The 72,089-nt window shown below is 36.5% G+C and overlaps 4 protein-coding genes across 4 annotated transcripts; 2 read left to right on the forward strand and 2 right to left on the reverse strand.

The window, feature by feature from the left end:
- Nucleotides 1-23,196: 23,196 nt before the first annotated feature.
- LOC147549545 (Pentatricopeptide repeat (PPR) superfamily protein) lies at nt 23,197-25,604 on the reverse strand. The gene is made up of 2 exons (XM_086667941.1): nt 25,408-25,604; nt 23,197-25,066 (listed from the first exon to the last, which is right to left on the reverse strand). Exon 2 carries the CDS (start codon nt 25,042-25,044, stop codon nt 23,398-23,400), a length of 1,647 nt encoding a protein of 548 aa, XP_086524067.1. The 5' UTR covers nt 25,045-25,066; nt 25,408-25,604; the 3' UTR covers nt 23,197-23,397.
- A 4,033-nt stretch (nt 25,605-29,637) lies between these two features.
- Nucleotides 29,638-31,887, forward strand: LOC147549546 (peroxidase 42-like). The gene is made up of 4 exons (XM_086667944.1): nt 29,638-30,138; nt 30,221-30,409; nt 30,589-30,754; nt 31,155-31,887. The coding sequence occupies exons 1-4, from the start codon at nt 29,893-29,895 to the stop codon at nt 31,562-31,564; spliced, it is 1,011 nt and encodes a 336-aa protein (XP_086524070.1). The 5' UTR covers nt 29,638-29,892; the 3' UTR covers nt 31,565-31,887.
- Nucleotides 31,888-32,406: 519 nt separating this feature from the next.
- On the reverse strand, nt 32,407-36,983 carry LOC147549547 (calcium-dependent protein kinase 2-like). The gene is made up of 8 exons (XM_086667943.1): nt 35,605-36,983; nt 34,340-34,483; nt 34,061-34,213; nt 33,782-33,897; nt 33,449-33,616; nt 33,204-33,331; nt 32,928-33,027; nt 32,407-32,832 (listed from the first exon to the last, which is right to left on the reverse strand). Exons 1-8 carry the CDS (start codon nt 36,365-36,367, stop codon nt 32,758-32,760), a joined length of 1,647 nt encoding a protein of 548 aa, XP_086524069.1. The 5' UTR covers nt 36,368-36,983; the 3' UTR covers nt 32,407-32,757.
- Nucleotides 36,984-44,450: 7,467 nt separating this feature from the next.
- LOC147549548 (uncharacterized) lies at nt 44,451-45,724 on the forward strand. Its single transcript, XM_086668320.1, has 4 exons — nt 44,451-44,454; nt 44,560-45,156; nt 45,266-45,391; nt 45,699-45,724. The coding sequence occupies exons 1-4, from the start codon at nt 44,451-44,453 to the stop codon at nt 45,722-45,724; spliced, it is 753 nt and encodes a 250-aa protein (XP_086524446.1).
- Nucleotides 45,725-72,089: the final 26,365 nt, after the last annotated feature.

A 72,089-nucleotide genomic window follows, 5' to 3' on the forward strand; every position in this document is an offset into this window, starting at 1 on the left:
TTGTACACGAAACTTCAAAGCTCGATTATATCGATTCTTTTAGACAGAAATTCGCCCCCTTCTGGTAAAACCACGAGTACACAACGGGTATGAAATTTTTGCCTTCAGGATACGATGAAGTCTTTACAACTATCTTGGTTCAAAGTATGTACGCTTTGACCAAGATCAAGAACACTCTGAGAATAAACTGATAATGCCAAAGTAATTGACCCGAAAACTTGTCAAATGACTTGATGAAAATTCCAAAATACTTGCACTGTTTTTATAATTTAAAATGAGATAAGGAGAAAGAGAGAATAATTGATTATTTTTGTAGTCTGTGTGTCTTGTGGGGGTGGTGAGCAACTTATTTATAAGGCATCAAGAGATGCCCTTTTAATGGATATATATCCATTCACATGGGATGTGTCTATTTGATGGAAGCTTGCATCCATCAAGTGGGTATTATACCCATTCACCAAGTCCGTGCATGCCAAACAAAGTGATGCATCCCTTCATTCCTAACATCAACTTCCCTCCATTTCCAGTTAAAAAAAAAAAATACCCAACATTCCCCCACCATTTTTTTAAATATTGAAATATATAAAATAACTCAACCAAAACGAAAAATAAAAGACAAAACAGAAGAAAACAAACAACTTTGGCATTATCGTAGAAACTTATACATACATGATAGGTATCTTATGGATTTGAACCTTCACTTAGTGCAAACAACTCAAAGCTTTATCAGAATGCTATGGTGAACGTATCTTGAACCAAGAATCCTTAAGTGATGAAACCGGAGCCGTCGCACATACTTGTTTCGGTGAATCAGAGTGTTCATACTCCGCACATTAATGGCCATGTGCAATATCCCTTTCATGAGTCTTCTTCGGAAAACGGTCTTATTTTCTTAGGAGACGGCCTGATCTCCATACTCACTTAGGTAAGTCCACTTGAGGTGTTTCCGCGAGGCACCACTTAAAAATTAGGACTTATTAAGGATATATCATCCATCCTTTGTCTTGCAGAAAACCAATACTAGCTCAGAAATGGGAGAATATAAATTGCTAGTATTCCATAATCACGAAAGCTTTAACTTGTTGGTACCCGTTGAACTTTGCCTATCTATTTCAAGACATAAGTTGGGTTTCCGTTAAAGGCGATCAACCTTCATTCACAGACCTGAGTCCCATTTCTTTATTCTTAACCGAGACCATTACTTTAGGAAGTCCTTTAGTCAATGGGTCCGCTAAGTTTTTCTTTGTTTCTACATAGTCGACTGTAATTACTCCTGTCTTGAGTAATTGTCTCACAAATTGATGTCTGAGACTCACGTGTCTCGACTTTCCATTGTAGGTCTTATTTGCAACGTTATAAAGTGTTGCCTGGTTGTCACAATTTATCATGACTGACGGAGATGGCTTCTTCCATATGGGAATTTCTTCTAGCAGATTTCTAAGCCATTCCGCTTCCTTGCTTGCATCTGCTAATGCAATTAATTCTGACAACATAGTTGAATCAGAAATTATGGTTTGCTTCTTGGATCCCCAAGACACAACAGCACCACCTAAAGTGAAAATCCATCCAGTGGTAGATTTTGACTTTATCTCAATACTATTCCAGCTGGCATCGCTATATCCTTCTAATATAGCGGGGTCTCCTTTAAAATGTAAACCATAATCCATGGTTCCCTTCAGGTAACTTAGCACTCTAGAAATAGTTTTCCAATGCTCTGGTCCTGGATTACTCGTAAATCGACACAGTACACTAACAGCGTAGGCTATGTCAGGTCTAGTGCAGTGCATCGCATACATCAGACTACCTATAACACTAGCATACTCAAGTTGAGCTTGGGCACGACCAGTATTCTTCAGTAATTTAATACTGGGGTCCATTGGAGTTGGAGCTGGTTTATGATTGAAGTGATCATACCTTTTCAGAATTTTCTCGATGTAATGTGTTTGACTTAAAGCCAATACATTATCCTTTCTTAGAATTTTAATTCCTAAGATAACATCAGCCACCCCAAGATCCTTCATATCAAACTTTGATGATAAGAATTTTTTCGTTTCTTCAACAGAAGATAGATCAGTTCCAAAAATGAGCATATCGTCAACGTACAAACAAATAAGTACACAACTAGACTTATTTACTTTACAGTAAATACACTTATCTGCATCATTAACGACAAATCCATTTGATCGGACAATATGATCAAACTTTTCATGCCACTGCTTGGGCGCTTGCTTCAGACCATAAAGAGATTTTACCAACTTGCAAACTTTTTTTCTTGGCCTGGAGAAATAAATCCTTCAGGTTGTTCCATATAAACTTCCTCCTCTAAGTCACCATTTAGAAACGCCGTTTTCACATCCATTTGATGAATAACTAAATGGTGAACTGAGGCAAGGGCAATCAACACACGAATTGAGGAGATACGTGCCACTGGTGCATAAGTATCGAAATAATCAATACCATGCCTCTGTTTAAAGCCTTTAGCAACTAATCTTGCTTTAAACTTATTTATGGAACCATCAGGATTTAACTTCTTCTTAAATATCCATCTACATCCTATAGGTTTAGCCCCAGGAGGTAAATCAGACAATACCCAAGTTTGGTTTGATAAGATAGAATTCATTTCATCATTTATATCTTCTTTCCAGAAACTAGAATCTTTGGAATTCATAGCTTCAGAAAAGCTAATCGGATCATTATCAATATTCAAAACAAACTTTGTAACGTCTGTTACTTCACTTCTATCACCTTCTATGAGATAAGTGATGAAGTCAGGACCAAATGAACGTTCAGTTCTAGCCCTCTTACCTCTCCTTGGTTCTAATTCAGGAGGTTCACGAGATTTTGGATTTTTCATCCATATTATTCCCACTAATTACAGATTCAGAATTAGACAAATTTATAGGATCTACTATACTGTTATCATTAGCACTAGACCTCATCAAATGCTCAAAGAATTCTACGTCTACAGATTCTATAATTTCAAAAGTGTTTAGATTTAAGAATCGATATGTCACACTATTATGCGAATAACCTATAAAAGCACACTTGTAGGCTCTAACACCTAATTTTGGTCTCTTAGGGTCTGGTTTCCTAACATATGCAAGGCAGCCCCAAACTTTTAATCTACTAAAATTAGGTTTTCTTTTAAACCAGAGTTCAAAGGGAGTCACATTTTTATTCTTTAAGGGAATCCTATTCAAAATATAACATGCTGATAATAATGCTTCACCCCATAAAGATAACGGTAAGTCAGAACTAATTAACATTGCATTGACCATCTCAATCATAGTCCTATTTTTCCTCTCTGCAATACCATTTTGCTGAGGAGTGTAAGGTGCAGTGACTTGGTGAACAATTCCATGTGTTTGGCAGAATTTAATAAATTCATTTGGATAGTATTCACCACCTCTATCAGATCTTAAAATTTTAATCTTAAGACCAAGTTGATTTTCAACTTCCGCTTTAAATATTATGAATTTTTCAAAGACCTCATCTTTACTTTTCATTAGATATACGTAAGTATATCTAGAACAATCGTCAATGAAAGTTACATAATATTTGTTGCCACCCTTAGTTATGTGATTTTTTAAATCACCCACATCACTATGAATAATGTCAAGCAAATTAGAATTCCTAACAATAGATTTATGGGATTTTCGAAATATTTTAGCTTGAACACAAACATGGCATTTACTAGTAGAATTAAAATCACAATTAGAAATTAAACCTAATTTTTTCATATTTCTAAGAGAACCATAATTAACATGACCTAATCTACCATGCCATAAATTAACATAATCAACAATGTAAACCGAAGAATTATTATTTATTAGATTCAACTTAATCATTCCGTTACAAGAGTACCCCTGACCAACAAACGTGCCCCTTTTGGACAATACAAATTTATCAGACTCATACACCATCTTAAACCCCTTCTTATTAAGACGGTCTCCCGATACAAGATTTTTAGTCACATCGGGCACATGATGAACATTTTGAAGAGTTAGAGTCTTTCCAGAAGTAAAGAAGAGTTCCACAGTTCCTAATCCCATGACTTTAGAACGGATATTATTGGCTCCTTTAATATCGGTTCCGTCACCGCCAACTTCGTAAGTCTTGAAAAGATTACGGTCATTACAGACATGGATAGTAGCTCCTGTGTCGTACCACCAACCACTGTCGGCATCTATTGTATTGGCTTCAGAAACTGTGGCTATAAATTTTTCTTCGACCATGTTTGCTTGCCCTTTAAGATTTTTTCTTTCTTGAGCGACAATCACGAGCATAATGGCCGGGTTTGTTACAATAGTAACAAATTACCTTCTTCTTGTCCTTTGGAGTTTGTTTCTTAAACTTTTTATCCTTCCTAGGCTTTAGAGAATCTTTCTCAGATTTCCCTTCTTCAACCACATTAGCCTTAGGTTGATAATCAGTTTGGGTCTCTTTTAATTCTCGAATACGAGAATCTTCTTCAATACGAAGGTGACGTTGTAAAGAATCCAATGAATAATTTTCTTCGTCATGCTTGAGTTTTTTCTTATAGTCGCTCCAAGATGGGGGTAGTCTAGAAATGATAACCCCCACCAGAAAAGCATCCATAAGAGAAATCCCAGCGTTTTTAAGATTGCTAACAATAAGTAAAAATTCATTAACTTGAAGCATAACAGACTTATTGTTAACCATCTTCAAATCCATAAAATTACCAATTAGAAATTTTTGATTACTTGCCTCTTCAATGCGGTATTTGCTGTCCAGTGCTTCCCATAATGCTTTGGCAGAATCAATTGAACGATGAGCATTGTAGATAGAAGTAGACAAAGCGTTCAGTATATGACCACGGCAAAGAAAATCGTCTTCCTTTCGCTTCCTTCGTTTTTCCCTTAATTCAGTCGAGTCTTCAGGAGTCTCATCAGGAATTTTTTCGAGTACCCCTTCTATTATATAGAATAATTTAATAGAAGCCAGAAAGAACCGCAACTTTTCTTGCCACCTTGTAAAGTTTTCTCCATTAAAACTTTCAAGACGTGTGTAGTCTTGATTCATAACGCGAAGAGATTGAGTCAATGCTGTTGATGCTTCCATTTCAAAACTAAGCGAGAATTTCTGTCTAAAAATTGTTGGAATATATTGCTAATAATTTGAAATGGAAAACCAGAAAAATATAATGTTGTACACGAAACTTCAAAGCTCGATTATATCGATTCTTTTAGACAGAAATTCGCCCCCTTCTGGTAAAACCACGAGTACACAACGGGTATGGAATTTTTGCCTTCAGGATACGATGAAGTCTTTACAACTATCTTGGTTCAAAGTATGTACGCTTTGACCAAGATCAAGAACACTCTGAGAATAAACTGATAATGCCAAAGTAATTGACCCGAAAACTTGTCAAATGACTTGATGAAAATTCCAAAATACTTGCACTGTTTTTATAACATAAAATGAGATAAGGAGAGAGAGAGAATAATTGATTATTTTTGTAGTCTGTGTGTCTTGTGGGGGTGGTGAGCAACTTATTTATAAGGCATCAAGAGATGCCCTTTTAATGGATATATATCCATTCACATGGGATGTGTCTATTTGATGGAAGCTTGCATCCATCAAGTGGGTATTATACCCATTCACCAAGTCTGGCCCTGCATGCCAAACAAAGTGATGCATCCCTTCATTCCCAACATCAACTTCCCTCCATTTCCAGTTTAAAAAAAAAAAATACCCAACATGTTCTTTGCAAGAGCTCGAGATCTTACTGGCTTGACCGATGTGATACTACAAGTCCCATCTGGTAGTACAGCTCAAGATTGTCTAACTAAAATCTTCGATAAGTTCCCTAAACTGGAAGAAATCCGTCACTGCATGGTCGTTTCTCTGAGCGAAGAATATAAACCTGAGTATACAGTTGTTAGAAACAAAAACGAGTTAGCCTCGGATAAGTGGGGGCTAGAAAGTCGAAGGTTAATGAAATAACCGGATCTCTGTTCGAATTTGGTACGTTTGGATCTTGTTTAATGATTTTGAATAAAGCAATGTTGTTTATAAGAATAAGACGAAGAAGATGATCATCAGATCAAAATCCATAATCAATCAATTTCCGATCATAATTAGCTACAATCGTATTTGAAAATAATAGTTCGAATTGAGTGCTCAAGTCATTGTGACTAAAAGACCACATTCATGCATGATTTTAATCCTCTATTTATCAAATGGGTCACTTAATCATCATGAATTTGAAGATTCTAATATTGATAAATTGAGTATTGAATCATTCACGAATTTCTTTTAGTAGTTCACTTTGCTCAAATCTAAATAAAAAATGAGTGAAATCTAATGTTTTCGTTCAGAGATGTGATTCTTCTCTTCCCGCTTGAATCAAACTAGAGAAAACCTTCGGGTTCGAATTTCTTTTAGTAGTTCACTTTTTTTGGTGATTCTTGTCAACTCAGAATGTAAGTAGGTCGTCTTTAATACATCGAAAACAAGTAATACAATCTCTTGGTTTCATTTCTAATCCTTTCTGGGGTTTGTTTGAAAATGACATTGCACTGTTGTTTCTTTGAGTACTTTTTTGGGTTATGTTTTTGTTATTGAATAGGTTAAAAGAATGGGAATGACACACAAATTTTATGCTAGATTGAGTTAGGAATTCTATAGGCCCCCTGTTGCAAATGTAACCCTAGAATTTTATAGTTCCCTTCGACGAATTTTCATCTTGATGCATGATAGCTTTATCATATGCACGAAGTGGAAAGTCTTAAGTTTAGGAGAAATCATTCAACATCAACTAGTGCATTTTAAAGAAACTCGATAATCTCTTCGCAAAATTCATTGGATTGTTTGCATCAAAATGTTATACTATGTTGCTTCTCTTGCAATAGAGCTTAGCTTGTCACCAAGCATCATGATTGTTTTGCAAAAAATTATATAAATTTTATGTTGGTTTTGATAATATAATCATATTCTCTTTTATGAAAGATGGTCTTTCTATCCTTCATGAATATTAAAAATCTATTATACAAACAAAAAACTTGAAAGTTTTGATAATTTATTCTATTATAGTAATGAAAATATAATACTCCACAAAGAAAACCCACCTTGAAACTAATGGACCTAAAGCGCAACTAGACTACTGGCATAAAGTCTAACGAAATAAATGGTCTAAGGGTGACAAACTTATTATTTATACCTTTTATAGCTCAAATTCAACAACGATTGATTCCAATTTTTTGGAAATCGAATGTGAGACTTCCAGAAATTTGGAGTTTAGGTCAATACTTTCACAACAAGTGTTGAGGGAGATGGGAATCTAATAAACCTACTTCAATGGTGTGCATAAATTTCCACTTGGACAACCACTTTTCTTAAACGTTAGGCGTCTCTTGAATTGTAGTGTCCTACCAATTAGAGAATTTCAAAGAGTGAGCTGGGACATATCTTTAACACTTGACTTCCTACCTGCCCAGAACTCTCCTATCCAGATTCAAATTGCCTAAGTGGGATAGAACTCAGTTTCAACTCTCTATTTATATCCAATTTTGAGTTGGCAAATACACTTCTACCACAAATCGAAAAAGAATTGAAATCATGGTATTGGATTAATAATTTACTAGTTATGGTTTTGGGGCTTTAAACGGATGAAACTTGCATCCAAGAATGTCGTGGGTTTCAAAATGATAAATAAAGAAGTCGGTAGACCATAAAATTCGTATTTATAGAAGGATATGTGGTTCGCGGGTATTGTTGTTTTTTCGCAAGGCATAATGGATTAAGTGCAATTGCACTATGTTTTCCTTATTTCGTACCCCGTTTTGAACAAAGGTAACCACTTACTTTAACCCTATTACAGTTGGGGGACTAAAGTAGAATTACATAAGAAATTAAGTACTTAATGCAGATTACATCTTGTTGTGGGCTAAACCAATGCAAGTACTTACGTGGGATAAATCCTGAGTGTGAAGGATTCAAAATTGGGTGCTTCTAAAGGCACCTGACCAAACAGCTGTTAGCATCCAAAAATATTGTTGACTCAAGTCAATGATTTTTGACTTGAGTTCTCTATAAGCACCAGTTTTTAATGTGGGTGACCTTCACCTTCGTTTACTTCTTCCATCTTCTTCTTCCAAAAAAAAAAGGAATCCTAATCAATTCTTCTTCAAAAACAAAACCCTAGAAAAGAGTGCAACATTCTCCGGCAACGGCGACGGCAACGTCTCCGACACCTACCGGCGACTATTCTTTTATTCGAAAAAATCAATCCGGGTGATTTATTCATCATACAGCTGTGTTACATCTAATTCATAGCTTCTTTATATCATCTTTTGAAAAGAAATTAGGAAGATAACCATGGAAGAAGAGAGTTCTAAAAATTTAACAACTACATCGATTCCAACTCTTTCACCTAATTCCGGGCAAGGAGAAGTTTCTCATGAGGTATACAACCATTCCCCGATCCTATTTTATATGTTTTTATACGTGTTGTGTGAGTTTTTGAAAAAATCAAATTGAAACTTCGGTGACGCGGACGGACTGAACCAGTCCGGTACTTATCAGTCACTAACGGATCGGTCTATCCGTTTATAAATGAAAGGTCACGGACTCAGAAGTCCGTGATCTTGTAGATATGGACGGATAGGCTGATCCGTCATTAGCTGATAAATCCCGGACTCGTTCAGTCCGTTCCATCCTGAAGATTTTTTTTATCTTTAAGTGTTTTTTATGTTTTTTTCACCTTTTGACAGATTCCGGACCTTAATATTGTTCCTATTGAAGAGGAGTACCATGCCGAAGAAGAAAATCGACCTTCAAATGATGGGTGTCAATTTATTAGTATTGATGTTGGTGAGTATTTTGTGACTGAAGATGTTTTTCAAACTAAAGAGGAGTTAATCGTTTGGGCTCAAGAAATTGGGAAAAAACATAAGTTTGTAGTATTGACCTCTAGGTCAGGTAATAGAAAAGGGGGACAGAAACCCCGGTTAGAATTATGTTGCGAAAGAAGTGGAGTATTTCGTTCACATGAGAAGAAGGATTTAGTTCCAAAATCCCATCAACCACCTATAAAGAAAAGGAAATCGAGCACCAAAAAATGTCAATGTCCGTTCAAGCTCAAAGGAATACCGGGGGTTAATGACACGTGGAAAGTGTCAGTTGTGTCTGGAATCCATAACCACGAGTTAGCTGAAAGTCTTCTAGGTCACGCATATGTGAATAGGTTGAAACCCGATGAAAAAGCTGTTGTGAAACATCTATTAAAAATTGGTTCGAAGCCAGCTCAAATTCTTTCTCAAATTCATGAACAATTCAAGGATAACACATCAACGTTGAAAACCATTTACAATGCACGTGCGAACATACGTATGGAAAACCAAGAAGGAAGGAGTCCGATGCAACAAGTCATTAAGTTGTTGGTGGAACACCATTACGTCTACCATTTTTCAAAGAATGAAGACACTGATGAGGTAACAAATCTATTTTGGGCACATCCTGATTGTATTCTATTATTACAGAGTTTCCATACCGTGTTATTGCTCGATTGTACGTATAAAACCAACCGATTTAACAAGCCATTGCTTGAGATTGTCGGGGTAACTTCTACGTTGAAATCCTTCACCGCGGCCTTTACATTTATGGATGGGGAGACAACTAATCAGTACACATGGGCCCTTAATCGTTTGCGGACGTTGTTTTCTCCCAACTCAATGCCAATCGTGTTTATTACCGATCGTGAACTTGCATTGATTAACGCCATTGGTGAAGTCTTTCCAAATGCTCAAAGGTTGCTATGTACTTTCCACATCGACAAGTGTGTGGTAGCCAAAGTCAAAGGTCATTTCAAACAAGAACAATTCAATGTGTTTATGACAATGTTTCGAGCTATCATGTATGCTGAGACTGAAAGTGGTTATAATGAGGCGGTAGAAACTTTTGTGAAGTTTTGGTCAAACACACATCATAAAGATGTTAGTTATGTTCAAGATACCTGGTTGGGATTGAAAGAGAGATTTGTGACTGCATGGACTAACGGGGTTATTCACATGGGAAATACTACAACAAATCGTGTGGAAGGTGCTCATTCTAAATTGAAGAGATATCTATGTAGCTCCGAAGGTAACTATGTTACGTGCTGGGAATTTATGCATATCATGACGGAAACCGAGACATGTGAAATTATAACATCTTTTGAGCACAGTCGTATTAAGGTGAAGGAAGGGCATCAAATCAAGTTTTTTAAAGAGCTACGTGGTTATGTCTCGCACGCGGCATCAAATCAAGTTTTTTCTTGTAAAGTCGTCACGGATCCATAGATCCGTTACTTCTTATAACCGGGGCTATTATTTTCATGTTAGAAGGAAACGGATCTATGGATCCGTGACGACTTTACAAGAAACGGATCCATAGATCCGTGACCTGAGAAGGGAAGGCACGGATTAGGTGATCCGTACGTTTTTTTTTTTTTTTTTTCCGAACAATGGTACTTAAGGTAGATATTAAAACTTGTTAAAAAAACAAGAATAACAATCAAAATGTATGGTAGATGTTAAAACTTGTTAAAACAAGAGTAACGATGTTCAAACATAGATCAAATTGTACGATACACATCGTTCACAAAAAGCAATTCAAAATAACGAGACTACTCTTGAGATTCTAAACCATAATATATGCCTTAATATAATACTTCATTCCATTTGTGATTTCCTCGATTTCTTCACCGTAGCTTTTCTAGACGATCTTCTTGGTTCGGGTTCTGATTGAGGTTGATGAGGACATTCGGGAAGCGGCATTTCAGCCCTCGCATTAGTTAGGATTTCAAGCCCTAACGAAACGTCAGACGCTTGAATCGCTACAATGGCACGATCAATTCCATCTCTCTAAAAAAACAACAATGGATTAATAACAAATTATAGCTACAAATTCAAAAGTAACAAAACAAAAGAATGATAAATCGAATACTCACGTAGTACGATACCGAACCTATGTACTGTTCTGGTCTATTGGATTTGTACAAAGCTGGGTTTTGTACAAACGGGTGAGATACTCTCTTGAACCAATGGTTATACTGAGCGCTTGCCTCCCACGGAGCCAAAGATACCTCCTTCGGTCTATCACTCATGTTTAGTAGGTGATCTTCCCAACGCCCCCAATAAGAAGCCACATTACCAAAGTTTTTAGAATCTCCATCCTTCGACACCTTTTTTGGTCGAATCGGTTCTTTAGGGATGACTTGAACCAATCCAAGTTGCCTTAACACCCTATCAGGGTGATAGGGCTCGGCAATATCATTAACCGCGATGCAACCAGTGTAAAAAGAGTATTCAGGAAGTGGTAGTGCATCATCAGACGATAAGGGACGATATGGGTCCCAAATGACCTACATGATACAGACGTTTAACGAGTGATTCCTATAGCATACGTCAGGTATTATAGAACACAGGAAAAATTAATAAATAAAATACATACATCTCTCTCGGTCAGACCGTCCAATTGCTCACGAGTGCTTCCTAGAGCACATGCCTTGTTGCCTTTCAAGACGTGTTCCTCCCATTTATACATCCGGGGCACGTTAGATGTAGGATCATATTTTGGGTTGGGAACAGACACCCCAAGTTTGAAGTGTTCATCGATCCACGCCTACAAATGTAATGTTAAATACACATTTATTATTCGCTACTCTAACATAATAAAGAAATAATTGAGAGACAAAAATAAATATGAAATTACCTGAAATAAAGTAAGATAACCAGCCAATTGATTTCCTCCCCTCGAAGCAAAACCAATCTGCCGATAAAGATAGGCAAGCGCCGCTGTTCCCCACGAGTAACTCGAAATATCATCTAAGTTCTTCAGATAACGTAGATAGAGAAAAGGAACCTTAGTTGCACTCTTATCAGCAAAAAGAGTACAACCAAAAAGATGCAAGAGGTATGCCCGTGCAACAGCATCTTTGACATGTTCGGGGTCATCCTCTTTCGACCCACTGCATTGCTCCCTCAACCACTTAAGCTCCACAGACTTAGATTTACCTAAGTGCAGTTTTACACCTTCGTAATCTAATTGTAAATAACGAGAGACTAGTAATGCATCTGGATCTTTTGTATCATCGTCATCGTCATCGTCATCGTCATCGTTCAAATCTTCATCATCCGTCTTAGACAGAACAACGGGTTTACCTTCAATTGGAAGACCACATATGCGATACACATCCTCTAACGTGATCGTCATCTCCCCGAACGGCATGTGGAAAGTATTTGTGTCCTCGTACCACCGCTCTGTAAATGCCGAGATTAGAACACGATCTAGCTTGGTGTATGAATATTTGGCGATGTGGGCCAATCCCGTGTTCCGGACTCTCTCTCGAACACTTTGACACTCAGTTTCGAGGTCCCACCCATTCGTCTTCTTCAAAGCAGTACCCACAACTACGGCAGACGCATGGTTGTGTAACTTCAGCACCGGCCTCTCCTGAAAATAAAAAAGATATTGTTTTAGATTGATGATTAACAAAATTTTATCATAACTACTAAAATTAGAAAATAATATTTGCTTACCGGTTTGTTCCAAATCGTATAAGCAACATGATTCTTGAAACAAGGTAGAAGCGAACGATCTATCGGACCTCCAGAGTACGGGTCTGAAAATGAAGATGACCCCCCTACTTCTGTTTCTGCTGTCGAAATAGGAGGCTCTGTTTCGTTCTCATCTCCTTGCGTTCGTCGTTGCTTACGTGGTGCCATAATAACTTTTGAATAATACGCGTATGTGATGCACAAACAATAAATAATCAAAATATGTTTTCCTACTCTAAATTAATGAAGGAAAAATTAGACGTATCGCTACAAAAAAGGTCATTCAAAATATGCACGTATCGCTACAAAAAAGGTCATTCAAATAATGAAGGAAAAATGATGAGAAAAATAAAGAAAGAAAAATATGAAAGATTAAAAAAAAAAAAAAAAAAAAAAAAAAACTAAGGTCCCGGATCAGGTAATCCGGACCCTTTAAGTCCGGAACGGATTACCTAGTCCGTCACGGACTCAAAAGGGAGTCCGTTTCTTTGTACTAAGTCACGGATTAGCTGATCCGTGACTAGGAAGACACGGACGGACTGGACCAGTCCGTCCGAGTCGTTCCAGAACGTTCATAAACCTAGGGCAGTACACATGGGCATCAAACATTCACAAAAAATGCTCTAAATATGTTCGAAATTGAAGAATACAACATTCTAAACATGTTACAACACACTATTAACATCCCTAATCAATCAAACAACAAATTTATTCAAAAAAATTATAAAAGTTAGGGTTTTTGAACCAACCTTGAAGGAGTAATTGTAGCTTGATTTCAACTTCGTCTCCACCAAATGATTATTGATTCTAAGAGTTAGAGAGTCGAATGACTTATTCTCAGCAAAATTTGAGGGAGATTAGTGAGATTATGAGTGATTTGATGAGGGTAAAATTCGGTTTTGGGTGAGCTTAGAGAGAGAAAGTTTAAAATCCCCAATTTTGGATGGATTTTGTGAGAGATGGATGGAGGGGGGGTTAGGGTCAACAGATAATAGACGGTGCCTACATACTTGAGTGGTGCCAACAGAGAATAGAGCGGTTGGGCGTGGTGCCAACAGAGATGGATGCTAACAGCTGTTTGGTCAGGTGCCTTTAGAAGCACCCTTCAAAATTAGAAAGTTTCAAAATTAGAAAAGGGCCACGTGAGAAGAAGATTTTAAGGGTTTCAAAATTAGAAAGTTTCTAATTTTGGGTGGCCCTTAATTTAAGGGATTAGAAACTCCCATTAGGAAGTTGGAATATTACTATTTTAGAAACTCCTATTCTATAAATTCAATATTCATGTTCTCTCTGTTTGTTTCACAAGACTACTACTAGTTAGAGAGAAAGACAAAGGAGGTTTTCACAGGGAGAAAGAGAAACTATTTGATCTTTGTAGTATTTTGGCTACAGAGGATTTCCAATTTGCAGATTGTTGTTGATGAAATGCAATGAGATAATCTATTTGATCTCTCAATCCTATTGTATTTCATCATCAACATTTTGCAAATTGGAAGTAACGGATGAAGATTGTTCTCATATTGAAAAGCTAATGTTATGGAAGGTAAGGAAATTAAGATTTACATTTTTGGTCATTTAAGATAAGATAGGGTTAATAGGTCTATTTTATTTATCTTTCTATTGTGATTTTTTTTTTTTGAATTGATCTATTGTGAATTTATTGTCTTTCTTTTATATAGTACTACTTTTTAGAGGTTTCTTTAGAGGTCTAAAACCATAGCTAACATGTTCATTGGGTTTTATTATTTGGATTTATATTTTTTTTTCCTTGTCTACAAAATCTTTTTTACAAGTTTTAATGATCAAAGAACTAGTATAATAATTGAGGTGGTATGTCTTTTTTTCTTCTCCACCCCAAATATGAAATCTAACTTAGAGAATATAGTTACATACATTTAAGTGATGTTTTGTTTTTGTCTGACTAGCTAAATAATGTGTAAGATTCTCATCAAAAAAATAAAATAAAATAATGTGTAAGACTTCTATTGTAGAAAGATAAGGTCAAACCATATAATATGATAATCATTGTGTAAGGAGAAATGAGGTTTTCTCGAACGGAATGAAAAACGATTTATTTTTGAAATTGATGATTCACAAATTTTAAGTATTTTGATTAGTATATAGTTGAAGAGTTATTAGGTTATGATTTTGTTATTGCTAAATATGGTGTTTGAATTAGGGTTCTTCAATGGTACGATCTTTGATTTATGTTGCTTTTATAAGAATATGATGAATAATCTTTTCAAATTCATATGATACTTGTGGAAGAATATACTAGTATTTGGTCCATTATTATTATGTTATTAAATTGGAGTTTCCTCATTCTAATCTATCTTATTATGGATGAAATCTAGGTTAGTCTCTGTTCTCGGCTAGGTCCTTTTGGGTTAAAACCGAGAATCAAATAAGTTAGTTAAAACCGTTATAGAGATAGATTTGGTAGTTAAGTCAGTTGGTGGCCATTACCGTTTTATTAAACGGTTAATTTATTAAGTTCCTATATATTGTGGGGAGGAATCAGGGTTTTACAGAGGAACTAATCAATAGTGAGAGAAACAGAGAAAGGAAACCGTTATAGAGAGAGAAACAGTGTAATGGAATTGATCATTGTAACAAATGATGGGAAGCAATTTCGAATTTCAGTAAGATTAACAGAATCAATTTTTCTGATAAAAAACAAGATCTAAAAAGTTTTTAACAGAAAATGTCGTAATGCATGAAACTAGGGTTCCGGTCGGATTTTGTTTTGATTTTTTAGGGTTTTTAGACGTTGATTATGTCAAATGTGGGTTTTATGGGTTTGTATTAGGTGCATGCCGCTTTGAAACCCAATAAACCGGGATTCATTATGTTGAGTCTGGAAGAAGTTTAGGGTTACGACATTTGGTTATGGTGACCATTTGTGTTTGGTTTATGGGTGCTTCTAAAAGCACCGGGCCAAAAGACTGTTAGCATCCATTTGTGTTTGGTTTATGGGTTCTCTATAAGCACCTGTTTTCCCTCTCTTCCTTTCTCTCTTCTCTCTTCTCTCTCTACGTCTTCATGTACTAATCACAAAAAAATCAAACAAGAAGCAGGATAGAAAACATGATTAACTGTTTACATCAAACTCATCAATTTCCCTCTCTCTAGAAAATAAATCACTGAAAAAAAAAGTATATACAAGAGAGAGTAAAGAAAAAGGGGGGTTTTCTCTTGATCCATGTCTCGTGGTTTGGGTTTAAACAACCCCAAAAGTAAAGACTACCCAAATTCTAAATCTTGTAGCAACCTTACCTCACTAATCCAAAAAAACTATGGTTCCTGAAATTCAACAGAAAGTAATGGATGGAGTTAGGCCGTTAGAGAGATAGAGTAGAGAAATTTTTTTTTATTTTAGAGAGAGAGAGGAAAAACAAGTTAGGTTTGACGAAGGTAATGGATGGAGTTAGGCCGTTAGGGTTAACAAAGAAAACACGGGTGCCTACATAGTTGGTTGGTGCTAATAGAGAAAAGAGCAGTTGGGTCTGGTGCTAACAGAGATGGATGCTAACAACCTTTTGGTCTGGTGCCTTTAGAAGCACCCTTGGTTTATTCTAATTTAGGGCTTAATGGTAGATGAGTCTTAATATGTACTGCTATTACTTCTTTACACCTAATTTGCTCAAATCTAAATAAGAATGAGTGAAATCTAATGTTTTCGTTCGGAGATGTGGTTCTTCTCTTCCCGCTCAAATCAAACTAGAGTAAACCTTAGGGTTCGAATTTCTTTTGGTGGTTCACATCTTTTTGGTGATTCTTGTCAACTCAGGATGTAAGTAAGTCGTCTTTAATACTATCGAATCAAGTAACACAATCTCATGGTTTCCTTTCTAATTGTACTTTCGAGGGTTTGTTTGAAGGTGACATTGCTGAATTGCGTTGTTGTTTCTTTGAGTACTTTGTGGGTTGTGTTTTTTTGTTAGTGAATAGGCTAAAAGAATAGGAAACACATACTGTACGACTTTTATGCTAGATTGAGTTAAGAATTCTATAGGCGCCATGTTGCAAATGTAACTCCACAATTGGCTATTGGGGGCCTCCTATACGGGAATTGTTGTATACTCATCCTTTTAGTTATTGACACATTGTTTTTCATTTGATCAATGGTCGCGGTTTTGGTGAATAAGGAAAATTCTCCGGAGAATAAAGACTTTTCTTAAAACTAGTCAAATAAGATTGACTTTTTATTGCTAAGGGGCTTCTAATTTTAGAAGATGCTATAAAAAAGGTTCTTCCATCTCATCACCTCTCTCTGCCACTTCATCTTCTCGACACCTCATCATCTTCTCCGGCGAAAGTCGTCGGCCGACCAATTTTCCGGCCGGCGACCTTCAAACATAAAAAAAAAATTAAATTTTCTCTGTCCTCTCTCTCTCTCTAAATTATTTTTTTTTCTTTTCTCTCTCTCTTTAGAACAGATCTAGAGAGAGAGAAGGTCTGTTCGTGAGAATAGACCTTCAATGGATAGTCCAATGTCTCATTTGACTGCTCGTACGACTTATTCTCTTATTGACTGCTGCGCGGAAGAGGTAACCTGATTTTACTGTCTTGTTCTTGATCCTAATAAAGAAAAGGCCAGCGCTTTGGGGAAAGCTAAATAATTTCCGGGGTGTGAAATTTTAAAGGAAATATGCAAAATTTTGAAAAGTTTCCGGGGAAACATATTTTATGGAAAATATGGTTCAAAATAAAAACTCTCCACCTCACCTCACCTCCCTCCACCTCACCTCTCTCTCTCTCTTCTCCGATTAGGTCGGCGGCCGAAAACCGGCGACCATGAAAAAAAAAAAATTTCGGTCACTCTCTCTCTCTCTCTAGAAACTCCGGCAAAGGGGTTTCCCTTCGCCGGAGTTTCTAGAGAGAGAGAGAGAGTGACCGAATTTTTTTTTTCCCATGGTCGCCGGTTTTCGGCCGCCGACCTAATCGGAGAAGAGAGAGAGAGAGAGTGAAATTTTATTTATAGTTTAGATATTCCGTGGTAATTTTGATGTATAACAATCAATGTCTAATTTTCTCAATATGGATCAAAAATCTTTCCTCCAACTGGATTCCCAAAATATACTGAAATACAAAACAAATGAAGGGATGAAGAGATAATGGTGAAGATTAAGAAGAACGATGCTAGATGATGAAGAGGAAGTGATCGTAATTGAAGAAAAGATGAAGATTAAGTTTTCTTTCTAATAACATGTTTACCATAGCAAAAGTCTATAAAAGACAATTTTAAAATTCAAAATACAAGTCACCGAAAAATCAGACAAAATCAAAATTAAGGGGGACGTTTAGAAAACTCATCATCTCTACGAGGCCATTTTATTTAGTTGGTCACTTTGAGGAGGTCAAAATTGAGTTATTCAATTAATAAGACCCAATTTTAAGCCAAGCATGACCTTTATAATGTATTTTTAATAAGTAGTCATCTTAAACCAAACAATAATTTCAAATAGTAGACATTTTAGAAAAAAAAGTGTAAGTAGTAGAAAATTTCTAGAAAAAAAGAATCTTGTGTGTGGGGCTCGATCCTTTGACCTCAAGGATGAAACATAATCACTTCACCAACTAAGCTAGGGAAGAACTATGTTTAAAATAGAGATATGTATATATATCTAATATAGCGGCAAATGTCGCATAACATTAACGAGTCACGTTAGGGTCGTGGGGGCCTGCGCCCCCACGGGCCCCTATGTGGACTCGCCCCTGGGAGAGAGAGGTGAGGTGGAAGTTTTTTATTTTTCCCTCTAACAACTTACAAAACAAAATTGTCAAACAAAATTGACCAACTTTTGACCAAGTTTTCACACCCTGGAAACTATTTTGCTTTCCCCAAAGCGCTGGCCTAAAGAAAAATAGATACCCATCTGAATCCTTCTGCTGTTGTGTTCATCTGGTTTAGATACCAATACTGATTCGCCATGAGGTCCAACTCTGTCTTCCTTATATGCTCATACATATTCTCGCGCAATCAATCAGTCAATATGTAATAAAGAATTTCAATTGCTAAATGTAATAAACAATAATTAATACTCTTAATTCTTAAACTACCAAACTTGAATGTTATAATATACTAATGTCTGCCAAATAATACTACCAAGTTCTTATAGACATCATCATATAAGCAATAATACCATTTAGAAACCACTTCTTACTAAATAATCCATGTGTTTAGTGATAGAGATGAGTAAAAAGTTCAATGTCTTGCAAGAGAAACTTATTAAAACCTAAAAATTCTCCCTAATTATCCACAATTGTTATGTAGAAAGAAAGAGAGAGTTGGAAATTGAAAAATTACTTCTAGATAACAGTTTGTGTTTCAGTCGAAGATAAAGTAAAACTTGAAAGCAACTTCAATCCAAGCGATTATGTACTGCAAAACCTGAAACCAGATGAATCAATGGTCTGTAGACCTTCTCTCTCTCTCTAGATCTGTTCTAGAGAGAGAGAGAAAAGAAAAGAAAAAAAATTTAGAGAGAGACAGAGAGGAGAGAGAAAATTAAAAAGAAAAAGTTTTTTTTTTTTTTATGTTTGAAAGTCGCCGGCTTTTCCGGCCGGCCGGCGACTTTCGCCGGAGAAGATGATGAGGTTTCGAGAAGATGAAGTGGCAGAGAGAACAGATGAGAAGGAGGAGAACTTTCAAAAAATGTATTCTGTACATTCCCCATAAAAATTTATTCCCCGGAGAATTTTCAAAAAAATATCTGGATTCCCTCGAGAATTTATTCCCCGGAGAATTTTTTTTATTCCCCATAGCCGCGGCCTTGATCAATTTACTATGACAAAGTCAGTGTTATACTCATTCCCTCTCTCTCTCTCTCTCACTTATTGATTATTTACATCTTCCACGACCGAGGAATACGTGGGGACATAGTGCGCAAGTGCCCCACACTGTCTCAGTCCGAATATATCATATAATGAAAGAGGAGGATATCTTTTCTAGAATATAGGCTTTTTATTCAATGACTAAGATCACGCCTTCCAAATTTATCTCTAGGAGTTGAGATTATATCTCTTAACTCTATCTCTAAAGGTCGACAGTATATTTCACGCACGTATCTTGAGGTGGTAAGATTACACCTCCTAAAATTTATCTTCAACTGGCGAGATTATAGAACTGTCTATGTCGACCGAAGACATAGGCAAACCTCTCTAGCTACAATTCAATATTATAAAAAATCTCCTTGTATATACTTAGTTCCTTACACGACAGATTTTTTACAAAAGTCTTTTTCTTTGACTTGAACTTTCCTTTCATTGATGTTAGGGCTTAATACCTCCACAACCATGGATGGTTACAAAACTTTATTTCTAATGAAAATTCTCAACTTTGAGGGTGGTATGTAGTTCACCACAATTTTTTTGAGTTTTTCTTTTTTGATCATATTTTTTCTCATTTAGATGCTGCTCTTTTTGTATGAAACCACAACCTAAATAATTCATTATTTTCGCTAAATAAAGATCTGGTATGGAGATATCATTAAAGTTTTGATCTAAGCATATTTAAACACCTAATTAGATAGATTACAGTTGGAATCTTAATGTATAAATTTACATATAATCATTTGAAATTATTTTACTTTTAGATGATACTATTTGGTGTATAAATTTAACGATGCCCATTTAAAACTCATAGGATAATCAGTACGAGAAAAAGTTTTTACAAAAATAAGTCTTAAGCTCTTGACAGAAAAATAATTTTCAATTTTTGTTGCCCTTGATTGTCGTTCCGTCTCTATGTCGATTTTCTCGACTCTTAGTTAGGATAATAGTATAATACTAGTGGAAGAATATTACCATTTAGTTCATTATTCTGTTATTAAATTGATGGTATGTCTTATATGGGCGAAATTTAGGTCAGTCTCAGTTCTCGACTTAGAGCATCTCCAATGGGACACTCAATCTCTAACACTTAGAGTGCCGCATATGACTTTTTGAAGTTTTTGATAAAAAAATCATCTCCAATGAAACACTTTCTTAGACACTCTAATATGAGGTGGACACATTTATTATAGAGTGTCTAGAGAGAGAAACTCTAAAATGAGAGTGTCTACTTGAGACTCTAAGTGTTATTTTATAATTCCAACCAATAGAAAACCTTACTTTTCAACTACTTTTTATCTATTGGATTGAAGAGGGACATATGTCTTAAGTATAGAGACTTTAGAGATCTCCATTGGAGACCAACAAAAATTAGAGTGTCTCTAATTTGACATTTAGGAAAGAGAATCTTTATTTGATACTTGACAACTAGATTTTTAAAGTGTCCCATTGGAGATGCTATTAGTCCTTTTGCATCTCCCATTCAGCCAGGCCAGGGGCATAGATTTTCAGCAACATTGCTCAATTGACCATGATGAGTCAACAAATCAGTGGGGTGGTTGTTAAGAGTTTAAGATAATTTGTTTGATTGATGATTAATGGAAAATGAATAGGGGACTCTCTAGGGATACTCCCAAGTGTACTCCCCCTCACATGACAAGGTCATTTTGGTCTTTTCATTCTGACAAAAATTTTGGAAAGACGAAAACGACCTTGTCTCTGTGAGGGGGGGTACACTTAGGGAGTATCCTTAGGGAGGTCCCCCCTATCATCATTGATGATTAATTACTATGTATTATCCTCGTGTCAAAAGTTTATGAAAGAGAAATTCTATTTATCCTTCCATATAGTCCCTCTCCCAGCCCTCCGTCAATGTGGCGACACATCACTTGAGTAAACACTTTGTCGACTAGCCTATCTCTAGGGTCATAAATATAAAATTGCTAAGACTCTGCTTAGAGAGAGAGAGAGATGAGAGAAATTTTTTTTTTTTTTTTTTTTAAATTTCGACCGGCGACTTCAATCGGAGAAGATGAAGGTGAGTTGGAGAGAGAGAGAGGGGTGAGTTGGAGAGAGAGAGAGGTGAGTTGGAAAGAGAGGTGATGTGGAGAGAGAGAGAGTTGACATGGAAAGAGATGTGCGGTGGAGAGGGAAATGAGGTGGAATTATGATTTTATTTTTATTTTTATTTTTGAAAAAAGATTTAAAGGAAGGGCAGTTAGGACACTAACTTAAAAATAGGGGGCCATATTTGAATTTACAAAATTTTGAGGGCCATATTTGAAGCTGGTCACAAAGTAGGGGGCCATATAGGAATTAACTCTATAAATTTCAATTATGAATAAAGAAATTTTACTTTTGTCAGTGCCACGTTTTATGTCTACTTTTGTTGTTATATGAATCCTTGTTCTGAACTGCAACGATATCTGAATATCCCTGACTTCCATCTTCAATCTCAACGCTTTTACTCTGACTGCTAAGACTTTCCGACTTGATGACTAAGGTGGTGTTTGTTTTTTAATTTTTTCAGATCTGAAATCTGAATTGGAACCCAATTCAGATTTCAGATGTTTGTTTTTAGATTTAAGAAAATCTGAAAAGTTAGCTGAATTGAGACAAAGGTCTGAATGGGCTGAAAAAGAGCCCACATATTTCAGACTTCAAACAAGTCTGAAATGGAAGGCCACCATCTGAAATAAGCCAAATGACAGATATACCCTCGTGAAATCAATGAAATACTTTCAATCTCCGTCTTCTCCACTCATCCACCACACCCGTTACACCCCTGACCACCACCATTACACCGTCGACCGCCACCATTACACCGTCGACCACCACCACTACACCACCGACCGTCGACCACCACCACACCACCGACCGTCGACCACCCCAAAAATAAAATATAACACATCAAGAAAGGGAAAACAAATTTAATGAGAAATTTTGAAGCAAGGAGATGATGATTATCTTCCAACTATAATTAATTTAAATTCTGTTTATCAATGCAAACAATCAAATCCTGATTTTATTAGAAATCAAACATACTTGAAGGTAATGTAGGAAGACCTCCTGAACCAACACCTCGTGAAAATAGAACTTGGGAATACCTATTTCTCTCTCTACAACACCAAAAAAATCTCATAATACCCACAACGCAAGTTGTTGTAGATCCTCTTCAAAGAATAATCAATGGAGAAAAAGACCAATTTCCTGCTCTTATGTTTATAATAAAACGAAACCCTAGATTCGTCCTCTGGATCGAGGCGATTTTCGAATGTATTTGCCTGTGGATTTGGCCAACTTCCCACATAGAAGGCGTTTTTTTCCTCCATCTAGCTGTTGTGTGTGGATCGTGAAGGATTTTCGATTTCTTCAACAAATCCTCCATTTAATCAGGACCAAGACTGACTGGTTCTTCCAAAACCTCACCGAAGCCATTACGACCTAAACCCTAGTAGGAGATCCAGTTGAATCTAAGGAATTTGGGGAAGTGGAGAGGTTATAGAGAGAGAAAGAGGAAAGAGATAGGGTGTGTGTGAACTGGGGGAGTAGAAGGGCAGATAGAATGGAGAAAACAGAAATGAATTAGGGTTCCAAATTTTAGTTCTTTTCACCGGACAAGTTTAGTTATATATAAAAGGGTATAAGTGTCAAAATTGAAATTCAGACACAACAATTCAGATTGAAAAACAAACATTCTAACATGTAAGTTGGTTCTGTCAATTCAGATTCAGCCAATTTAGTTCAGCCAATTCAGATTCAGCTAATTCAGATTCAGACAAAGAAAAGAAACAAACAGCACCTAAGTTAGAGTAAATCCAACAATTAAACTCTTAAGTGGGTGAAAACAATATGTAAAAACTTTCTAAATCCAAGGACCAAAAGCCATACCCAGACATCCGAAAGGCGAAAGCCATACTCGGACCTCTGAATTTCTGGATTGAAATTCTTTCTTAACCTAATGGATTTTACTGTACAAAGGGAAACATTACAAGAAACGGTTTTAAGTATATACATGTTCAAAGTTGTCATCTTCAACAACAACAGCAAGAAGGGGACTAACAATTCTTTTATATGTATACTCATCTGGAATTACTCCCATAAGAACCATATCGTCGTGCACTTCGATCACCTCACTTGCCTTCCTATTCACGATGAACTCTGTAACAAGAGTAGTATATGTAACACAATCAGGAATCAAACCCTCAAAAACCATTACTTTCATAAGCTTCTTTGCCTCCTCAAAACACCCAAACTTGCAAAGAAAATGGATTAAAACATTATAGGTGACTTCATTGAGAAAGAACTTAAATCGCTTCATTTCGAAACACAGATCAAATGCCTCGTCGACCTTCCCTAATCTGAAATACCCACTCATCAAAATGTTGTAAGTTATGATATCCGGCGATAAACCTGTTTTCTTTATTTCTTTAACTAGATTCTGAGCAATATATATAGAACCCTCCTTGCATAAACCATGAAGAATAGAATTATATGTTATTAAGTTGGGTTTTTGCCCAAATTCTATCATCTTATCATAAATATCGACTCCATTATCGATCTTCCCTTCCTTGCAAAACCCATCTATTACAATACTATACGTTACCGTGTCGGGAACAATACCTAGGACAATCATACTACCCAAAAGTTGATTCACTTCATTAATCTTCCCATTTTTGCAGAGATGATTAATGAGAATGTTGTATGAAAATGCATCTTGAAGAAGGTCATACTCTCTTATCTGATTATGAAATTTAAGAGCTCCGTCGAAATACCCATTTTGGCAAAAACCCTTTGTGAAAATAGAATATGTAAATTGATCAGGCAAAATATGCTTCTCAATCATGTCAGATAAGAGAAAACAAGCTTCTTCTACATCAGACTCCTTAAAAAGCCAATGGATTATTGAATTATAAACAACAGAGTTAAGAATCAAACCTTTCTCCACCATCTCATCACACAACTTGAAAGAAGTTTCCAATCTCCCTTCTCTCCCATATCCATCAATCAGAGTTGCATACGTTCGTACATTTGGTTCGATTCCCATTTTAACCATCTCCACTAGAATATCTTCTGCAAGTTCTAACTTCCCAATTTTGCAGAACCCATTTATGAGAGAATTGTAAGTAACAATATTAGGCTTTAAACCTTCTACTAACATTCTATCCATCGTCTTCATTATCACAAGCGCCAATTCAACATTACCCATCCTGCAAGCTCCATCAATCATCATATTGAAACTGACAATATTGGGTTGAATCCCCTTATTTATCATCCGATAAACTACAGCAATTGCTTCTCGCAATTTATATTCGTTACAAAGTGCATATATAACCAAGTTACAACTATTTACATTTTCCAAATACCCACATGAGATCAATTCTCCATATTTCTTCCAAAACATTTTAGTATTATTCATCTTCAAAAGATGATTCAAATAGTTGTTCCAAGCATGAATTGAAACACCATAACCACTCATTTGAAGTTTCTTAATTACTTCATAAGCATCATGGGTAGCTCCAGTTTGAGTACACGCTCTAACTAATGCATCAAAAACTGCTGAACTTGATTGACAAATTTGAAAACTACCAACCAAAGCTTCCAAAATTTCCAGGGCAGAAAACCCTTTCTTCTGCATTAAATCTCTCATGAGAGATAACCCATCTTCAAACCTTCTCAAATTAATCAAAACATGAATCAGAATTGAATAAGAATCTAAACTGTGTGAAAATTTCTTTTTTTCCCCAACCCAGTTGAAGAAATCTAGAGCTAACTTTGGAGATGCTTGAAATTCTAGAATTACTCGATTTAACAATGAAGTTGACATACCAATACAGATTTTTTCTAGTACTTTCCATCTCTTTTCCTTTAGATTAACACAAATTGCCTTAAATACTATAGTTTCTTTGCTAGGGTTTGAAAACTTCTTCCCAGGGTGAAAGCTTCGAAATGAGAGAGGAGTAGTAATTTTCCTTAAGAAATTGAGATTTATAAACATAGAATGGTTGGTTACCTGATAATTGAAGACGACCCAAGTTCATCAGTACTCTTACTTCTGCAATTCAAGAACTTGGACTAGCAAAAAACCCAAGTGAGAAAAGCATAAACCCCAGCTCCGGTGAAGGTTTAAATCCAGAGTTACTTCAAACCCTAGGTATGGGAAGGAGAAAAAAAGATACTGGAGTGAAGGTAACGGTCTGCTTTCAACTAAAAAAGGTAATGGTCTGGTTGATGGGTGGGAATCCGGACGGCCGGGTAACCCGGGGGCATAATATGTGGCGGGTCGTGCTGGTACGGGCAGTTATAAGAGATGACCATTAGGGTAGACGGGCGTCGAGCCCGTTAGCGGGCAACGTGTACCAATTTTGCATACGGGTTATGAGTATCCGCGGGTGGGTTCGGGCCCGCGAGCTTTATTCCCACCCGTATCTAGTTCTTCGAGCAGATGAAATCATTCACGGGAGTGCTACATGTAAAAAAGTCCTTAACAAAATTCTTGACTTAATGACTCATTTTCACTAAAAGACAAAAGTTGATCAAAGTTTTTCAAAGTTTGACTTTGATCGGGACCGTTCACTTAGCATTTTGTCAAGAATCTTGTCAAAGATTCTTTGTACATTTAGCATTTCCCAATCACGAAAGAGATAAAAAAGAACACGTTAATTCCAACTTGGCCCCAACGTCAAATGAAGAATCTTGAGTTTTGTCCAGTATAACACCACGATTTTATTAGTAAAACTTAACGATCAACTTTTATGAATAAAGAAAAAATAAAGCCAAGAGAGGGGAACCTTTTGAAATGAACAGTAAAAGGTGAAAGAAAATATTGGTTATTAAATTTAACTTACGAAATCATGATCTTTGATCTAATCTAGGGAGATTTGCTTTTAGGACCCCCTTTCTTATAATTGACTTGCTGTTTGGACTCCCTTTTTCCAGTGTTACATTTTGGACTCCCTTTTGATGGAATCATTCGAGAATATTCCGTTTCTAAAGTTATACTTAGAAAAATTCCTACTTTACCCTTACATAGTCAATATTGCACTTTGGACCCCCTAATTTATTTAACAAAAGTAGTTTGGATTCATCTTCTTCTTCTATTTAACCCATGTTCTTCCTCCATTTGAGCAAAATCAAGATAAATTTGCAACCCATGAAAAAACAGGATGAAGAAACATGAATCCCTAAAATCAAAGGGTTACCACCCAAAATCCCATTATATCTTCCTAACCTTAGTTGAAGTAATGAAAGTAAACTAGTTCAAACTTCTAATGGATCAACAAAACCTGAAAATAACTCATGAATTCATGGAAGAAGACTGGTTTTTATAATCAATAGTTTACTTGTTGACTTAATAAACCACCTATTAATTCATGAGTTTGAATTTTAATTTGTGGAGTCCAATTCTTACTAATAACCCTCTTTCATATTCTCTGCAAATTCCATTTTCAAATCTTTCTAGTAACCATTCTGATTTAAATTCATCATTTACATCAAACCTAGTTGGATTTCTAAATCCCCATATAAAAAATTTATCACTGACTTCAGATCCCTGGGTATGAATTTGCAGATTTAACCATATTATGAGAGTTGGGTATGGAAAATTTTGATTTTGGGTGGAAGATACGATAAAGTAATAACATCATCATCGTTATCACCGACGGTTAGTCTGTGAGGAAGATGAGTCCAGATTGAGTTATAGATAGAAATGGTGTATGATCCACATATATATATATATATATATATATATATATATATATATATATTAATTCGTGAAGAAGACGAGATCCGAATGAATAACCGACGTCAACGGCGAACACAAGAACATATCGGATATGATACGATTGGTGGACGGCCATTGTTGGATTCAGTTATGATTTCCATTCTTCCTCCAACTTTTGTTCCTCTTCCTCCTAATTCATTAACAAAACCATCCATGGATTTGAAGATGATAAAGTTGTAAAGACTAAGAACAGTAACAAAGTAACCCAAAAATGATGCCATGAGTACTATTGTTAATTCTAGAGAGAGAGAAGGGTAAAATAGTCCCGTGTGTTTTGGAGCAGTTATATTTAACATTTTTTTCGAAAAAGGGAGTCCAAAGTGCAAAACTGAAAAAAGGGAGTCCAAACGGCAAGTCAATTATAAGAAAGGGGGTCCAAACAGCAAATCTCCCTCTAATCTAAAAAGTTGGGTATATATATAAAGGCTAAATTCTACAGTTCATCACAAATTGGGGGTCAAGTTAAAATTAACCATAAAAAAAATATTGGGGGCCAAGTTGAACTTTATCACAATCACCTTTTCGTAGTTTCAAACGCTAGATTTCATTTATTGACACAAACTTCAAGAGTCATTGCATTGAGTATGACATGGATGGATCATGAATAAGTATATGAATTGAATAAGTCTGATAACTACCATCGTCAAGACATCTCGGACCCTAAAGGCCTTACAACAACCCTTAAAGCTATCCTACGACAATTTTTGATATTTTAATGCCACTCCGAGTGCCACAAACATAGAGTTTTTCTTTAACAAAAGTAATTTGTAATTGGAGTGCCTGGGCCGACCAGAACCCTCAAAATTGTGTGGTCGCTTCCAGATTTTTCAAGCATCTTGTCTATGGTTAAGATAATACCACATTGGTGGTGAAACGGGCACTGAGTGAATTTGTAAGTGTAGGAGATCCTTACCTCTTGACCTAGCATTTGGGAGAGAGTGGCCCAAAACCACCCAACATTGGTATCAAAACCCAAGATGTAACTAGTCTCGGCTCAATAATTAGTGAAGTTAAAGTCCATGTGGGGAGAGATTGATAGGATAAACTAACATTCGTAGTGGAAGATCACAGAGTGAATTTATAAGTGTAAGAAAGTCTTGATCCAGCTTTTAGTGAGAGAGGTCAAAACCCAACACCTTTAACATGCTTGGAATATATGGCCTGACAACTCGGGCATCCAGCTGTGCGCGACCACGATTTTGGGACCATACATAATCTTTTTGTTTCTTTAAGCCCTCCCTAACGTATTGGCAAAATGTGGCATAGGTCGTCTAGAAATTATATCTAAAAGTTGGGTTTGAAGGTAAAAAATCAAGCGCCAGGCTAAAAGTAACATTGGCTCGGTAAAAGATCAGTACTTTTTTTTGTTGAAGACTCATTGCAATTTGTATTGTTCTATACAAATAAATATTTGTTTTGTTTGTTTTCTAAACAATGCATTTTGTAGCAAACCTGAAAAACGCTCTCGTAGACAAAAGTAGAGAAACTAGGTAAACGTAAGATTTTTATCTTGCGTTTACCTAGTTTAGATAAAAAAAACCAAGTTTAGAAACTAGGTACGACAAAACCAAGTTTGAATAATGTAAAGATTTCCAAGTAAATGTAGGATTTCCATTACTAACTACTCAACTTTGCAACAAAAAAAAACTACTCAATTGCAACCCAATTGCTTAAATTTCTCTTTTAAATTTGTTTACCAGTTTCTGTTTGGATAGTTGTATGACTCACATTATTATTATTTTTTTTTTGTTTTTTTTGTTGAAGTGGTATGACTCACATTATGAGACATCTAATTTACATAATTACAAAAGAATTTGAATAATGCGACGTGCGTCCAAAATCATTATTAGGGAGAAAGCACATCTGGGTCAGGGCTTAAAAGATATTTTATGTGAATATCAACCATCTATATCTATAGGACAAGAGAGGATGGGCCCAAAATGACTCATGATCAGTAAAGGTGTGATTTCATGAACATGTCTGGGGGCCCTTATGTCAGCTAGAGAATGAAAGGTGATAGGTGTGGGAGTGGTGGCTTCACCTACCACAATATGTCCAATAATAGGGTTCGTACAACTTAATTACAATAGTTATATAATAAGAGCATATTTACATAGATATTATTTTATGCTCGACTCTAGTTTTTTTTTTTTGAGAATTCGACTACGGTCTACGTAAGTCGTTACAAGGCATAGATGCATCATGGAGATGTAATGAGCACGATAACCGCCTAATTTAAACTGAGAACGAAAGGGACCTAAAACCCGACAACGAATAGGCCTTAAAGCCCGACAAATTATTACATTATTCATAGCCTAAATTACATAGGATAAATCTTGATGGCAACTGGTTCCACCGAGATTCGATACCACGACCTCATGTTCTTAAGAGGGGTGTCCAACCGTTACACCAAAGGGTGGTGGACCTATATTTAAGTTCAATTGGATGATTGTTATAATTGTTCAAAATATATGATAAAATTAGGACCTATATTTAAGTTCGAACGTGGGTCGACCAGGCTTGCCTAAAAAAAGAACAGAGGCGTAGTTGAGAATTTAGAAGTTTAGTATCAAATTCTACTCGAACAGATTATAGGACCACTTGCCTCTTCTCCTAGTCCTTCACTCATGCATTATTTAAGAACCTCATCACTAGATAAGTAGAAGCAAAACAAAGTAGAAAACTAAATCTTTAGTGAGAAAGAAAGAAAGAAAGATGGGTTCCTCCAAGACACTTCAATTATTATTATTATTATTAGCTCTTTTTTCTTTATCAATTTTGGCTCTTGAACCTGTTCTTGCAGAAAATGAAGGAGACCCAAGTCTTGTTATGAATTTCTACAAAGATTCATGTCCTCAAGCTGAAGATATCATCAAGGAGCAAGTTAAACTTCTCTACAAACGACACAAGAACACTGCATTTTCATGGTTGAGAAACATCTTCCATGACTGTGCTGTTGAGGTAACTCTCTCTCTCTCTCTCTCTCTCTCACAGTTCTTTTTGGTGTTAAAGATCTATTAATGGGTTCTGTTTTGTGATTTAGTCTTGTGATGCTTCACTTCTATTGGATTCAACAAGGAGAGAGTTGTCTGAGAAAGAGACAGATAGGAGCTTTGGACTAAGGAATTTTAGATACCTTGACACTATTAAAGAAGCTGTTGAAAGAGAATGCCCTGAAGTTGTTTCTTGTGCAGATATCCTTGTTCTTTCTGCAAGAGAAGGAATTGTTGCAGTAACTGTTTCTTCCTTTTTTTCTTCTTTTTACGGAGCTTTCCTGTTTGGATCTTAATTGCTAGCACTCTTAGATTTATTTGCTATATTTAGTCTTTAGGTTCATTTTTTAAGCAAATTAATTTATGGGTCGTTGATGATTTTGCCTCTACTGATTTGGGTTTCTATTTCTGATTTCAGCTTGGAGGACCTCATATCCCATTGAAGACAGGAAGAAGGGATGGAAGGAGGAGCAGGGCAGAAATGCTTGAACAATACCTTCCTGACCACAATGAGAGCATCTCTGTTGTGCTTGAGAGGTTTGGTTCAATGGGCATTGACACCCCTGGAGTTGTTGCCTTGCTAGGTATATATTACTGTTAAATTTGTTGTCATCAAACTCAAAAATCAATTGGCGATGAGTGGAGAAGACCTAGACATTGCATTCTTGGTTACTAGCTCCCATGTGAGACTACCCCTCACATGTGGGGTTCTTAGGGCCTAGCATATGCCTTTTTTCGGGTGATGCAAAACATGTGTGGCTTTTAAACCTATCACGTGTGGACCTAGCTCTGATATCATGTTAAGTTTGTGGTCATCCAACTCAAAACTAATTGACAATGAGTGGAAATGACCTAGACATTATATCTTTGGTTACTAGATTACCCTTCTCGTATGTAGAACTATTCTCACATATACATGCATATATACACATACATATAGAGCTCAATTTTGGTTAACACTAGCCTCTCGATTCTTCTATACAGGAGCTCACAGTGTGGGTAGAACCCATTGTGTCAAACTTGTTCATCGTTTATACCCAGAAGTCGACCCGGAACTGAACCCAGATCACGTCGAACACATGCTCCACAAGTGCCCCGACGCAATCCCCGACCCGAAAGCTGTTCAATATGTGAGGAACGACAGAGGAACTCCTATGATACTTGACAATAACTACTACAAAAATATCCTAGAGAACAAGGGATTACTGATAGTAGATCATCAATTGGCCATGGACCAAAGAACTAAACCATATGTAAATAAGATGGCTAAAAGTCAGGATTATTGGGCCAAGGAGTTCTCCAAAGCTATTACTATTCTATCAGAGAATAACCCTCTTACTGGTAACAAAGGTGAGATAAGAAAACAGTGCAATGTTGCTAACAAACATCATTGAAAGTAGTCACTTTCTCTCACTAGATTCCCACTTAGGAGTCATAAAGCTACTTCCACTTCACTTTTCTTTTGGTTTTTTTAATGGGTTTTCTTTTATGAGCCAATGGGTTTGGTCAAGTGAGTGCTGTAATGGTGGTCACTAGCCATCAAGGCCTTGGCATTGTTTCTTAAGTATGAGTTTTGTTTTTATTTTTTGTTTATTGTTATGGTGGGTGAACTCTGATGTGATGATGGTTATGATGATAATGATGTATGTAAATAAGTTGTTTGTGTAAGTGTATGACTCATGGAATTATGATGATGATGATGGCCATTGATGTTACATACGTATGATCTCATTTTCTTTTCTTCTTTCTCAATGACCTTATGGAAAGGAATATGGATTCTTATTACTTTTTTGCTTAATGGTATCAAGGAAATGGTGAACCATATACATCAATTATGATAATGAAAGTGATAGAAGATGCTACAAAGTAGAATTAACTGTCTATCTGAGAGTGAAAAATTCACCAAGAGAGAAAGAGAATTGACTCGATAATGAAGACCATTGATTTCGTATAGGTCTAGAGTAGGATTTGACTTGTACCATCTTCTAGCGTTACCAATTATATGTATCAGAAGATGGTCATTATAAGCATGTAGTGAAATGGTTCACATAATTATCCTAATTGACGACTAAGAACCTCATCGCGATGATCGGACCTTGCCCAATGCTATGAACTACACACCACCATATCAATGATTTATACTGAGATAACCATTTTAAACAAATTGGTCCTCGAATGATTTCAGAATTCCACAAATTGTAGGACACTCTGAAGAACCATCATATATTGGGTGTTCTATAGTAACGGTTTTTTCATAACAACAAACTCAAGCAAAATATCAGAATTCTTATGACAGACCCTCCTCAAAAGTTAAACACAATATGCTCAATAGAAACTTGAAGTACAACTCAAAGTTTCAAACAAGGAAGTTGATATGCACAAAGATTACAGTTTAACACCAAATAACAGCTCTCACATGTTCAAGTTCATCCTCCAAGTCGAACACATGAATGGCAGGAAGAACCCTAAAAGGAAACGGTAGATTAAACAACACAGACATACCTCAGAACCTCGAAAAAATTGAACTCGCTATGTAACTGCCAGTTACTGAAGAGAAAGATTGAAACTCAGGAAACAATTAGTGGAACTATAAGAGCTTTGTTTGCTGCTGTGTTCCACCTCTCATCATCGTACAGAATTCCTCATAGTTGATCCTCCCATCCTACATGTGCAATACGAAGTTATAATCTCTTTTCCAGAGAAGAAATGGTAATATAATCACAGAAAGCTTCGGAGTTTAATTTAGAGAGAACTTACATTATCTGCATCGACTTCTGATATAATTTCCCTAATACTCTCTTCGTCGCCCATTCCATATTCTTTCATTGCTGTCTCCAATTCATCTCTTGTAATAAACCTATTTTAAGTACATTGGCAAGATAAAAGATATGAACATTCAGACATTCAGTTAGTGGAGAAAATTTACTTCAAATTTGACAAGGAGAGTTGGCAGTCGAGATCAAACAAGAGGGAGAGTAAAAACAAGATTATGAAAAAGTGTTTTTTCAGGAGAACGATAAATAGAATACGCACCCACTATTATCTGTATCGAAATGCTGAAATGCTTTAAACAAATGTTCGTCTCTTTCTAACTTGTGTCTGTGCATTGTGGCAGTGATAAACTCAATATAATCAATTGTTCCATTCCCATCCACATCAGCCTGAAATTGGAGTCAGACATTAACGATTGGTGATACATGAAGAACGAGTAACTGAACTAAAAGACTTTTTCCGAAAGAGAAGAATGAGTAATTGTCGGGTTGCAGTTGATATCTTACAGCTTCCATGAGTTGCTTGACTTCAGCTTCGGATAGCTTTGATCCAAGTCGAGCCAATCCCGCCTTCAGTTCTTCGTAGGTGATTGACCCACTTTTGTCGGTGTCCATATTCGTGAACATTGCTTTCAGACCTTTGATTTCTTCTTCAGAAAGATTTTCCGCAATAACCTGGATGAATTCCAAAATGCGCCAATGGCATATTAAACTACTCACTAAAACCATGCCTTAACTTCGAAACAGATATGTTCAAGTATCAATAATAGTAGTCGAGGAACTATTGAGTACATAATCGTCGTGAAAAATGAAAAATACTATATAACTAACTACACCTACCTTGAGAGCGAGCTGCTTTAGCTTGTTCATTGCCCTGAATTGCTTCAATCTGGTGAGTACTGCACTGTCAATTGGTTTATCTGATGCTTCTCCACCTTCTCTGAGCCATGGGTGCTCTGGACAATTAAAAAAATAAGTACCGTAGTTACTCAATGAATTCTTAAAATACACTTATACACACACCCAAAAAACTGTTAGTCTGCGAGTAAATTCCATCAATAGTAACCCAATAACAACTCCCAGGGCAGTGGGTCGATTGCTAAAAAAGGTAAAACATACCAAGAACTTGTGCAGCTGTGGGTCGTTTCTTTGCATCCTGTGTGAGCATCTTCCTAACCAGATCTTTGGCACTGTATGATATAGATGGCCATGGTTTACTCTCGAAGTCAATGTGTCCTTCCAACACAGCGTCAAATATACCCTTTTCGGTCTCTGGAATACCCATTTATAAAATATATATTTAGATACTTCAATAATTCAAGCATAGTAGAAGCTACATTCTTGATGTGCTAGAAATTAACCTGAATCAAGAATTAGGTTCTAGTTATTTGTCCTTACCAGCCCAGAAAGGAGGTACTCCACTGAGAAGAATATATAAGATTACTCCCGCACTCCAAACATCTATCTCCTTCCCGTAACTACGGCGTAGAACCTCAGGGGCAACATAGTATGCACTCCCGACTATATCCCGATATGTTTTGCCTGGAGAGAATCATATAACAGTTCAGTCAAGGTAAATAGATTATAGGAAGATCATAACCAAATATCAAGTGTGGCTTCTATGTCAACAGGTAATCATACAACTGATTAGTTACGGATAAATTACAGAGCATAAATCCAACCGAGGGACCAAATAGATAAAATAGACAAGTTAACAAGAAAACAAACTTTGCCTCTTAAAGACCGAATTACTTGGGAAACGTCAGAATAAGTCAGCGAGAATATTACAGAAGTCTTGAGCATAAATATAGACATTTAGGGTACAAAGTTCGGTACTACGATTATGAAGGACCTGAAAAACTGTTCCAGTGATTTGTTAAAGAACCGGATTTGCAAGAAACTTGCGGAAGGATATAAACTTAAACCTAAATGTGCAGATGAATCCAGAGCGAAGCCCTAAGATGGTAGTTCTACAATCTGGTGGGTGAATTCAAATAACCGGGTCAAACTGAGTCCATCTATATCTACGGAAAGAGGAAAATTTAAAGCCGACTTCTATATCAAGCTCCCAAAATAATGTGTCTATTTCTAGATCTAAGTATCTAACTTCATGAAAAGGATCAAAGCTGATGCACACACTACACATAACACAACGCCGCAGTCCACTAACAATCAAAGTTGTAATCCTTTTAAATCGCAAACTAGCATCTTAGTTATCACTAACGTCTTAGTGGGAGCCAACTTGGACAAAACAACACCAAATGAACACTAGTTAAGATAATATACTATTCAGTATCTATTTCTTAACCTTAGACCACTTAAATATATGATGGTCTTGTTCTCTCCTCCCTGATATTGGCCCTCAGGTCATACAATGTACGCCAATATCATCGGATTTCAACTAATTAGCATTTCGGTTCCATAAATAGTATTAAAGCCAAGAACTCCATACAACACGATTGAGGAACCCTATTGGTGTATTACGTTTTTTTGTCTTCAGTAATCCACAATTTCCAAGTATAGGATCATCGATTATCTATATACGAGAGCTCTTAGGCACCCCTATGACTTCTAAACCAGTTCTCAGGCATGACTTCAACTACGGCGTTAGAAGTAATTATACAGTTCAATAAAAGAACAGAAAACAGGACTCAGAGCATTACCTTCCTCAATGAAAACTGAGAGCCCAAAATCCGTCGCCTTCAAGAGGGCATCTTCATCCTTACTTGATAGTAAGAAATTTTCAGGCTTGAGATCTCTATGCATCACACCCATGAAATGACATATATGAACAACATTTACTACAGACCTACATATAGTTGCAGCTGCCCTTTCTGAGTAATGCCCTTTATGAATAATCCTATCAAAGAGTTCACCACCAGCACAAAGTTCCATTACCAAATGAACTGATTGTTTATCTTCATAAGCACCCTTAAATTCAACAATATTAGGTTGTCCAGTTAAATGTTGCATCAATTGAATCTCTCTCTTGACATCTTCTTTATCACTTTTACTAACAAGTTTTCTTTTTGAAATTGATTTACAAGCATAAGTTTGACCAGTAGAAATTTCAACACAAAGATAAGTTACCCCAAATTGACCTCTACCCAATTCTTTTCCAAGTGAGTAAAAACTCTTAACATCTTCAAATGGCTTACCAAGAATAGTATCAGGGGTTTGATTAGGTCTTTGATTTGAAGATAATGAAGATGGCTTTACTTGTGATGATGGGGTTTGATGATTCTGGACAGGTCGTGGTTGGTTCTGATGCTGAGCTGGTCTAGGTTGGTGAACCACATGTTGATGGTTGTTGGGTCTTTCATAGTTTCCTCCTGCAAGTCCTGGTCCTCTTTCTCCTCCATTTCCAGCTCTCTGCCTTTTAGGATCTGTTTCTGGGGGACCTTTTTTGCTTAAACATAAACCCATCTTTTGCTAATCCCAATCAAAATCAAAACTCTTGCCTTTGTTCTTATTGAAAAGGAAAGAGAGAGAAAACCCAGACAATGAATTTCAAAAATTATGAGTTAAATGATTCTTGGGGATGAATTAAACAAAAACCCAAATCAGATTTTCACTTTTTGTAAGAGATTCAGCTTGTGAGGGGTCAAGCTAAAGATTTCCTTTTTTTCTAGCAAAGAACAGAGGGTAGCTCAGATCAAGACCTGGTCTGTTAATTCAAACACTACAAATAAAATGATTTGCTTTGGGTATAGAGTGAAAAAGAAGAGAGAGGAAAGGGAGAAGAAAGGGTTAAGGCAACAACGTGTTGTGTGTTTTTTTAAGTTTCTTTTTTTTGGATTGACTCGAAACAGAGAGAGAGGAGAGAGAGGAGAGAGGAGAGAGGAGAGAGGAGAGAGGAGAGAGAGAGGATTATTCTTCAGTTAGAAACCGCGTTAGCGTTACAGTTGGTGACTCAGAGTCAATTAGTGGCTACTTTTGAATGAAGTCAAAACTAATTACTAACTTGCCGCACACAAAGCATCAAACATGGAGACCTCCATCGACACCATTCCTGAAGTTAAACGTCGACGCCTCGTGTTCCGCTTTTACTGAACCGGCCGGGATAGGATATATCATTCGAGATGAAGAGGCAAATTTTATCATAGCTGCAGCTGACTCAGTGCGATGCCAGAACGCGCAAGAATGCGAAAGCATGGCTATTCTCTCTAGTCTATTATGGGCTATTCAGTTGAACATCACCCACGTTCATGTAGAGAGTGACAATCAAGCATTAATCCTTTTCATCAACAGAAAAAGTGTAGGGCTTCATTGGCAATCCAAAAGAATCATGCAACAAGTTATGAACCTTAAAGACAAATTCTCAGGCATCATCTTCACCTTTGTTCCTAGAAACTGCAATGCTCAGGCGGATGCGCTCGCGAAATGGGTTCGTAGATATGGGTATAGGAAAATTTGGAATGTTGTACCCTCGTTTATTTCTGTTTTACACTAGAGACCTTGTTTGCGTGTTTTTCTAATGTTAGTTCCTTTCATAAAAAAAAAAACTTCCAGCACACAAATCGATTTCTAATTCTACCCAATCGTCTGGAGGATCAGATTCTTCAATTAAGTATCTTCTTATTTAACTGAATTTAAATCCTTCTTATCAAACAAGAGTTTTCATATCCCATTTTTTTCAATCCAATAAAGGAAACCTTAAAATAATCAACATTATCAACCCTTGTTTTCTAAACCAAGAAAGAAGAACTCCGAAATTTTCTTTTACCAAGTAATCAGTCTGAGTTCTGAAAGACTTCATACGTCCTTAGTCGATCTCCTGATCAAGTGGTTTAGCAAGTTCGAAACTCGGCAAGTCAGTAGCTTCAGTTTCCTTTTCTTTAACCGAAAAAGAATTTAGAAAAATGATTCTTCGAAACAAGAGTCAAAAGAAATTCCAACTTCTTTTTTTGGTGCGTATATGGTGTGGTTTTGGCTTGATGGTGGTTGTGGTGGTGAAGGATTAGTGATGGTGGTGGTTGTGGTGTTGAGGTTTAGTAATGCTGGTGGTCGTGGCGGTGATGGTGATGGTGGTGGTAGTGGTGTAGTTTAGTAATGGTGTGTTGATTGTGGTGTCTTTTAGTGTTCTAAGTGGAATCTCAGACATCTCATGTCTACCACTAGTAGGGCCCAAGATCATCATGCATAAGCTAATAATTAACTAAGAGTTTAGGATTACCTTAATCGCTAGTTTTTCCTCGAACATTTCCAATCGAATGCGAAACCAAGAGCCTCACGTGTTGCTCCTTTACTCAAGACAACCGAATGATCAATTTGATCTCCTACCTTGTAGCTAGCTTGAACTCCAATGGTGGTTTTATTAGAAGAACTCCTTCTTCTTTTTGACTAGTTAGATAGCTTGAGAATTAGCTCACTTTCTCCATCTACTTGATGTTATAGAGTAAGAAAGCTTCTTGAGAAATTCCACACCTTATTCAAGTCCCTAATAGACCTTATATACAACCCTAAGTTAGAGTGATGTAGATTGTTGCGAAAGCGTAAAAGTAGTGGAATCCACCATTGTTATTAAACTAAACTAATGAAATACAGCTGCAGAAATAACGATTAAACGATAAATAAACGAAAAACAACTAAAATAATTAAAGAAGAAGATGCAATCAAGGTTGATTTGTATTTGATGATTCAATTCGATACCTAACAAGACAGACTGGATTTCTCTTACATAGAGATCGGACTCTCCTAGCTCAAATAAAGAAAGAAGATAACTATTAAGGGATACTCTCCTTGATTGCTAAGATATTAAAATACTAAAACATGGAAACCCTAAATACTCAAACCTGGCCGAGTTGGTGTCGTCATACTCCCCCGCTGAGGAAAAACTTGCCCCCGAGTTGGTGTCGTCATAAAGCGAATCGTCTAGGTAATGCAAATATATATCAACAATGTGGAAGGTAACTTCGGCGACAAGTTTGTAGGCAATCCTTAGTTCCCACTTTGTGCGAGATTTGCCGGAAATTTGAAGAAGACAAAAAAGAACCATAGGACCAAATATAATCGTAATTGTATGATGCCAAGATACTCGCAAAAGCAGTAGTAGTGCATAAAAGTCCAATAAATTGCGAGATCGCCCGTCATCTTTTAGTTTGATGAAAGAAATCACAATTACTACCTTCTTCGTTCTTAGAAAAACCATGAATGGCATTCTCCCATCTAGTACGTATATGAAATTGTAGTATTTAATAACAACTTGAAAATACCATCTTGCATTATCTATGAACACAATAAGTGAAAATACCACATCCATCTTGAACAATCTTCGGTCATCTTGAACAATTTTCGGTCATCTTGAACAGTGTCGATCTTTCCATCTTCCCATGGTAGAATCTGCCACTTAACGATCTTCAAGAAGGAGTGAAGTAAACTAGTGTGAAGAAAGATTGATTGCAATAATTCTCAAAAATTCTTCACCAAGAGTCGAAGTATCAATGAAACCAACTTCAATTACGGTACATATATGGAAATATGCAGCTTCATTATGACACTCAAAAACTACCTCCCCACGTTCATCTTCATGAAGTTTATATGATAAAATTCTATCATAATATGTTACGTTATGAAATTCCTGAGTTAATTCATCATACAAACCCATGGTTACAATTGCCATATTTTGTTTGAGAAAAATCATTGTCTCTTTGATTCCCTGAATTTGTGAACATATATCTGCATAATAATCCAATAGATTTGTGTCGACTTTCATAACGGATACCATTGAATCAACCTTGTCTTGGAAAAGCCCAACATTAGATAACACTTTATTGTGCACATAAATTGAACATCCCGGTTGAAATCGACCCATATCATCAAAAGCCAAAATTTCAACATAATACTCAGGACCAACAGAAGAATAAACAAAATCTTTGACCCGTCCGAGTAATCACTCTAGGTAAGGAAGTTGTCGCAGACACTGACTCGTAACAAGTTATATGTCAGGCTGTTGGATTAATTTTTCAACCACATTAAGTATGTTATTGAACTCTCGTACATCCTTCAATGAAAGACAAATCACGTTTTTGAAAATCCATTCAACAGACGTTGGTATGCAGCTGACAACATATTTATATAAGGTACTTGCTGGACCATCATCAATGTTGGCAAATATCTCTAGGTTTACTAGTGTTTGACCGCTCATCCGAAGACAATCTTTGTAAAGTTGATAAGGTAAAATTTCTTCACGGAATAAAACATCATGAAGCATTATCCCAGGTAAGTGACCAAGGAGCTCACCAAGAGCATAAATTGTTATCTAATGTTGAATAACATTAGCAAGTGCACAATCGGATTGAAAAGATCCACTAGAATATTCTTGGGAATGAATCAATTTTATAACCTCAGGAATAGTAAGAGAAGTTTGTAGGTGATGATGAAGGGTTCAGAGTTCGGTGGGTAGGATGAGCCAAGGGGAGGTGGGTAGTGCCGTAGAGGTGTTGGATTAATGATGAGATATTTTGGTAGCTTTGAAAATTTTCTGGACTACAAAAACTTTGAGCTAGCCGAAAATCTATTTTTGTCTGAGATTTAGGAGATGAAACCCATGAAAATGCGAATTGACGAGAAAGGATTTTATGGTTTGAAACAAGGATTTCTTCTCCCGGACTTGAATCGAATAAATTAACCGGGCTTGTGTTATTCACTTCAATGTCTTCTTCCTTATTCGTTTCATCGATTTTTTTCTTCTCCGGACATGGTTTCATCATATCATGAATTTTATGACGAATATGGACCAAGTCATACGTTGAGAACAATGAAGATAAAGATGGACGAAGAAGTATTTTATGATTCGAAACAACTAATTCTTCTCCCAGGATTATATACGGATCAAATAAGTCGTCGGAGCTTGTGTTATCCAATTGGATATCTTCTTCTTTACCTGTCTCATCGAAATTTTCTTCCTCCATTATTGAAAAACTAGGATTTTTTTTATCAAGAACCGCTCCTTCAATAATATTGACCATGGTAGTCGAAGGAATTTCGGATAATAATTTGTTCGATTTGATTTGAGATTCTATATAAGATAAGTATTCATGTAAAGAGAGAAAAGCATATCGAAAAATACTTTTCACTTTATTCCAATCATCTACAAACGATTTTCCTTCATTAATGAGTCTCCATTGCATCTCGCTGAATTTTTCATAGACTCTTGTAGACAAGTGTTGTTCAAGAATAAAAACCTTATCTTCATCACAAACCTCTTGGTTTATAAACCAATCCTCCATCTGTTGAATCCAAAAATCTATATGATATTGACAATCAAACATAGGGATTTTGGAAACGACATTAATTTTGTTTTGATCTTTTCGATCAACATAGAGTTGTTGTGCATCTCTAAAAGGATCCCAACCTAAACGTGGAAGATTTTTCCAACATTCAAGATGAGAAGTATCTAAAAAGAAATTATTTGTTCCCCGGTTCTTAAGGCTCTGAATACACCATTGTTATTAAACTAAATTAATGAAATAAATCTGATGAAATAACGATTAAAGGATAAATAAACGAAGAACAACTTAAATAATTAAAGAAGAAGATGCAATCAAGGTTGATTTGTATTTGATGATTCAATTCGATGCCTAACAAGACAGACTAGACTTCTCTCATATAGAGATTGGACTCTCCTAGATAGACTCAAATAAAGAAAGAAGATAACTATTAAGGGCTACTTTCCTTGATTGCTAAGATACTAAAATACTAAAACATGGAAACCCTAAATACTCAAACCTGGTAATTATACTAATGCGGATTTAGGTGGCGACTTGGCCATTAGGTCCACTATTACTATGATGATGACCGCCATCATAGAGTCCCACCCGAATTAGGTTCAAAGTCCTTTTGAATATGATTAAGGAAATAGTCGAAAATAGAAACTAGTTTCTATTTTCATATTTCCCTAGCTTGTGGCCGTCCAAACCATGCCCAAAAGCGCAGATCTGTCCGGCCCCATTAGGGAAACCGGCCGGCCAAGGCTGGCCCCAATCCGGGCCAAAAAACTTCACTTTTTGCCCCCGACCCAAAATCCTTTCTTTCGGACCTTTTATGTTATCTTTGCCTAAACTTCTTTTAGGCCTGTAAGACATGTTTATGGGGCTCACCCATGATTATATGTCTCATCCCACTAATCATATCATCCGATCATATAGACATTCTTATGTGTAACCTGATGTAGGATCTGGACGAAGTTAGCCGCGAACTACTTCGTAATTCGACGATTGTAGTTGGTTTCTAGCTAAACACTACGACCCCTAAATCGTCCAGACTTGACGATCTTCTTGATTAATTGTCCTATCCGACAAATTGCTCGCATTGCATCTTTGGTCGAAGGACATCTCCTGCAGATCCTCTCACTTATACTTAGAACAAGTGCAATGCTTGATTCCCGTGTCAATTTATATCCCATCTGACACGTCACATCTTTCAGACTTTCTTGATACCGAGTACAACTGTCAAAGACAAATGATTAACTTTAAATCCATTTGAGCGCGGCCACGCATTTTCAGTTGCTACTCATTAAGCGGCCTTGAGACACTTTTTCCTAATCTGATTGGGATGATACAATCCATTTTTGTACTCCCACTCAGCTTCATGTCTATCATGTCTTTTCCAGTATCCACTTTTGTAACCTCCTTTTATGATGCGGCGTTTGGCAGAACCAATTAAAGTCGAACATTCCTTACAGAAGATGAGTAAAGTACTCGGGTTTTGAGGAATCTCTCCAATCTTCTCAATGAGAAGTGTTTTGACGTTCATCGCAATTGATGTACTTTTCATTTGAGGGTTATCCAGTGTATATACCTAATAGTACACCCACGTAGTCGTTTCGAATACTCCTATTCCTATTGCCCATGAAACAGCGATATCTCCTCGATTCACTTGCTAGTCTTCTAAAGTCATTGTTGTTCATGTAACAGTTTCCGGCTCGAAACACTTTCAGCCTACTTTCCTTCCATGTCTAGAAGTTTGTATTGATGTGTTCAACTTTCTTTTGCACTTTGAAGTAACTCATCCTAGTATTTTTACAAGCCTTTTAGGATGTTAGTTGTGGTTGAGATTGTCTTATCTGAATTCGGATGTTAACGTCCCTAAATAATCCAGTATTCGAGATATCTTGGGCAAATGCTAAATCATGTCCTACGTGATCGATCTTATGCTTGTAACACAATAATCTTCCTCGTGCGTGCTTGCTCATCAGGGTCTCCCAGACTCTGAGTCTTGCCGAGCTATGCGCCATGAGATTTGGGTCGAATATCTCTTTTAGAGTCTTTCGCATTTGGACTTTTAAGAATCCCAAGTTTCTTGTCTTAATCCTATCATCTTTTGATCTATACTCATAGACCTTTGATGCCCAATAGCATTTCATCCTTTGTGGTCCTTCATAAACTGATTCTAACATCCCTATGTTGTTCTCAATTCTGGTATCTACTCTGCATACCGGACCTGGAAACGCGTTACTCCCACTAACCTTCTCGAAATCTTTAGATTCAAGTTTTTCTTCATTCTTTCAGGAATCAAATGTCTTTGATTTCCTCGTTGAATCGAAGATTCTAACTCTTGTCTGCGTCACTCCCTTGATGGATTTCTGAAGCATTTATGGACTCAAACTTAGACTGATCTGAGATCTTGTTCGTAGCCTTATGGTATGAACCCACGATCTTTAATCTTCTTTGTCTAGTTTTGGGAAACTCCAATGTTTCCATCCTTCTCAGTTTTCTTCTTTGAAAACTAATTTCCGTCAATTGGTATCGTTCCATTGACTTCAATTATCAAGTTCTAAAACCTGATGAGATATGGATTCCATTATCAATTGGCTTTTTAGAGTTGGGTTCCGTCTCTGCGCAAGTCTATGCTTTTATCTTTTATCAGTAAGATTTCAATCTTCTAAGCTTGTTAGATAAGATTTAACGACCTACAAGGCTTATGAGCAACATAATACTCTCAACACTTGAGATATCGTTTTTGAGTGACTTTCAACTACTTGATAGTTCTCTGACGAATTTCTATTCGTCTTGGGCGGTAGGTACTTAGATCCCTTTTATTTTACCTTTTCCTCCCACTGTTCTATAACAATTTTGTTGCTATTGGTCGAACCATTCGAATTTTCCTCCCACTTATCCTTTTAAATCAATTACTCCTTTTTGTTGTTATTGGTCAAACCATTCGACTTTTCCTCCCACTTATCCTTCTAAATCAATTTTGTTGCCACCGACTTTTCCTCCCACTGTTCTATAAAAATTCTCGGGAAATGCAAAAAAATTTTGAAATTTTTTTGAGAAATAATCTGTTTATTTCCCTTCTTTAGATTAAGGAGAACACTGGTACAATCAATTTATTCATCGGGTAACACCATCAGTTTTAAGTTTACATATTTTTTTCCTGGGTTCTCTGCCATTACCTTTGTCTCTCTACTTAATTTTTTTTTAAAAAAAGAAAAAAAAAGGTTTGTTTAGTTCTCTTGTCTAATTTCTAATGGTTGGTGAAAAAGATACTCAATCATTGATCATCGATGGGTAATCTGTTGGCTCCGTTAATGGTCACGACAGCTCATATTTTCAGCTAGTATTAAACTTGATGAAAATTACTATTCATTATGACATCAAATTATTGAGATGAAGGTTGCTGGAAAGGAAAAACATGGTTAATTGACAGTGCCGATCCTCAACCGGAAAAGACGGATTCGTCTTATAACAAGTGGGGTGCTGCAGATTGCCAAGTTAGAAGTTGGTTGTTTGATGCTATGCAACCCACTTTAATGCTACGATTTATTCATTATACGACTGCTAAGAAAGTGTGGGATGCAATTAAAAAGACATATTATGATAGACCCGATGAAGCGAAAATATTTGACCTGCATAGAAGAAGTTTTACTACGAAACAAAACGGTGGTTCTGTTGCCAATTACTATAGTGAACTTACAGGAATATTTCAAGAACTCGATCTTCTAAGTCCGAGTAACATGGAGAACCCAACAGATAAAGAAATTAGACATCAGGAAATCGAGCGTCTTCGAGTTTATATTTTTCTTGCAAGATTAGATTCTAATTTTGATCAGGTTAGAGGTGAAATTCTAATAATAGAACCAAAGCCTGAACTTGGAGTAGTGTATTCACATATTAAGCGAGAGGTTAATCAACAAGGCACTATGTCACTTGATAATACTTTTTCTGAAGCCACAACCTTAGTTACATATAAATCCAAACAATATCGCCCAGGCAACCAAAAGTCAGACTACTCAAAATCGACCACCAATGAAGTGTACTAAGTGTGCCTTATAAAATCATATAGTTAAAGGTTGTTATGAGATTATTGGTTATCCAGCAGGATGGGTTAACAAGGGACCAAAGAAGAATACAAGCAGATCATCGTTTGCATCTACAGACGGCGCTCCAGAGACATTATCACAATCTCCAGCAGGTACATTTAGTGCTACGACTTTAGCTACTTCAGGTATATCACGCGATTCCTCATCTACTTGTAAGAGATCATAGATAATTGACACTGGTGCTACTGACCACATGACATCTAGCTTTGACGGTCTACACTCCACTAAACCATCTAGCCAAACCCATATTACTAGTGCTAATGGAACTACTTCTCCTGTCCATAGAGAAGGATCTCTTTCTCTCACTCCATCGTTGAGTCTTGATAATGTCTTGGTTGTCCTCTCTTTTGTTATGACCTATTACACGTTCTACAAATAATTGATTCTTTAAATTGCACTGTGTGTTTTTTACCCTCGTATTGTCTTTTTCAGGATTTTCTCACCAAGGTCGTGATTAGATGTGGTACTAGAAGAGGACGAGTATATTGCCTGGACTTGGCAGAAGGTTGTAGTGAAAGGTTGAGTCAGGCACATCATGTTAGAGGAGATGAATCAGAAAGAATGAAACAGATTTGGTTATGGCATAGGCATTTGGGGAACTCATCATTTAGTTATTTGAAATGTTTGTTTCCAGATTTATTTTCCAAGTTTATAGAATCAGATTTTCATTGTGAAATTCGTATTTTTGCTAAAAGTCGTCGAATTTCTTATCCTTTAAGATTACATAAAATTTTTATGTCTTTTATGATTGTTCACTCTGATGTTTGGGGTCCGGTTGAAATCCCTACCATTAGCAGTTTCCGGTGGTTTGTGACATTTACTGATGATTGTTCTAGAATGACATGAATTTTTCTTCTCAAGCAGAAAAGTGAAGTTTTTGACAAGTTCAAACAATTTCATCAATATGTTCAAACACAATTTTTGAAAAAGATTATGACACTACGATTCGATAATGGTGGAGAATATACTTCTAATGAGATGAGTAATTTTTTATTCAAAATGGCATTGTTCATCAAACGACATGAACTAGTACACCACAACAAAATGGCATTGTTGAGCAAAAAAATCAACATCTTTTGGAAGTTGTTCGTGCTTCTTTGTTGGGAGCCCATATGTCACAGAATTTTTGGAGTAAAGCTCTTTGTTCCGCTGCTTATCTTATAAACAGAAACCATCTAGTACTCTTCAATACCAAACTCCTTTACAGACATTGAGTTCATTCCATAATATTTCGTCTTCAAGAAGTTTGGAACCACGCATATTGGTTGTGTTGCATACACTCAAATTTATCCTCATCAACGTAGTAAGCTTGATCCAAAAGCACGTAAATGTGTATTCGTTGGTTATTCGAATACTCAGAGGGGTTATAGGTGTTACCTGTAGGGATTTACACCCTTCTACTAGTGTTTATAGCGGAAATATGACATCTAATGTCTACACTAGTATTCCCAGGATCACATGCAAAACTAGTAATTAATCTAATGGAGATAGTAGATTACCTTAATCGCTTTTCCCTCGAACTAGTTGAATTGATTGAAGAAGACCAAGAGCTTCAAGTGTAGCTCCTCTACTTGGGACACGAGCAATCAATTTGATCTCCCACCTTGTTGTATAGCTAGCACACCAATGGTGGTTGGAAAAGAAGAACACCTTCTTCTTTGACTAGATTGATAGTTAATGGGAATTAGCTCACTTTCTCCTCTCTACTTAATGTGGTAGAGTAAGAAAGCTTAGAGAGAAATTCCACACCTTATTCTCAGCCCTAAGAGTGTTTATATAGAACCCTAATAAGAATCCACCTCCTTTTAGGTTTCCTAAAACACCCTTTAGAATAAGATTTAGGGAAATAGTCGAAAATAGCAACTATTGGTATTTTCTCAATTCCCTAAGGAGGAGGTGCCCAAACACCACGAAAATTGGCAGATATAATGTTTATTATATCAGCAACTAACCCTCCAAAATTCAGCCCAATCCGAGTCCTAGAAGTACCCGAACCGGTCTAGGCCCAAAAACCCTGTTTTTGGCCTTTTTGTACTATCTTTGCCTAATTCCTTTTTAGGCCTATGAGATATGTTTATGGGACACTCCCATGATTATATCTCACTCCCACTAGTCATATCCTAGATCAATTTGTCACTCTTATGTGTAACCCGTTGTAGGATCCGATCGAAGTTAGCCGCGAATTACTTCGTAATTCGACGATCGTAGTTGGTCTCTAGCTACAACTCTACGATCCCTAAATCAATCGGACTTGATGATCTTCCACATCAATTGTCCTATCCGACAAATTGTTCGCATTGTCACCTTGGTCGAAGGACATCTCCTTCAACTCCTTCAGACTCCCACTTGGACTTAGAACAAGTGCAATGCCTCGATTCCCGTGTCAATTTAGTATCCCATCTGATACGTCACGTCATTCAGACTTTCTTGATATCCGAGTACAACTGTAAAAGACAAACGATTAACTTTTAATCCGTTTGAGCGCGGCCACGCATTTTCAGTTGCTACTCATCAAGTGGCCTTGAGACACTTTGTACCTAATGTGATTAGGGTGACACAATCCATTCTTGCGCTCCCACTTAACTTCATGTCTATCCTGTCCTTCCCAGTATCCGTCTTTATAACCTCCTTTTACGGCGCGGCGTTTAACGGAACCAAAGTCGGGCATTCCTTACATAAGATGAGTGGAGCACTCATGTTTTGAGGAATCTCTCCAATTGTCTTTATGAGAAGTATTGACGTTCATCACGAATGATGTACTTCTCATTTGAGGGTTATCCAGTGTATAAACCTTTTATACACCCACGTAGTCGAATAGAATATACTATTCATATAGCCTATGAAACTGCGCTATCCCATCGACTCCCGTGCTAGTCTTCGTGAGTCATTGTTGTCCATGCAATGACCTGGACCAGGGATTTTGATAATAATTATTCCAAGTTCACTTAATAGGGTTTCATTCATCAGATCACGTATCTGACAAACCTATTCGGAACGTTTTATTATCGATGGACTGTCGTTTAAACACTAAACCAAGTTTAGACGACTGGTGAAATAATTCTTATTATTTCTGATAACGAGAGTTGTAAATCTGAGCCTCTTCCGTAAAACTCCTTTTACCCACTCAGTTTTACTTGTCGAGGTTTAAAATTTATACCTCATGCCTTAGACTGTGTATGAATCTCATACTATGTCTTAGGTGACAGTTTAGTTTGACTACCGTGGTAGTCGGTTTAAACTTTGCTTATTATCAATTAATTTGAAGATTACTATCTTCAACCTTGATAATATCTAGTAATCTTTACTAGAGTTAAGGCCTTTAATTCTTTGTGTAGTAATTGCAACAGTTCCCGGCTTAAAACACTTTTAGCCTACTTTCCTTCCATGTCTGGAAGTTTGCTACGATGACATGTTCAACTTTGTACTACTTCATCCTTTAGCCTTCTAGGATGTACTAAGTAGTGTTTCGGTTTTCCAATCCGAATTCGGATGATTAAATGCTAATCATGTCCAACATGATTGACTTTATGTTTTCGAACATAAATGTCTCTCTCATGCGTGCTAGCTCATCGGTGTCTTTTAGACTCCGAGTTTTGCAACGCCCTCTGTCATGAGTTTTTGGGTCGAAATTCTTTTAGACTTTCCGAGTCTTAGATTTTCTGTTTCGGATCTCAAGCATCTCAGCGTACTGAGTCTCTCTAATCCTATCATCCTTTTGATCTATGCTTATAGATCTTCAGATGCCCAAAATGGCATTTTATCCTTTTGTGTGTGGTCCTTTATTGAGTCAGTTCGTTACTGTTATACAACACCTTATGTCGTACTCAATCTTTTGTATGTACTCTGCATACGGACCCGGAAGGTTTGTTTACTCCCACTTACCTTCTTGAAACTCGTGATTCAAGATTTTCTTCATTCTCCAGGAATCAAATTTCTCTGATTGCCTTTTGAATCGAAGATTCTAACTCTTGCGTGCTTTTAATCCGTCGATAGATTTCTGAAGCATGCTTGTGGACATAACTTGATTGGAAGAATCTTTATTCTTCTTGTCTCGTTTCGGGAAACACGAATGTTTCCATCCTTCTCAGTTTTCTATTTTGGAAAACCAATTTAGGTCTTTTGTTGACTTAAATTATCAAGCTTCATGTCTTGACGAGATATGGATTCCACGATGATTTTGGGTTCTAGCTAAAATCTAGAGTCAGTTTCCGTTTCTGCGCAGGTCTTTTATCTCTTTAGAAATAACCTTTATTTTCTGTGTCTTTGAGATTTGACCTTTTAGGGCTTTTGAACAACAATTTGGAATTTTCTCAATTACTTTAAGATATTCCTTTAGAGACACTTTCACTTGTTTTGAGAGTTCTCCGGCGAATGACATTCGCTTTTGTGCGGTGGGTTTATAAGATCATGTCTTTAACCTTTCCTTTTCCGAGGAGCCGCAGTTTGTTGCTCTTGGTCGACTTTAATCGTCTTGTACAAGTTTCATGATTGTTCTTCATGACCCTCCATGATTTTTCTCATGATCGAATTAAATCGACTTGTACTTTTCTCCCACTTATTCTTGTAATAATTAGTGTTTTTCTCCCAGACGACCAGGTGTGCTAATTATTAGAAGAATACTATCATGAGCAACAAACACTTTGTTCTCTTGATTGGTTGTGGAAGAAGCCCAAATTTCTTTCAAAAGAAATTGCGTCAGATATTAGCTAGTTTTTGTAATGCTTTTACAAGCTTAGCTGTTAGACGGAATTTTGGTAGTTTTGTGAGAAGCTATGTCTAGACTAAATGGATTTTGGAGGATAGAGTTTGATTCGTTTTCTTCATCTTAATCCTTTTGGACACTCCAAATATGGATAGGTTAGAAGTACGTTTGAAGATCAATCTCTGTTTTTGACTCAAGGCTTTCTTTCTTGTCAGTTTGATTCATGTTTTGGTTATAGTGGACTTGTTGTCCTCATCCCTTTCCGATTGGGATGAACCTATCTTATAGGTTTTTGACCAATTTTAGAATCTTTTGGTATAGTTTGTTAAATTTAGCACTTATTAACATCTCAATTTAGAAATAAAGTTCTTTATTGATTCTCCATAATACTTAGTACAGAGATGATGTTAAAAAACTAGAAAACGATTAATCTAGAATAGTGCCTAAAGTAGACTTCGATCCCTTTCAGCATCCTTACCAGTCGAGGCTTCTGCTCCCTCTTGGATCTTCTCTTCCTTAGCCAAATACTCAGTTCCCAGCTGCGCCTGTACATTCACAATGAAAGGGCAATTTTAGGTATCATATACCAAGGTTTGGGAATTTTCAGTATTTGATAAGTTAACTGTTTATACCTGAATTGGAAGCCACTGTTCCATTCTTTTTGTCCTCCAAGAACTTAGGGCAGTTTCTTTTCCAGTGGCCCTTGCCATCACAGTAGAAACATTTGGTGTCAGGAGGAGGACCTTTGTCTTTAGGTTTGGCAACTCGTTTGCTTTTACCTTTTGACGTGGTTTTCTTCTTCTGTTTTCCACCTTTCTTGAACCCTTTGTCCTTTTGTACCATAAGAACGTCCTTCTTAGTTTCCACTATAGCGACGTCCTTTTCGGCTGTTAGAAGCATAGAATGAAGTTCCTCAAACGTTTTATCCCATCCATTCATGTTGTAGTTCATCTTAAACTGATTAAAACCACTATGGAGGGAGTGAAGGATAGTGTCGGTAGCTGTCTGTTGGCTATAAAGGAAACCTAGTTTAGCCAGTTTGCCTATGAGCCTGATCATTTGACGAACATGAGGCCCAACTGGTTTTCCCTTTTCAAGGCGCATGTCCATAATCGCTTTAGAGGTTTCAAACCTCTCCAATCTCGACTGTTTCTGGAACATTTCCCGAAGTTGTCGCATCATGGAGTAAGCATCCATGTCTATGAACTGCTCTTGCAGAGTCGGTTCCATGGTTGCTAGCATTAAGCAAGTTACGGGCTCTGCCTTTTTCCGCACACTCCTTTCTTCATCTATCTCTTCTTTAGTCGAATTATCATCCAATACAGGAATTGGAGTTTCTAGTACATGTTGCTTTCCTTCCATCCTGAGAACTATTCCTAGGTTCCTTTCCCAGTCAAGGAAGTTGTGCTCATTCAGCTTCTCCTTGTCGAGAAGTGAGCGGAAGTTGAAAATATCTTTTGTCATCTTTGAACTACATAAAAGAAATGGCAAAGTTTTAAAACTCGTTATCGTTTTTGAAAAACATTAGTTTTCCCACATTATTCAATATAAAATCGTCCCCGATTGAATAAGTGATTCCAAGACCCCAGTTCTTCGAAGTAAAGCGGACGAAGGCCCTACCCTTTGACTCCGTCGTTCCGGGTGAGCGAACTTCTTCACTGATCATACCTTATGACTCTTGGTTGATAGATTTCATTAATGAATGACTAATCTATCCTTTTGCCTCGAGTATCCAAGACTCTCTTGCTGATCTCGTTGAGTAGAACCATTTAGACGTGTAGGCCTCTTCTATAGACCTACCCGCATTGTCCCAAGGTAGAGGAGGTACTCTGCGAAGGCCGACCCACCTTCCTCGAACAAGGGCGCAACGAGTGTCTTAATCTGGATAGGCGATTACTCAAGATTACTTTTGGGGACTTTTACGCTAGTCTGGCGTTTGTTATAGTGAACTATTTAGCCTAACTAACATCCACGACATAAAGCGTAAATAAGTAAGTAAATGCGCGCGAGAAAGTAAATCAAGCAGACATGGATCCTAGTATGGCCCCTAACCTAGAAGATCTAATCACCCTTGGTTTTCTTCTTGTTTCGCCTTTTGGTTCGTCTTAGATCGCCATCTTTGAACCTCCATTGATTTCTCCCACTCGCCTTTGGATTTCATCCTCGAGTTTCTTCAATGGACTCATAGACCCTAAACTCTAATTACAAGACTCTAACGATTCGCAGATCGTATAAACTTGAAATTAAAATTAATTACAAAGCATGCACCCATCCGTGCTTAAAACAAGAATAAAGAAATAAATCTATGGCCATACTAGTTTCCCGCATTCACATCACATGCAATCATATAATATATCAAGGCTAAGAATTATATATGCATGATTATCTTGGGAGATACTTTTGTTGACATCACATGTCACATTACGGACCTTAAGTCTAAATTCGAAGAATTCTACTAGTGGTGCTTTCCGGTTTTATCTTTTATGATTTCTAAAATCATCTTTAAGAAAAACTCCGTTTTGGGCTCGAGAAAGCCCGGGTCAATTTCGGAAAAAATATTGGTTCGATTCTTAATGATTTCATAAATCAATTTAAAGAGAAATCCGTTTTGGGCTATTGGATGGCCCGGATTGATTTTGGAATTATTTGGTTGGAATCGGAAAAATTTTTGGCAAAAACTCCCACTCGAATGATGGTCCCTTTTCGTGGTCCGAAAAGCCTCGAAAAAGCCCGGGACAAGTCCTAGACAAGTCCCGGCCTAAGCCCAAAAAGGGCTCGGACAAGGTCCGGACATAGCACGGCCCATAGGGCCGGCATGTCCTGGCCGAGGCCTATCAAGGCCTGGTCTCGTCCTGGCCGGAGCCAGGACGCTAGTCCATGTACCAGACGCGTCCTAGACGTGTCTGGTACTGGACCGGACCAGCACTAGGTGTCTCGGACTAGTCCGAGACACCCAGAACCTCCCAGACGCGTCTCCAAGACGCGTCTGGTCGAGTGCTCTGGACGCGTCCTAGACGCGTCCAGGAAGCTCCTTCGCAGCTGCTGGTCGCGTCTTAGACGCGTCCAGAAGCTTCTGTCGCAGCTGGCCGGACACTAGGGTTTTTCAAAACCCTAGTTTCCAAAAAGAAAAGAAATTTTTTTTTTTTTTCATATGCAACTCTAAGTTGCTATTTTCCAATTTTAAAACTTTTCTTAAATTTTTGAAATTCCTTTTAGAACACTTCTAAAAAAAATTTTAAAACTTTTAGAAACTTTTAAATTTTTCCAAATTTGTTTTGAGAGCTTCCTAAAGTCAAAACTACTCTTTTTAGAACACTTCTAAAATTCCAAAATTTTGTTTTTCAAAAGTTTCCAGAACTTAAAAACAACTCTTAATCAAACCAATTTTGGATCAAAATCTAGGTTTTTGAAATTTTTCAAAGAACAATTTTGAAATCAATTTTGAAAAATCTTTGAATCCAATTCAGAATTAATCAAATTTTATGTTTTAAAATCTTTTTAAACATAACTATCAATTTAATCAAGCATGGATTAGTTTGAAATTCAATCAAATTGAGACTTTTAAAACACTTTTAATCATCAATGTGATTCTCAATTTGAAAATTTATTGAATCCTATCAAATTATGAGTTAAAAATACCTTTTAAAACACCTTTTAAATACTTTTATAAACTCAATTTTCAAACTATCAAGCATATGAATTAGTTCGATTCTTAGCAAAAACTAGTTAATAGCAAGAGGCTCTGACGCCACTGTAGGGATTTACACCCTTCTACTAGTGTTTATAGCGGAAATATGACATCTAATGTCTACACTAGTATTCCCAGGATCAAATGCAAAACTAGTAATTAATCTAATGGAGATAGTAGATTACCTTAATCGCTTTTCCCTCGAACTAGTTGAATTGATTGAAGAAGACCAAGAGCTTCAAGTGTAGCTCCTCTACTTGGGACACGAGCAATCAATTTGATCTCCCACCTTGTTGTATAGCTAGCACACCAATGGTGGTTGGAAAAGAAGAACACCTTCTTCTTTGACTAGATTGATAGTTAATGGGAATTAGCTCACTTTCTCCTCTCTACTTGATGTGGTAGAGTAAGAAAGCTTAGAGAGAAATTCCACACCTTATTCTCTGCCCTAAGAGTGTTTATATAGAACCCTAATAAGAATCCACCTCCTTTTAGGTTTCCTAAAACACCCTTTAGAATAAGATTTAGGGAAATAGTCGAAAATAGCAACTATTGGTATTTTCTCAATTCCCTAAGGAGGAGGTGCCCAAACACCACGAAAATTGGCAGATATAATGTTTATTATATCAGCAACTAACCCTCCAAAATTCAGCCTAATCCGAGTCTAGAAGTACCCGAACCGGTCTAGGCCCAAAAACCCTGTTTTTGGCCTTTTTGTACTATCTTTGCCTAATTCCTTTTTAGGCCTATGAGATATGTTTATGGGACACTCCCATGATTATATCTCACTCCCACTAGTCATATCCTAGATCAATTTGTCACTCTTATGTGTAACCCGTTGTAGGATCCGATCGAAGTTAGCCGCGAATTACTTCGTAATTCGACGATCGTAGTTGGTATCTAGCTACAACTCTACGATCCCTAAATCAATCGGACTTGATGATCTTCCACATCAATCTTCCTATCCGACAAATTGTTCGCATTGTCACCTTGGTCGAAGGACATCTCCTTCAACTCCTTCATTACCATCCACCTACTCAGAATATGTATGTTACCGCTGATGTTACTTTCTGTGAGAGTGGGTATTATTTCTCAGGGGGGACTCTGTGTATCCCCTGCAAGGGGAGAACTTTATATTTGCAGATGATACTATTGACAACACTATTTCATCTACCACAATAGTTGAAGATGTGGTAACTCCAACTACCGAGCATGAGACATTGATGACTTCTAATATCCAATAAGAGACAGTAGTTGAAGATGTGATAGCTTCTGATCAGTCTACTATAAATGTTGAACAAGATATCATTGTAACTCTAGCTCCTCCTATAGTACACCACTCATCCAATCAGACCTTGCGTTGATCCTCCACAAGTAACTGAACTAGATTCCTCTAGTAATTCCTTCATTATATAAGGTATAGAAAATATAAGCTATTAGTTACCTCCTCGAACTACTAGAGGCATCCCCAAAAAATAATATGAACTTGATCTCATCTCGAACTCAAAATATCCCATAGCTAATTATGTGTCTATTAATAGACTGTCTCCGTCATGTGCGTCAGTTACATGTCAATTATCAGTTGTATCTATTCCAACTAATGTGCAGGAAGCTTTGAAGGACCCGAAGTGGACTCAAGCCATGAACGAAGAAGTGGAGGTACTCCAAAAGAACTCAACCTGGGAAGTGACCACCCTCCCAGAAGGAAAACAAACAGTAGGATGCGGATAGATATATACAGTTAAGTATAAGGCAGATGAAACTATTGAATGCTACAAAGCTAGACTTGTAGCCAAGGGTTACACTCAAACCTATAGTATTGATTATTCTGAGACATTTTCTCTAGTGGCTAAGATGAACACAAATCGAGTCTTCATTTTATTAGCAGCAAATTTAAATTGGCCTTTGTAACAATTTAAAGTAAAAAAAATGCATTCTTACATGGTGATTTAGAAGAAGCTTACATGGAACCTCCACCGGGTGCAAGATGAATTCTATCAAAAGTAATGTGGTTTGCAAAATTAAGAAATCTTTGTATGCACTAAAATACTCTCCAAGAGTGTGGTTTGGAAGGTTTAGTAAATTCATTAGAAATTTTGGATACAAAGAGAGCAATACAGATCATACTTTATTTTTCAATCATAAAAATGGAACGATTACTTGCCTCATTATTTATGATGACGATATGATAGTAACAGGAAATGATACTGAAGAAAGACTAGCATTACAACATCATTTGACAAAAGATTTCGAGATGAAAAATTTTGGAGCGTTGAAGTGTTTTTTGGGTATTGAAGTCGCCTGCTCGGAGCAAGGAATTTCTTTGCCACAATGAAAATATGTCCTTGATCTTTTAACTGAAACAAGCATGTGAGATTGTCAGCCAACAATCACTCCTATGGAGGAGAATCACAAGCTTTGAGTTATTACCCGACTAGGTGCCCAACAACAAAGATAGATATCAACGTCTAGTTAGTAAATTGATCTACTTGTCACATACTAGACCTGATATAGCATATGATGTAAGCGTGGTAAGTCAATTTATGCATGCACCGAGTGAGGCACACATGGATGATGTAACTCAAATTTTGAGGTAATTGAAGTCCGCAACTGGTACAGGATTAATGTTTTCTTCTCATAGTCATTTTGATGTTGAAGGTTATATAGATGCAGATTGAGCAGAAAATGTAACTGATATGCAATCTACAATTGGGTACTTCACTTTTGTAGGAGAAAATTTGGTTACTTGGCGAAGCAAAAAGCAAAAAGTGGTGGCTATGTCAAGTGTTGAATCTGAACACAGGAGTATAGCACAGGGAATATGTGAGTTATTATGGATTAGAAACTTGATGGAAGAACTAGATTTTAAATCCAAACAAGCTATGAAACTGCATTGTGATAGTAAAGCTGCAACTGATATTGCAAATAACCCAGTGCAACGTAACATGACCAAACATGTTGAGGTAGATCGACACTTCATAAAAGAGAAACTTGATGCAAATATTATTAAGGTGTCGTTTGTCTTATCTGAAGATCAATTAGCAGATATCCTAACCAAAGCAGTCAACAGTCGAATCTTCTCCAACACATTAAGCAAGTTGGATCTCGAAGATATCTACGCTCCAACTTGAGGGGGAGTATCAATTAGTATATAATATCTTTATAATTAGGGTATAGAATAGTATAAATTTGGTAATTTCCATTCTTGTATATCGACACACTTTGTATAAATACCCGTTGTAACACAACTCTTGAGATATCAATGAAGAATCATTTTATTTCAGACAATAATTACTAAAAAAAGAGCTAATTTGAATTTATGGATTAAAACAACGAGTAAGAAAGTAGTGAGTAAAAAATAATTAACCCAATTTTAATTTTGGGGTGGCAAGTTCAGAGCAGTTTTCTATATATGTGAAAATTTTGTAAACAAATCATGTACTTCAATTATATTTTAAAAAATTTATCACCCCTAATTCTAAGTGGTCAATTGTTTTATACAACCTTTCTCCTAACACTAATGGGCTTTCCTTATTAAAAACTCTTTCTACATGTAAAGTAGGAATTTTTTCCACCTACTAATACTAATTTTTAGTTCCACTCACTTGCAATAGTATGCCATTTTACAACATGCCACCTACACTTTTGGGAGAACACTACGAATATATATTTAACACCACTCCAATAGTATAACTATTATCTAAAAAATCAAAAGCAACTTGATAACTTATAATAAAGTTTTAGTTATAAACATGATATGAAAATAGGGCCCATGTTTGGGGTGACTCACAAGCTTAACATCATGTATTTTGTTTTTCTCATTCATAAATGTTTGAGAATCATGAGAGTGACAAATTAAATTGTAAAATCAATATCAGACATTTATATTTTGTATAGAATAAAGTTCTCATATTTGGTGAATTTTAGAGGTTTGATCCATAGGGGCACACAATGATTGATAGAGAGTGCTATACCACTCTAAAAAAGCTTTACCTTTAATTATTTTTAAATATACACGTTTTTTGCTTACTATTATAATGAAGAAAGTCAAGTTTTATGATTTTATCTCCATTAAGAAAAGATATAATAAATATATCAAATCATAACCGAGGAAAGTTTATTACTTGACTTACGATCTTAATAATTTAGAAGTTAATATGTGGCGATGTACATTGTCGACCACGGGTCAATGACTCTTGTTAGGCAACCTGCCATTATTCCTATTAAACTATAACATTATACAGTAAAACCTCTATTAGTTAGGTTCGAGTCTGGATAAAATTATTATATTAACGAGGTATTAACTTATCGACAAATAAATATGATATTAGTTTAACAAGATATTCCACTTAGTTGAAAAATATGCTTTGACAAAAAGAAAATTGAAGTAGTACATTGCTATTAAAAGTTTGCATATTTTATATAATTAGTATAAACATTTGAGTAGTACATTGTTCTTATGGTACATCATTTATTTCAAGTACATACAGTTAATAAGAGTATGATGTGGCGTGAAAATGTCACATTTCAATCACTTAACTTAATGAGTTAAGTCCGGTTTCATGTCGATTTCTAATAAGATCTGTGTTTTCATGTGTAGGTGGCGTACATGAAGCTAGACATATAATTTGGAATAAAATGAGCAAATTATCACATTTTCATCTCATGCGTCCAAAATAGAAGAAAGATAGATCAAAGGTATTTTGGTCATTTATTCCAGGGATATTTTGGTAATTTTAGTTAAAATCAGAGTTCAAATCAGGGTCAAATTAGAGGTCAATTGAAAGTTCAAATCTGTAGTCAAAATAGAGGTCAAACTTGATTTAGTAGTCCAAGTCAAACCAATAAGGCCAAGTCAAAGGTTTTTATTTGTTTTCGGAAGGAAAAAAAAAAGAAAAGGAGAAATAAACTAGCAACTAGGGTTTGGGTGGTTAGTTTGATGAGAGAGAGAAGAATCAAGAGGAGTTGTCAGTCAAAGCTTGGTCAGCTAGCAGAACATCAGGTCGGCTAAAGCTTAGGCTGACACAGTTGTAATCAGAGGAGCAACCGAAAGGGACCATATCAGAACCTAAAGAAGAGCTCGAGTTTTAAATGGAAGCAACATGGGTGGCTCGGGACTAAAGGCCAGTGCAAAGGAAGGTTAGAAGCAGCCCAGGACAAAGAAATGTCGGCGTAGGAAGGACAATTTCTTGGCCAGAAAAGCTAGACTCCGTCAAGCGATGTATGGTTGTTCCGACCACCTCCTGGCCAGAAACTTTAGGGGTTTTTGTTAAAAGTGTTCTTGCCTTGAGTTCTTTGTTGTTTGCTTGCTAATTTGTGTAGACATTTTAGAGAGAGAAAGCTTAAATCAAGCTTTCATGGTGGATTTTTGTTAAAAGGAAGGGATGAAATTTTTGTTAAGGGGACTCCTACTATCTTCTAAAGGGAGATCGACTACACTTAATTGAACATTTATGCCATCAACTTTAGCCTCACACTACATAGAAAAGAGAGATTCTAACACTACATGACTAAATCTACTTTCTTTCATTGATTAATTGTAAACCATGAATGTTTAATTATTGTGTTGATGTTAAGGATCAAATTGTGATGAATTTATGATTGTGAACATGTTTTATTCTATGAATGAATATGAAATCAAATGCTTCTGTTTCAATTAATCGTTTTGATATTTCTTCATATGTTTTGTCAAGCACTTCATATAGTTGATCAATTAGACGATGTATATTGATTTCGTTGCCTAAATCTAATTTCATGTGTCATGACATGCATCTTTCATAGTTAGGCGATAAGGTGATATTTTCAATGACTTGGTTTTATCTGTCTAGGACATTTTATTTGACTAAGTATGATCTTTGGATATACGTAGTGCTTAGAAACATCCACCATAACAGTCAAGCTCGACTTAGTACCGATTCGTTCGATTGGACTGTACATAGTCTTAAAGAACGTCATTACGGATTTCCGAACCCTTGACACCTCTCTCACTCGACTCTATTCTCATCTTACTTTTTCATCCTTTTTAGTACTTTAACTATCTTTCTATATTTTTCTCAAACCAACTAAAAGAAACCCCCTTTTTATCTTGTTGTTCGTTTAGACTTAGTCTAGGTTTGCCTTTTGATACTTAAGCTTTTGGACAAATAAAAGTAAGTTAATACCTAGATTACCGACCTATCCACGTGGACCGGACTCGGTTTTACCGAGTGTACTACTTGTTACCTCCTCCTGGGTTGTACCCATTTTTGGGTGCATCAAAGTACGTAAGAATAATCATTTCATTATATAAGTAAAGGAGAATATTCTAGAAAAAATTGCATTTACAATAGTTGCATGTGGTTATAATAACAAATAATGATGATCCTGAACTGCAAAATATTGAAGAATGTCGACATAGATAAGATTGAAATGTGGAAGTATGCTTAGGTAAATTCCTCAACAAATTGAGGTTTTCGGACCTGTAGTTAAAACACTCATAAACGTATAACCTGTAGGGTACAAATAGGTATTCATACGTAAAAGAAAAGAATGTCTAATATAAAACACATTTCGTTGCTCAAAGTTTTTCTCAGAGACTGGGTATTGATTCTTAGGAGATATATTCTCCTGTATAGGATGCAATAACATTCTGATAATTGATAAGCCCGACAGCATTAGAAGGTCTTCAAACACAACTAATGCATTAATGAGTGCATATTTATAGGACTCACGTAATAACGACATCTACATAAAATAACCTCGACGGATATACTTTGCCTAAAACATTTGAGGTGGGATCTTCAAACATGTATTCAATCAAGTTACAAAGATTGTTATATGAATTAAAACAATCAAGGTGGTATAATCTCTTTTCTTGTTGAAATTGATATAATCTCCTTAGCGAGTACCTTTGGAAAGAACGATATATTAATAATTAAATTTGTCCATCTTTATTCATTAAATAAGCAGAAAATAGATATGTTATTATTATAGTTTATTTAGATTATTTAAATCTTATTAGGACTCTAGAAAAGCCCACTAAGACGGCTGATTATTTAAAGGAAAAAATTTGAGATGAAAGATCTTAGCGAAACTAAATTTTATTTTGATATACATATCGCAAATTGCAAAATTAAATTTTTATCCATCAATCGACGTATACATAAAAAGTCCAAAAACACTTTTATATGGACAAAACTCAGCTTTTATGTAGTCCTATGATTGTTCAGTTACTTGATGAAAAGAAATACCCTTCCGAAGGACAGTGAAGAATTTCTTGGTGTTGAAAAACTATATTTGAAACCAATTGGTGTTCTTATGTATCCATCAATCGACCAGATATAACATTACTTGCAAATTAATTAGCAAGAAATTGATAACCATCAACAGAAGTTGAGAAATCGTTTCTCACCTTGCTCCAATAAACACATCATATGGATGATGTCAGACATAAATCGATCAATGATGGGACTAGGCCAATCTTTTGAACACTTTCTGGGGTATATTCTCAAAACGGTTGTTTTCCTACTTAACCTCATTCTGTTTAAAGCTGAAAAGACACCATAAGAGTATGGGTTTGGAATAGTTCCAAAGTGGTCTTTTCTTACTGTCTGAAAATACGAAACTAAAGTAAATGGTTTATGGGAACTAAGTTTGCATATCACACATATTTCTTTGTGGTATAACCATAAGAAATATTAGGGATTTTTCTACAAACGATCATAGAACAATGTGGTTGTTGCTCCTGATTGTGTCTTCCTTAAAATAAGAGTTATTTTCAAGAAGACAAGTGGGAGAAATATAAAATACCGAAAATATTCGATATGAACAACAAGAGAACTCTCTAACAATTAAGAATATCTCACTAGAAAATTCTCAAAGAGTTCTAAAATGTCTTCAAAGTTGTTCAAACCCCTCGTAGGCCTTGAAGGATCATAGATATATGTCAGAGGACTAAAATCCTACTAGAGAAGACAATGAGCTACCTACAAAAGCTATGACGGAATCAGACATTGAAATATGGCTTTGAGCCATAAGATCAGATATGGAATCCATATTTGAAATCAAGTTTGGAACGTGATCTATTTACTTAAGGGAATAGTTCCCGTTAAATATATATAGGTTTTCCAAAGTGAAAAACAGACAAGGATGGAAATGTTAGTGTTTCCCACAGCAAGACCAGAAAAGGTCACAGAATTCGTGGTACAGACCATGAAAAGACCATTTCTCATGACACGATGTTTAAGACCATAATGATCAAACACTAGCAAATGGAATGTGTACGTGACACAATTCGGAGGATAGTTAACTCTACTAAAGATGATGACAAATGCAAGCTAAATCCATCTTAGGATTGAAGCAGACAAGTAGGAGTTGGAATCTTCGATTCAGCAAAGTAATCAATAGTTGATTTCTTGAAGAATGAAGACAAATCTTGAATTTCAGGAAGTTCAGGAAGGTTAGTGGGAGTGACCCAGTTTTCTTGGTCTAGTATGTAGACGACATACTATAGATTGAGAACAACATTCTGATGTTGAAAACAATTTAGAACTGACTGAATAAAAGGACCACACACAAAGGTAAAATGCTTTTGGACATCAAAGATCTATAAAGATAAATCAAAAAGGTGATAAGACTCGTTCAGGAAAAGTACATTCACCACGTTCCCACACCTCCAATGTATATCCACCACCACATTCCCACACCTCCAATGTACATCCACCACCACCACCGGCGTCCCTCCACCAACACCATCCCCATACATCCACCAACACCATCCCCATACATCCACCACCACCATATCATACCTCCACCATCACACCTCCACCACCACTGTCGTTGCCACCACCACCGCTACTACTACTACTAATATCATCATCAACTCTTCTAAAATATTAATCATGAAAATCATAAATAAATTTAATTGAAATCAAGTATCTTTATGAGAAAAGTAAATTACATGAGCAAACTAACTTTTTGACTTTTTTACTTATAAGTAACATTTTGCCAAACATACTTATGATAATTTTGTACTTTTTTGAAGCAAAAGAACTTCTACTACAAGTCAAAGAACTTCCACTTTTGGTTGTCAAACGACACCTAAATGTGAAAGACTCAAATGGATTATTTCTACCCAAGACTCATTGGACACAACCCAGTAAGATTCAACATCCAAAAGATTCTATTAAGCAAGCTCGCATGAAAAAAATGGTTATGTTCGGACAGAAGATTGGGCATGTTGGACATGATTAACATTCGCATCGACGTCTTAAATACTTAGAGTATCTATAGTCGTCGTCAATCAAATAAGATAAATTTGATCTGGATCGCAACTGAGCGACATCACAAAGTACTAGAGAAGAGCTTATGTGAGTTCTTGGTATAAAAGCAGGGAAATAAAACGGTTGAACAATGTCACATCTTGCAAATTTCCAGACTAAGATTTTGATCTTAGCTTAGAAGAACAGTAAGCCTGAAAGGTTTTAGGCAAAGACTGTTGCAAACTCTACAAATAAAAGAAATAGTTAAAGCTTGAGAAGCCTTAATCTAGTACAAAATAATAAAGATTATCATCCTTTAATCGGGATGATAACCAGCGAAATCCACATAGATTAGATCTATTAACTAAACTGTCACCTTAGACTAAAGTGTGAAAGTCATACTAGAGTCATATGCATTAAGCTTTTTTGAGAAAAGCTTAGACTAGTAAATTGAGTGTGTAAGGATTTACGCGGGAAGGCTAAAATTTACAAACTTTTAATTTCAGAAATAAAGTAGTTATTTCGTCGTTTAAAATTGGTTTAGTAATCAAACGACAATCCAAAATAATGAAATATTCCAAATAGGTTTATCAGATACGTGATCTGATAAATGAAACTTTATTAAGTGAACTTGGAATTATTTTTTTATTTTGTCCCTAGTCTAGGTCATTGAGTGTACAACAATGACTTAAAAGACTAGCATGTGAGATTGACTGATAGCGTTGTTTCATGGGCTATAGGAATATTAGTATTCAAGTCAATTACATGGATGTATGGTAAACTGGATAACCCACCATGAGAGTTCTTCAAATAATGAAAGCGTCATGAAGTCTCATAGGCAAGATTGAAGAGATTCCTTTTAACATGAGTGTCATGCTCATCTTCTGTAAGGAATGCCAAACTTTAGTGTCGTCAAACACCGCACGTAAGAAGAGATTATAAAGGCAGTTACTGGGAAAGGCATGATAGACATGAAGCTGAGTGGGAGTTAAGATTAGATTATATCATCCTAACTAAGTTAGGATTAGTATCTCCGGGCCACTTGAAAAGAAGCAACTGAAAATGCGTGATCGCACTCAAATGGATTAATAGTTAATCATTTATTTTTTGGCAGTTGTTCTCTAGATCGAGAAAGTCTTAAATGTATGACGTATCCGATGAGATACGAAGTGACATGGAAATCGAGCATTGCACTTGTTTTAAGTACAAGTGGGAGACTAAAGGATATGCCCTTTCGGTCTGAAAGAGATGTCCTTTTTGAAGGAGTGTCCTTCGGCCAAGATGAAAATGTGCTCAATTTTTCAAATAAGATTATGATGAATTTATCCAGAAGATCCACTAGTCCGGTCGAATTAGGGGTCGTAATGCTTAGCTACAAGCCAACTACGATCGTCAGATCACTTCGGTGATTCGCGACTAACATAGACCGGATCCTACAAGGGTTACCCCAAAGATGGAGCCTATGCCGTCCCACCCGAGACGCGTCTCATGCACCAAACTCCACTAGGATGCGTCCAGGACGCATCCTAGGGTCAGATGCGTCTAGGACGCATCTGACCCAGCTAGGACGCGTTTGGCCAAGGGACAAAGCACGATGGAATGTGTTGTCCCTTGGTCCGGTCTATGACTAGTCAGAGTCAACGGTTGACCCGAGACTAGTCAAGGGACTTTGACGAGGGTCAACTTGGGTCTTTTTGAGTTTGACTCGAGGACTTTTGGGCCTTGATCCGAGTGGGAGTTTTTCAGACCTTTTTCTCCGAATTTCAAACTTATTTTTCCAAAATTGACCCGGGCCGTCAAAGGGCCCAAATGAAGTTTTTCCTTAAAGCGATTTTGGAAATCATTAAGGAAGAAACATGACGTGTTATTGGTCCGTATTTTATGAAAATGGACTTAGAACTCACGTTAGACATAGGAATATCACAATTTCCCACATTTAGCTATAGGAGACATAGCGAACCTAGAATCGTGTCTAGGATACATACTTTACTATGACTGTCATATTTTTTAATGTATGTATATTTTATGTGATTGCGTAGTTTAGTATACCTTTAGATAGGCTAACGTTTCTTGTTCCTAAACACTAGTGATTGTGCCCGAAATAATACTTAGAGTATAGGGTCTAGGAATCCATCGAACGATGAGATTATGGTTCAAGTGGGAGTAATCAATGGAGGTTCAAGGATGAGAATCCATACGAACCATAGGCAAACAAGAAATTAACATAAGAGATGAGATCTTTTAGGGATATACTAAAGATTTGAATAAATCATTACGCAAACCTACATAAACTTTTACGTAATAAATCATAATTGGTTATGCTAGAGTTCACAGTAACGCAACTTGATAAATTACGTAAAAAGTCCCAAAAAGAATTTTGAGTAAAGCCTACCCAGATTAAGACACCTGTTGATCCCTTGTTCATCGATGGTGGGTCGGCCTTCGCAGAGTGCCATCTTTTACCTCGGGACGATACGGGTAGATCTATAGCAGAGGTCTACATGTCTAAGTGGTTATTCTCAATGAGTCAGCAAATGGGTTTTGGATTTCGAGGCAAAAGGATAATTTGACACTAAAGTGTGAAATTTGTCAACCAGGAGTCATAAGAGTATGATCAGTAAGATGTTACTCACCCAGGACGACAGATTAAGGGCAATGCCCAAGTACGCTTAATTCCGAAGAAATTGGATCCTGGAATTATATTATTCTTAGGGGACAATAAATAAAGAATAATATAGGCATACACGAATATTATGCCAGGATAACAAGTTTAAATCACTTTCGCGTTTCTTACATGTAGTTTAATTATGACGTCCAAAGAAAACTTCAACATCCGTTGGCTACTAGAGAAAGAAAAGCTGAATGGAGACAACTTCATTGTATGGGAATGGAATCTGGAACTCGTTCTCAGATCCGAAAATAAGGCAAGCATCCTAGACAAACAACTTCTGGAAATCACAGAAGATTCGACTGATCAGGAGAAGGATTCGGAAAGAAGTCTTCCAAAGAAATCTGAACCCGTAACATGCCCTATGTTAGCAACCATGGAACCTAATCTTCAAGATAAGTTCAATCACATGGATGCTTACACCATGATACGACAACTTAGGAATCTGTTCCAAAAGAAGTAGAGAATGGAAAGGTATGAAACCTCAAAGGCAATATTGGATATGCGCCTTGAAAGAGGAAAGTCTGTAAGGCCACATGTTTTCAAAATGATTAGTCATTTTGAGAAACTAGCTCGACTTGGAGTCGACCATGGCCAGGATTTTGCCACTGATCTTATCCTGCATTCACTTCATGATGGGTTCAGTCAGTTTAGCCTGCAGTACCACATGATGGATGGGATAAATCTTTGGAAGAACTACACGCTATGCTCCAAAAAACCGAAGAGAACATCAGAGTGGTGGAACCTAAGAAAGAAGTTCTGATGCTTTAAAAGGAAAAGAAATTTAAGAAAGAAGGAAGGCAGAAATTCAAGAGGAAGCAAATGGGCAAGCGAAAAGGCAAACAAGTTGCCAAAAACAAAGGTGCCCAATCTGATTCCAAGTGTTTCTATTGCAATGGCACAGGCCATTGGAAAAGAAACTGCCCCAAATTCCTGGAAGACAAAAAGAATGGAAATATAGTTTCCGCACAAGGTAATGAGAATTGAAAGTTGATTCAATTAAATACAATTCCTAAAAGGTATTGGATACCTAAAATTGTTCTTTTCATTATGAATGACAAGAACAAATTGAAGCTGAGTATTTATTGATTAGGAGACGAACCTGTCAAAAGCTTAAGGAAGCAAAAGTTGCTACATAAAGCTGGAGAAGGATCATGGGCTCCATAGGCATAACTTTAAATTAGTTTTTAGTTTTCTTTTTCTTTTTAAGAACATTGACTCTGTAATAAGATTATGAAGATAAACAAAATAATCAGTATTTTATAAATGTTCTCAAGAAAAATGCCTATTCAACTTTTAACAATTATACCGAACGATCCAGTTTAGTTATTCTAATCTAGTCAAATAAATTTGAAAGAACATGGATGAAGCCAAAGTTGATTGATCTCGTATCTCTCAACGATAGTTAATCATGGTTCAAACAAAAGAAATTTGACAAGATCCCAAAGGTCAAATTACTCACTAGAACTTATGTTAGACATAAGAAAGTGACTAATATGACTTGAATAGACTAAACACTAGATTAAAGGAAAGTTTTAGAGACTAAACCTAAATCAAGTAAGGATCAAATCTGACCAAAGATTATGATGCGATCATAAGTCTAAAAGTCATAGAATCTTCCGAAAGTAAAAGTCTAAATGCACATCTGCCATCCCACTAAAAACCTAAAAAGCTATAGCAAATAAAAGATTCCATACAAGTATGGATTTTAGAAATAGTTCTAAAATGATCTTTTATTAAAAGTCTAAAAGACCGTTAGACATAGATTCTTCGAACGAAGAATAACGGGGTTCTCTCACAAATCATCGGAACAACTTTTGTTGCTCTCGATGGTGTCCTATTTAAAAGAAGGCATCTTTTAAAATGGACAAGTGGGAGGAAATAAATATTCGAAACAAGTTCGAATAAGAGCAACAAATAGGAGTAAGGAGTTACTCACCACGAGACCTCTTAAAAGAAGTTAAGGAAATATCTTGATATGTGCTCAAAACCCCGAGTGAGTCTTAGAAAGAAGATTCACATAAACTATAGCAAAACCACTCCGAGTTTAGACTGAGAGTCTAAAGAGATAAGATCTAAAGAGTGAGTTTCTAAACATTCATAAAGAAATTGTCTGGATTCAATTTCTTAGAATGATTAGTCTTGTTCGACAAGAAGGTAAGTGGGAGTAAAACAAGAATGTTTCAAAGTCCTGTATGTAGGGACATACTGGGATTGAGAAAAAACATCAAAAATGTTAAAAACAGTTGGAGAACTGACTCAATAGGACATCAAAATCTATATCAATAGATTAAAGTGATGAGAACTCGTTCAAAAAGAATTTTGAAAGAGAATCTACCCATCTCACATGAGAGTTGCCAAGCAAACTCGGAATTTGAAAAATTCTGACAAGCAAAAGCAAAAACATGAGAGAAATACTTATGTCTGGACAACATAAGATCGATCATGAAGATGATTGAGATTTACCCGCACATCTAAAACAAGTACTTGGAGTACAAAAGATGTCGTCACTCATACAAATCAGAGAAAGACCTAGAATGGTGGAAGCATCTGAGATCACATCTCTGAACACAAAGGTTGAAGAAAGTCATAAAAGCAATCTTCCGAAAATAAAGATAAGAATCTTTTAGAAAGGGCGAAAAGATGAAAAGGAGTTTTCATGCTAGGAGTCGTTGCTAACTCTACTAGATAAGAAATTAAAATTAGAACTTAGGAAGTACTAATTTCAGTTTGAGAAACTGATATTATCGTAATAGCTTATAAAGACGTTCATAAGCAAGATAATAATAAGCAAAGTGAAAACAAAAACTAAATTGTCACCTTAGAACGAACATTGAAGGTGAATGAATCTAAGGAATTAGGATCAAGGTAGAAAATCCTAAAAAGACTTGTAAAGTTGAGAAACGTAAAGGAGTTTACGCAGTGCTCAATATTTACAAACTCTTGTTATCCGAAATAAACTTATCAGTTTATTTCGTCATCTAAATTGTGGTTAGAATTTAGAGGACAGTCCAAAATAATGGAGTGTTCCAAGTAGGTTTATAAGATGCGTAATCTAATGAAAGAAACCCTACTAAGTGAACATGGAAGCACACCATTATAATAACCCTAGTCCAGGTCATTGGTTGGACAACAATGACTTAAGAAGACTAACATTAGTGATTGACGAGATAACGTTGTTGCTTGGGTTATAGGAATAGGAGTATTCAAAGTCAACTTCATGGGTGTATAAGCTGGTACACTGGAAACCCGCCAAGTGGGAGTACTTCAGGAGAAGAAGTTGTAAGATGTCATAACTCTCATTTAGCAAATCGGAGAGGTTCCTCAAAACATGAGTACTCGCTCAGTTTATGAAAGGAATGTCGAACTTTGGTACCGTTAAACGCCGCGCTATAAAAGGAGGTTATAAAGACGGATTACTGGGGGAGACAGGATAGACATATAATTGAGTGGGAGTACAAGAATGGAATATGTCTTCCTGAGTAAAATCAGGATAAAATATCTCTGGGCCACTTGATGAGAAACAACTGAAAATTGCATGGCCATGCTCAAATGGATTAAGAGTTAATCATTAGATTTGACAGTTTGTTCTTGAAATCAAGAAAATCTGATAAGTATGACATATCAGATGAGATATGAAAACACATGGGAATCGAGCATTGCACTTGTTCTAAGTACAAGTGGGAGACTGAAGGATATATTCCCTCGGTCCGAAGGAATGGTATCCTTCTAAGGGAATGTCCTTTGACCAAGATGGCAATGCGTACGATTTGGCGAATAGGATCATAATGACCTTATACTGAAGATCATTAGTCCGGTCGAATTAGGGGTCGTTATGCTTAGCTAGAAGCCAACTACGATCGCCGGATGACTTCGGTAATCTGCGGCTAACATAGTCTGGATCCTACAAGGGTTACACATAAGAGTGATGGTTTGAACGGAAAGAGATTGACTAGATATAAAGTGGCAAATAAGTGGATTAGATCCATTATTTAGTGTTCGGAAGAGTCCGGACAAGTATACATAAACCCGGGCTAAAAGGGAGGCCGGGAGTGCCCATAAAGGGGTCGGCCATGTTATGGCCGACCTTAGAAAGGGGCCGGCCAGCACAGGGCCGGCTAGACCCTTAAGTGGGTCGGCCACAAAGCCCATAATGGGCTATAGTGGCCGACCACACCATAAGCCCTATTTTGGTTTTATATGGGACTTCTAAGGATATGTCTTAAGTGAGATATTTTAGGAATCTTAGTTTGGGACAAACCCTACACTATGTTCCCTATAAATAGACCTCATTAGACATAATTATGTACGCAATCAAGAGCAAAGTTAAGAGAGCTTTTCAAGAGAGAAAAAACAAGAAAGAGAAAAAAAGAGTTTTCTCGGTTATCTAGTCAAGAAGAAAGTGTTCTTCATCTCAACCTTCAAGAAGGTCCTGGCTGACTCGAAGGAGGGAGTTCAAGTCATACACTCGGTGTCTCAAGTAGAGGAACTACAATTGGAGTTCTTGATCTTCTGAATCTAGTCGGAATTTTGTTCGTGGGAAAGCGATTAAGGTAATCTTCTTTCCATTCTAGTTCATTGATTAGTCATGTAAATATCGATCCTGGATTTCTAGTGCTAACATATAGATGTTCGAGATTCCGCAATAAACACTAGATAGTGTATTAGATACATAAGTAACCCTACAATTACATGAAAACTGTAAGTACCGCAAAATATTTTCATCATATTTATATGACAAAATAGCTTTTTTGATAATTACAATCACTAAAATTTGTTCTTCTTAAATTTTTCGATGCAAAGTCACTAATAATCGTCGAATAATCAAGACTGACAGCCATATCCTTCTCAATAGATAATATAGCTAACCCGTTTAACCTTTCTTGCGACATAGTAGATCGAATATAAGACTTAATCAACTTCAACTTAGAAAAACTCATTTCTGCGGAGGCAACAGTAACTGGTATCGTTAACATAATTCTATAAGAAACCTATGTGTTTGGGTAACAACCTTTCATATCTTTGCAGAAAATCTAGCACTTGAATTAGTCTTTTTAATCTCATTTGGTAAAAGACACTTTAACACTTTCAGTTCAAAAAATAAGTCTAGTCCATCTATGCCATATAACTCATTATGCTTGAAAAAGGTTTCAAGGCGAACACATGAATCTCCCAAATCAACATCATCTTGGGAGTTATTTTTTTTAATTCAAACATAAAACAAAATATTCATTTGTACTTCTGAAATTGAACAACTTACAACAAAAACACAATAAACTTTGTTTCTAGAAATTGAATAAACAGTCTGGTTTGACACTTTGACTTGAAGAAAGAAAATGATATTGGGATTTCATGATTTGGATATTTAAAAAGCATTTTTGTTTCATCAGAGCATCTCCAATGGGGCATTCAATCTCTAACACTTAGAGTGCCACACTTGACAATTAGGATTTATAGAGTGTTTGTTAGCGTGTCTAATTGGAGATGCTCTAAGTCAAACAAACTGTTGGGCCCACCATTCATCTAAAGATCATTAAATTTGGTGGCCCTTATAATTTTCTTAGAGAGTTGGACTTCTTTTATAATTCTTAAAGAAATTAATGTCTTGGTGGCCCCTAAAAATCGGTGGCCCGAAGCGACGCTTTATTCGCTTTGGCCTAGGGCCACCCCTGACCATGGTATCTCCTACTGGGTTTTCCTGGTAAGATTTTCATGAGACAATTTCTTATGTTATGGGATCCGAGGGGGAGCGTTATAATGTTTTTTGTCTTCGACTAGTTTATTTTGTACATCCACACTTACATAGTCATATGTAACCTACCCCCTAAAGACGCGTTCATGTATTCACTTGTAACCCCTTATATAAATGTAAGATGAATATATGTTCATTCGAGAGAATATAAAAAGAGTTCTAACCCAATACAATAGACCCACTTTCAACAAAAAAAAAATACAATAGACCCATCAAGAAAAAAAAAATTCGATACATGCGATAGTTTGTAGAATATTTTAGGGTTATTTCTCAAATAGCCCCCAACTTTGTGACCGATTTCCTGCCTAGCCCCCATACTTTATCAAAAATACCTAGATGGCCCCCTTTTCCAGATTCCGTTATAACACCGTTAACTAGTCATCACCTCTCTCTCATCCAACTCATCGCCTCTCTCTGCCACCTCATCTTCTCGCCACCTCATCGTTTTCACCGGAGAAGTCGCCGGCCGGCAACCTTTAAACATAAAAAATAGTATTTTTTTCCTCTCTCTAAATTTTTTTTGTTTTCCTCTCTCCTGTTCTCTCTCACTTCCGCCATCTCAGGTTTGCAATCCTCCTTCCCAGCCTAATACTATTGAACTCTCGACAAAAAAAAAAACTAATACTATTGAAGAGAAGGTCACTGAATTTTTACCCAAATTTCCATTTTAGGGTTTGTAACAGATGATGAAGTCTAACGCCATGAATCAACACTACGGGAATCATTAAAACTTGACAGGCAATTCAAAGTAAAAGAAAGCACTGAAGTAGAAAT

This window comes from Eschscholzia californica, unplaced genomic scaffold (assembly GCF_041429995.1).
Source record: "Eschscholzia californica isolate CP2 unplaced genomic scaffold, dmEscCali1.0.p SCAF_3, whole genome shotgun sequence".
Lineage (NCBI taxonomy): Eukaryota > Viridiplantae > Streptophyta > Magnoliopsida > Ranunculales > Papaveraceae > Eschscholzia > Eschscholzia californica.

Excerpts from the sequence above, each read along its gene's own strand:
- LOC147549546 (XM_086667944.1), top strand. The coding sequence starts at position 29,893 with ATGGGTTCCTCCAAGACACTTCAATTATTATTATTATTATTAGCTCTT. Across the intron at positions 30,139-30,220 it reads TCCATGACTGTGCTGTTGAG|TCTTGTGATGCTTCACTTCT; the intron begins GTAACTCTCTCT and ends TTTGTGATTTAG. Across the intron at positions 30,755-31,154 it reads TGGAGTTGTTGCCTTGCTAG|GAGCTCACAGTGTGGGTAGA; the intron begins GTATATATTACT and ends TCTTCTATACAG.
- LOC147549545 (XM_086667941.1), bottom strand. The coding sequence starts at position 25,044 with ATGAGAGATTTAATGCAGAAGAAAGGGTTTTCTGCCCTGGAAATTTTG.
- LOC147549547 (XM_086667943.1), bottom strand. The coding sequence starts at position 36,367 with ATGGGTTTATGTTTAAGCAAAAAAGGTCCCCCAGAAACAGATCCTAAA. Across the intron at positions 33,617-33,781 it reads TAAAGCAGCTCGCTCTCAAG|GTTATTGCGGAAAATCTTTC; the intron begins GTAGGTGTAGTT and ends GAATTCATCCAG. Across the intron at positions 33,028-33,203 it reads TTCGATACAGATAATAGTGG|GTTTATTACAAGAGATGAAT; the intron begins GTGCGTATTCTA and ends TACTTAAAATAG.
- LOC147549548 (XM_086668320.1), top strand. Across the intron at positions 45,157-45,265 it reads ATCCAAACAATATCGCCCAG|GATGGGTTAACAAGGGACCA; the intron begins GCAACCAAAAGT and ends GTTATCCAGCAG. Across the intron at positions 45,392-45,698 it reads TACGACTTTAGCTACTTCAG|GATTTTCTCACCAAGGTCGT; the intron begins GTATATCACGCG and ends TGTCTTTTTCAG.